This window comes from Pholis gunnellus (assembly GCF_910591455.1).
Source record: "Pholis gunnellus genome assembly, chromosome: 9".
NCBI lineage: Eukaryota > Metazoa > Chordata > Actinopteri > Perciformes > Pholidae > Pholis > Pholis gunnellus.
The window spans coordinates 6,242,212-6,314,300 of record NC_136535.1 but is presented as its reverse complement, the minus strand read 5'-3'; the positions used below and the strand labels follow the sequence as shown (position 1 = coordinate 6,314,300).

Sequence of the window (72,089 nt, the reverse complement as noted above, 5' to 3'; positions counted from 1 at the left end):
TGTTTTCATCACTAGATTCCGCTTGATCTCCCTAATGACGTCACGTTTGTAAAAGCCCAAATCCTTCTGAATGAGTCGATCTCTCGCCGGGTGCAGTGGCGCGCGCCTGTAATCCCAGTTACCGGGAGGCTGAGGCTGGAGGATCGTTTGAGCTCAGGAGCTCTGAGCTGCAGCGGACTATGCAGATCGGGTGTCCGCACTAAGTTCGGTATCGGTATGGTGCTCCTGGGGGAGCCTGGGAACACCAGGTTGTCTAAGGAGGGGTGCACCGACCCAGGTCGGAGACGGAGCAGGTCAAAGCCCCCGTGCCGCTCAGTAGTGGGATCGCGCCTGAGAATAGACGCTGTAGTGCAGCCTGAGTAAAACAGCGGGACCCAGTCTTTTTATACTCGTTCTACTGTTCAACAAACAGCTGATACTCCAACAACAACGTGTTTTCTTGTCTGTGCGTAATGATCGTCTCGTCTGTGTAATGAGACGACTGGAGGCATTATACTGGAGCACGTGGGGCAAAATAACACACGTGAAAGTGTTGTCTCAGTGTGTACATTTTCATTTAAGCAGCAACATTAATCGACAGGATATAACTTTTTTTTATCCAAAATATATGGAGTATTTGAAAATATGAAACTGCATGTTGTCATCTACTGTTTCTAACATACGGTCATTCTATTGCCTTGACTTTTTATTTTGAAATATTCTTACTTCCGGGTTACCTTCAACGTTGCAGCGGCAGGTTATGTTTTCATCACTAGATTCCGCTTGATCTCCCTAATGACGTCACGTTTGTAAAAGCCCAAATCCTTCTGAATGAGTCGATCTCTCGCCGGGTGCAGTGGCGCGCGCCTGTAATCCCAGTTACCGGGAGGCTGAGGCTGGAGGATCGTTTGAGCTCAGGAGCTCTGAGCTGCAGCGGACTATGCAGATCGGGTGTCCGCACTAAGTTCGGCATCGGTATGGTGCTCCTGGGGGAGCCTGGGAACACCAGGTTGTCTAAGGAGGGGTGCACCGACCCAGGTCGGAGACGGAGCAGGTCAAAGCCCCCGTGCCGCTCAGTAGTGGGATCGCGCCTGAGAATAGACGCTGTAGTGCAGCCTGAGTAAAACAGCGGGACCCAGTCTTTTTATACTCGTTCTACTGTTCAACAAACAGCTGATACTCCAACAACAACGTGTTTTCTTGTCTGTGCGTAATGATCGTCTCGTCTGTGTAATGAGACGACTGGAGGCATTATACTGGAGCACGTGGGGCAAAATAACACACGTGAAAGTGTTGTCTCAGTGTGTACATTTTCATTTAAGCAGCAACATTAATCGACAGGATATAACTTTTTTTTATCCAAAATATATGGAGTATTTGAAAATATGAAACTGCATGTTGTCATCTACTGTTTCTAACATACGGTCATTCTATTGCCTTGACTTTTTATTTTGAAATATTCTTACTTCCGGGTTACCTTCAACGTTGCAGCGGCAGGTTATGTTTTCATCACTAGATTCCGCTTGATCTCCCTAATGACGTCACGTTTGTAAAAGCCCAAATCCTTCTGAATGAGTCGATCTCTCGCCGGGTGCAGTGGCGCGCGCCTGTAATCCCAGTTACCGGGAGGCTGAGGCTGGAGGATCCTTTGAGCTCAGGAGCTCTGAGCTGCAGCGGACTATGCAGATCGGGTGTCCGCACTAAGTTCGGCATCGGTATGGTGCTCCTGGGGGAGCCTGGGAACACCAGGTTGTCTAAGGAGGGGTGCACCGACCCAGGTCGGAGACGGAGCAGGTCAAAGCCCCCGTGCCGCTCAGTAGTGGGATCGCGCCTGAGAATAGACGCTGTAGTGCAGCCCGAGTAAAACAGCGGGACCCAGTCTTTTTATACTCGTTCTACTGTTCAACAAACAGCTGATACTCCAACAACAACGTGTTTTCTTGTCTGTGCGTAATGATCGTCTCGTCTGTGTAATGAGACGACTGGAGGCATTATACTGGAGCACGTGGGGCAAAATAACACACGTGAAAGTGTTGTCTCAGTGTGTACATTTTCATTTAAGCAGCAACATTAATCGACAGGATATAACTTTTTTTTTATCCAAAATATATGGAGTATTTGAAAATATGAAACTGCATGTTGTCATCTACTGTTTCTAACATACGGTCATTCTATTGCCTTGACTTTTTATTTTGAAATATTCTTACTTCCGGGTTACCTTCAACGTTGCAGCGGCAGGTTATGTTTTCATCACTAGATTCCGCTTGATCTCCCTAATGACGTCACGTTTGTAAAAGCCCAAATCCTTCTGAATGAGTCGATCTCTCGCCGGGTGCAGTGGCGCGCGCCTGTAATCCCAGTTACCGGGAGGCTGAGGCTGGAGGATCGTTTGAGCTCAGGAGCTCTGAGCTGCAGCGGACTATGCAGATCGGGTGTCCGCACTAAGTTCGGTATCGGTATGGTGCTCCTGGGGGAGCCCGGGAACACCAGGTTGTCTAAGGAGGGGTGCACCGACCCAGGTCGGAGACGGAGCAGGTCAAAGCCCCCGTGCCGCTCAGTAGTGGGATCGCGCCTGAGAATAGACGCTGTAGTGCAGCCTGAGTAAAACAGCGGGACCCAGTCTTTTTATACTCGTTCTACTGTTCAACAAACAGCTGATACTCCAACAACAACGTGTTTTCTTGTCTGTGCGTAATGATCGTCTCGTCTGTGTAATGAGACTACTGGAGCACGTGGGGCAAAATAACACACGTGAAAGTGTTGTCTCAGTGTGTACATTTTCATTTAAGCAGCAACATTAATCGACAGGATATAACTTTTTTTTTATCCAAAATATATGGAGTATTTGAAAATATGAAACTGCATGTTGTCATCTACTGTTTCTAACATACGGTCATTCTATTGCCTTGACTTTTTATTTTGAAATATTCTTACTTCCGGGTTACCTTCAACGTTGCAGCGGCAGGTTATGTTTTCATCACTAGATTCCGCTTGATCTCCCTAATGACGTCACGTTTGTAAAAGCCCAAATCCTTCTGAATGAGTCGATCTCTCGCCGGGTGCAGTGGCGCGCGCCTGTAATCCCAGTTACCGGCAGGCTGAGGCTGGAGGATCGTTTGAGCTCAGGAGCTCTGAGCTGCAGCGGACTATGCAGATCGGGTGTCCGCACTAAGTTCGGCATCGGTATGGTGCTCCTGGGGGAGCCCGGGAACACCAGGTTGTCTAAGGAGGGGTGCACCGACCCAGGTCGGAGACGGAGCAGGTCAAAGCCCCCGTGCCGCTCAGTAGTGGGATCGCGCCTGAGAATAGACGCTGTAGTGCAGCCTGAGTAAAACAGCGGGAGCCAGTCTTTTTATACTCGTTCTACTGTTCAACAAACAGCTGATACTCCAACAACAACGTGTTTTCTTGTCTGTGCGTAATGATCGTCTCGTCTGTGTAATGAGACGACTGGAGGCATTATACTGGAGCACGTGGGGCAAAATAACACACGTGAAAGTGTTGTCTCAGTGTGTATATTTTCATTTAAGCAGCAACATTAATCGCAGAGATGGGCAGTGTTTCTATTACTTGTAATTGAAATACGTATTTCAATTACTTTTGAGTATTTTGTAATTTGTATTTGATAGGGCCGATTAAAAATCTAACGTAATTTGTAACAAAATACTTTAGAGTGGAGTAATTTTGTATTTAAAATACTCAAAATACTTTCTCCACGAAACAAAAAACAGTTCACGAGTTCAGTCTTCAGATCTTCAAGTTCAACGGATTGTCTGTCAAGTTAAATATTGTATCTGAGTGTGACAGATGTCAACTAGCTTGATGTATAACTTATGTCTGGGTCTGGCTACATAGCCTATTGTATATACATGGTGATGGTTATAATCAAGCTAGCGATCGATGCTAACATGCGAGCGATCGATGCTAATATGCTAATGACGCTAGCATGCTGTCTAGGCTAGTGCATAGCCAGTGTTTAGCAAGTTAACTTATCAGTCGAGTAGCTAGCTATTTAAGCAAAGCAACTTCACGTGGAGAATCTCCAGAAACTGAGCAGAGTGGATCTGCTTCTGTGTTGAAGGCATAATGATATGAAATGTTCTTATTGTAGAACATATGATGTGTCTACTGAACTAATCTACATCAAATTATTTTTATTAAACATGTTTCTTTTTGTTAACTTGTTTAGAACTTTTCTTCTTTTAGTATACAAGTGTTCATGACAATAAAATCTTAAACTGCCTTTAAATATTAGTCTTGGCCAATGTAAACATTAAGAATAAGCTTAAATAAATATGTTATATATTTGTAAACACACACTGCTATATATTTGTAAACACTGCTATATATTCGTAAACACATTTAGTGAAGCTTAAACCATATGCTATGTGCAGTAATCATAATATGTCTCTAAGTGTAAAGTCACAGAGTGAGGCAGTGTATTCCACCTGCGCAGGGCCCCCTCATTATCTAATACAAAACAGGAACCAGGTACTCCCCGGTCTTGCCACTGCCTGGTACAAAATAACAGTTTCGACTAAGAAGTAGTTAAGCGACCTTGGCTTTAGAATGAACTCTCAAACACACACACACACACACACACACACACTGATCTGACTCATCGCTGGAGCGGCTGGCTATCCGTGTGCCGGTGGGGACGGACATCCTGTGCACCAATGAGGCTCTCAGAAAGTTTAAACCAAGAGCCGCCTCCACCAATAGTCAACCAATCACAAAATGCCCTTAAGAACATATAAATCATTGTGACTCCCCCTTGGGGAGCGCCTTTTTCTTTGCTGTCACAGATAGTTTTGATGAGGTCCGAGCTCGTATTGATCTGCTGCGTCAGAATACTCCTGTTATGAATAAACACTTTGTTCGATTTTAAGTATTTTGAGTTCAGTCTTGTCTGTGTCCTCTTTCATTAACACCAACTAAAGTCCAAAGAACCTGAAATGTAGAGATGAGTATAGTGTCAGTAAGCCGTTGTAATGAAACATGTTGGTTAGATGTCTTTAGGAGAAGATATATCAACCAACATACTGTTGTCTGAGGTGCAGGGGAATGTGTCACAGACTTTCAGATGTGAAATAACTAAATAACATTACAATGAATGAGAGAGCTTTAGGGCTCGCTTAGTGTTTGGAGCTAAGTTGTATTTCCTAAACGTGCAAAAGGACTAAATATCTGTTTTAAGTTATCAATTTTGTATCAGAAGGCACATTTGTGAGGCTTATAAGGACTTCAGTGTGAAATGTTTGCCTAAAGCAGAACAGCTGGAGGTCAGAGTGGGTGACATCAGCTGCTCCGCTATCGCCCCCTTCTGGCTTGGGCCCCGTTCCTCGTACGTGGTTCAACTAAGTCAATCAAATGTCCTATCATCCAGCTTAAATTAACCCGATGATTGATGTCAGGCTATCTCGCGTCCTCAAAGGCTGATCCGCGCTCAAACAATCTCGTTAATTCGAACCAGAAACCATGATTTTCTAACAGTACAACGGCCAATAAACTCAAAGAAAGAGCCTCTTTTTTGTCCGCTGATGAGCAGGAGATGATCATGAACGCATATGAGGGAGTTAAATGCGTAAGTGTTGGGAAAATGTATAGGTTAATTTTAAGTGCCTCATCACCCCAATCAATCAGATGATATTTCTTTAAATGTGCCTGCTGGCAGTAGGCTTAATGGAATGCATCATCCAATGAGATCTTCTAGTGAAAATTATTATCTCAACTCTTTCAGAATAAGTAGATAAAAACAAGCCCAAAGAGTATCTAACTGATACGAATTAATAGATACTTATGAGGATATATGTACTGTATGCGCTTATGTATCATGTACTGTGATTCTGTCATCAAAGTTTTCAATGACAGTCTGGGCTGTTCTCTTGATCTGATAAACAATGAGGATAAACTTTGTTACATTTTAGGAGATTTTAATATAAACCTTTTGAAAAATCGACTACATACTCCTACTGGGGATTTTCTCAATATTCTTTACTCTAGTTACTTTTTTCCTCTTATTCATAAAGCAACACGAGTTACAGAAAATTCAGTGACTTTGATTGATAACATCTTAACCAATTCTTTGAGTGAAGGATCCAAATCTGGAGTCTTGTATTCCGACTTGTCTGATCATTTCCCCATTTTTCAGTACTCTTTATTCGAGATTAAGAGAGCTAAACATACTAAGACAATGATGCAGAAAAGAATGATGAGCAAATCAAATATTTCATAATTTAAAGATATTCTTACCAGTATTTCATGGGATGATCTATATGTTGAAAATAACACTGATTTGGCATATCAGAAGTTTATGAAAGTTATTAACCTTAGTTTCAATGATTGTTTTCCAATTTGTAGTTCCACCAAGAAAAGCACTAAAGTTAGTAATCCCTGGTTTACAATACATTTACTGAAACTGCTGAGAAAAAAAAATAAACTGTACAGAAAATATGTTTCTAATCCTACGCCTCTTACTCATGGGGCTTATAAATCCTGTAGAAATAATTACACCCATATCATCAGATCTACAAAAAAGAAATATTATAGTGAAACATTTATGAAGTGCTCAAAAGATATAAAAAACACATGGAAAGTAATAAATCACGTGTTGCAAAGAGAAAAGACGACCCCAGCGCTTCCTTCAGTCTTTTTGGATGGTGATAATTCTCTTGACAAACCATTTGATATCGCCCAAAAATTTAATGAATTCTTTGTAAATATTGGTCATGAATTAGCTAACAATATTCCGGCTTGTCATGGGAATCCACTGGATTTCATTCCAACAAATGTCCCTTTTATCTCGAATTTTATGCCCCCAAATATTCAAGAAATAAGTGATATAATTGATGATCTCAAAATATCTTCGGCTGGCCATGACAACATTTCTGCATTTCTTGTCAAACAGGTGAAACAGTCAATATTGCAGCCACTTGTTCACATCTTCACCTTGTCTTTGAAAACAGGTGTTGTGCCAGAAGATTTAAAAATTGCTAAAGTTATTCCTTTGTTTAAAGCAGAAAATCCATGTTGTTTTAACAACTATAGACCCATATCTATATTGCCTTGTTTTTCAAAATACTAGAAAAAATTGTACAAAAAAGGATAATGCTTCATGTCGAGTCTAATTCAATTCTTTACAAACACCAGTATGGTTTCCGTAAAAATCATTCAACTTATATGGCTTTACTTTACGTTGTTGATAAAGTTATCTCTGCACTTGACAATAACGAATTTACCTGCAGTATTTTCATAGACCTTTCCAAAGCCTTCGATACAGTAAACCATAATATTTTATTGGAAAAGCTGCATAAATATGGATTCCATGACATTGCATACAAATGGTTAAAAGATTATGTCTCCAACAGAAGACAGTTTGTTTATGTTAAAGGTTGTTATTCAAACAAAGCCAGTCTAATATGTGGGGTTCCACAGGGCTCCATTCTTGGACCATTATTATTCCTTATTTATATTAATGATTTGTCTAATGTGTCAAAAAGCCTTTTTCCGATAATGTTTGCAGATGACACAACCCTACTTCTTTCTCATTCAAATTTCAATTCACTGATTATGGAAGTTAATGCTGGTTTAACTGCCTATGCTACATTGTTCAAATTAAATAAACTATCTTTGAATATTAAAAAATCTAATTTTATTATTTTCAGTGGCAAAAAATCTTACTCTAAGGATTTATCTAAAATTAAAATTGAATCTGTTGAGATGCCTCAAGTGTCATCTACAAAATTCCTAGGAGTTATTATTGATGAGAGTTTAAGTTGGAGTAAACAGATTGACTGTGTTAGTAGAAAAATAAACAAATCTATTGGAATAATAAGTAGGGTTAGACATCTTGTCTCTGCAGACTGTCTACTTATTCTTTATTATAGTATCATTTATCCTTATCTTTCATATTGTAATATAGTTTGGGCAAGTACTTTCCCTACTTCTCTGCAAAAAATGTTGGTCCTCCAGAAACGTTTTGTTAGGATCGCAACCCGATCACAGTCACACTCATCTTCTGCTCCTCTATTTCGGAAATTGCAGATTCTCAATATTTATAACATCAACACTTCCCAAACTTGTGTTTTCATTTATAAGATACTTTCTGGTGAAGGGAATATTCCTGATCATTTCAAGACTTACTACAAATTTAATTCACAGGTTCACTCATACTCAACTCGCCAATCTTCACATCTTCATCCTCCTAAATTACTGACTAGCAGAGGTCAATTTTCAATAAGGTTCAGGGGAACCAAATTATGGAATGACTTTTCCCACTTAACTAAAAAATGTCTCTCTGTAAAATGTTTCAAAAGGTGCCTAAAAGAACATCTAACTGCGGTCTTGTAACAGTCTTTTATGTATTTTTGTTCATGTCTTCCTTGTTTTGGCTGCTACATTACATTTGCAGTTGTTTCACTCATAGGGACTTGTATTACCATTGCTTATGAGTTACTGCAGGTGTGTAATCCAACATCACTGAACAAACACATGGCAATGCTCACTCTCACATCCACACACATGCTCGCACACACTTGACACAATTACATTATTTTTTATCTTATCTTTCATTCTTTCTTCCTTTCTTTCGTTGTAATGTAATGTCTTATTCATACTTTATGTTTGTAATTTTATAAAATTTTAATATTATATAGGTGGAGGCTTCAAATAAGCCCAGTTGGCTTTCTGCCTCCTCCTGCACTGTGATATTCATTTATCTCTGTTATGTTTGTTTTGAATTTCATTGTTTGAATTGTGCAAATAAATAAATAAAAATAAATACTATATATATGTGTATATACATGTATGTGTAGTTTACCATATACAACTAGGAGTTTGAATATGCGTGTGCGAATCTGTGTATGGGCGTATCAGTATATGTATTATTCATAATCAGTAATTCAATCAATTGAAGCAGTGAAAATAAATTGTGTGTGATTCTCTCTATTCTTATCATGAGTCCACCTTAATCATTTTCTACAATAATGATATGCTATGGTGTACTAATAATACTGTCATATAATTATGAGTGCTTTCAACCATCATGTAGTTGCAACCCAGCTATCAAGAGGACATGGGAGCGAGTAAAAACTAAGCACTAAAACATTATTCAGAATGGTGAGTCAATATGAAGGCAAATCACTGTCAAAATCCGAGAGCGCAAATGAGATCCATGCGCGAGCGAAAATCAAACAGCCGCGCTGTTACTTTGACGAGCGCTTTTATATCACTCAGCGAGCAAAAGTCGCTCGCGAAGTTTAAGTCTTTTTCCTGCTCGCTCGCGAGTAGTTTTTCTTTTTGACAGTAAGTGGGCGGACCCAGTCTCCCTTGTATCTCTACATATAATTGGTTACAAACCTCGTCTTTGGATAAACCGGATATCACTCTGACTTTTCAGATTTTCAGATTGCACTACAGGTCAGGGGCAAATAATGTACATTTTACTGCACGGGTACTTTTACTTTCTGCACATAAAGTACATTTTGCTGATAATAACATACTTGACTAAGGTTTTGATTGCAGGTATTTTACTCGTAGTGGATTATTGTTTCATCAGTATGTTATTAGTACGTTTACTGCAGTGAGGATCTGAATACTTTTTCATCCACTAATTACTTGTCAGTGATTTAAGTTGGGCAAACAGTTAATATACAAATAGTGGTCCCTAATCTCGGCTCCAGATCCTTGAGCGGGTCCAAATTGTTGCTCATATTATATCTCTTAACTTCTGTAAACATAACAGTATGATTAAATATGATCATCATGTTTTAATCAATTAAGATCAAAAAGTGTCACAAGAGGTTTGACTATCAAACACACATTGTCTGTAATAGAATGATGGAGTGAATTTAAACCAATCTGAGCAACTTGACTTTAACACATTTTGTATTATTGTATTTAATAACGCGATTAAATTGAATTGAAAACCACCTCTATCAGACCTAGCATCTGCGTCAGAGTGATATCCGGTTTATCCAAAGACGAGGAATTTAACCAATTATATGTAGAGATACAAGTGAGACTGGGTCCGCCCACTTACTGTCAAAAAGAAAAACTACTCACGAGCGAGCAAGAAAAAGACTCGCGAGCAAGCAGATTAAAGTTTCGCGAGCGAACAGGTTTAAACTTCGCGAGCGACTTTCACTCGCACGAGAGTGAATTTTGCTCGCGGAGTGATATAAAAGTGCTCGTCAAAGTAAAATACGCTCGCGGCTGTTTGATTTTCGCGCGCGCATGGATCTCATTTGCGCTCTCGGATTTTGACAGTGATTTGCCTTCATATGCGGCGTGTGGTGTTAAATGTATGGCTTGAGAAGGTCTTGTAAATAAATGATTCCGTGTCGGCAGAATCGATAGCGCTCGTACAGGAAGTCATCATGCCATACCAGACAGTGATGCCTGTGGTGAGGGTGCTCTCTACCAGTCCTCTGTAGGCCTGGGTGAGAGGGCGACGGCTCAGACCAGCTTTCCTGAGCAGCCTGATGAAATAAAGCCTTTTCTGGGCTTTCTTTACTGTGGCTGTGGTGTTAGGAGTCCAGCTCAGGTCCGAAGTAACCTGCATTCCCAAGAATCTGTAGCCGTCGGTCCTCTCCACCTCGGTCCCCTTGATGATAAGAGGCTGTAGAGGGGGAGGATTCTTCCTGAAGTCTATTATTATTTCTTTGGTTTTGTCTGTGTTGAGGATGAGGTTGTTCTCTTCTCCGTAGACAAGAATGTTATTTACCAGGGTCCTGCACCCTGACTCGTCCCCTCTGTATATATGTGGCCTAATTAAAAGGATGAGACCAAACACTCAGATACATTTAGATTTTATGTGGGTCTGTCGTGTAGACAAGTTAACAAATTGAGTTTGAGGCGTTTACTTAGATTCAAGCAATAGTTTTATTTATCACAGAGATATTAGCCGAGCAGTTAAACGTGCACGGTCCTAACAGTTCCTCTCCGAGTGAGAGCAACGTGAAAAGGCGCTTGGACACGGCAGCGCGGTAAGTTTTGTAGGTTCTCCTTAGAGGAGCCATTGGTCAAAGTCAAGTTGCAGGCGGGATCGATTTTAGCAGAGCGACGGCCTGGTTGGAGCACTGAGCATATCCGCTCACACTGGCTCTCGTCCGGGATCCTCCTTCGATGCGTCTTCAGTGTGTGTGTATGTTGTGAAAGCCTAGCCTAACAGGCTCCAAAGTGTGACGTCTACGTTTTGCTATCTCAAGCTGTGGTACGTACTGTTCTCAGCTGGCAGTTTACTCCAAGATTTGATATCAGTGTATAGTTGCCCAAGCGTGTCCTTCAGAGTTACAGTTTTCTCATTCCTTTGTACAGGCGAGTGCTAGAGCGCCCCGCCTGGAGTTTTAAACCCTTCATAACCTGTAACTCGCAACTCCGCTAATTAGCACATAACGCTCTGATTAAGTGTATTTACATAACAGGTCTTTTATTTCCCCCCGACTCCACTCACAGAGTACAGCGTTAATTAGTCAGATTTTAAGGCACTTTACAATTTACAGCAAACCTAAACCATTGCTTTTTACTGAATTTAAGGTTACGATATACATATAGCTACATATAAAACACAACAGTAGTGGCTTCCTCCTGCCAAACAGAAACAAAGAACCTCGGCATCTGGGCCATGCTGTTCAACTCTCCAAGATATGCAGATAACATTCATTTACACAGGAACACAATTTATCACTCCCTCACTCCCTCATCAGCAATCGACCTGTGCGCTCTGATCCACACCCATGGAACTGACGGCAGCTTCCGTCTCCCCTCTAAACGAGGCAGATGTACACAACTCAACACCAGATGCGTACAACTTAACACCAGTTAACAACAAACAGTTAACCCCAATTTCAAGGTGATTCTGCATTTATTCGTAACTTACGCTGACCCGTAGTTCAGGTATTTCTAATCAGCTCAGTCCTCAGCAGCCTCTGATTCCCGCTCTTTATTTACACATGTCGCGTGAACTCAGTCCTCTCGCGTAGCTCACGCTTCACGGTTCTTAAAGTGACAGTACAAAAACTTTCTTACCCCCACTTCGCCTGGCTACATATATATATATATATATTTGTGAGCTGTGGCCAGGTTTTAACACGTCAAGCACTTCTACATATCACAATTAGAAGAGCAATATACACTCTAAAAAGCACAACACAGCAAATGTGTAAACCATTCGCCGTCAAGTCAAGGCTCGCTCCACCGTCAACTGCCGACAGGCTCCGCCCCACCCCATCACGCTCCGCCCCACCCTGCCCCGCCGTCAAGTGCAGACAGGCTCGACGGGCTCCGCTCCGCCGTCTAGTCCGACAGGCATGCCGACAAGCTCCGCCGAGCCACAAGCTCCGCCTGGCACACAAGCTCCACTGAACCGACAGGCCTCTGCCAATGCCAACAAACTCCGCCGAATCCGACAAACTCCGCCGATGCCGACAGGCTCCTCCGATGCCGACAGGCTTCGCCAATGCCGACAAGCTCCACCGAGCCGACAGTCTCAGGAGACTGTCGGATCGGCGGTGCTGCTCCGCCGAGGCTAACGCTCGGCAGAACCTGTCGGATCAGCAGAGCCGCTCGTCGGACGCTCGCGGGTACTGTCGGATCGGCGGTGCCGCTCCGCCGAGCCTGATGCTCGGCGGAACCTGTCGGATTGGTGGAGCTGCTCCGCCGAGCAGGCTCGGCGGAGCCATGAAGGCAAAGCTCCCGGCGTCAAGGCTCAAGCAGCCGCCGTCTAGGCTCAAGGCTTCGCCGTCTACACTCAGGCTCCAGCGTCAAGGCACAAGGCTTCGCAGTCAAGGCTCAAGGCTCTGCTCTGACGTCTGTTCAAGGTAGGGCCATCCAATCAATTTCAGCAAACTTCCCAGTATGATTTAATGCAAACAAATTAAGGTATCAAACACGCATTACTACCTTGCAGTTAAATATTTAACATTATTCCAACACGAGAAAAAGCAGTAAATAACATCTTATTTTTGTCACCCTCACAGGCAATTCAATATATATATATATATATAATAATAATAATAATAATGACGACTATAATACATTTAATTTCACTATATTTTTTAAATAAAGATGTCTACATTTCCCTTTCTCTCCTGTAAGCTAAGCTCTTTTTTATTCTACTAAGTTAATAATCAATGGGAACAATTTGATATTCAAGGAGGGATTTGGTAATCCTAAAATCAGTCTGGTGGCACCAAACATCCTGAGCCAAATAACAAAAAGTGGTAGCAGTCAAAGTCTATTCTGAATCCAAAGTTACAGGTCAGATATGCTACTGGTTTACACGACAGGAGTTTGGTGCAAGTATCTTACCACAGCATCCTACATCAGACCCACGGGAAGCTTGAAGTGAGCTCTGAGGCAGACTGGCACAAAGACTTCCTGCCCCCAGGTAGCACTGAAAACTGGCCGACCATCTTTACACTCTGCTGACGGCAGCCTGCGGCTTGTCCCACCCAGCGAAGTAAGCCACACAGTGACCTATCATTGGCAGGACTCAAGAGCGCGACTGAGTCTTCCCCCCAGTTCAAACACTCACCGTCAGCATTGGCTCCGAGAAGCCAGCTACTACCTGGGGGCAGTTCTGAAAATATGCTGCAGCCTACCTCAGAGCTATCCAGCTGTCCTCTGTGGAGTTGTTTTTTTTCCATACTATACAACATTTCTACAACTGTGTGATTATAAATACCGTGGCTCATTGGGTAGAGGGGGTCGTCCGGTAACCGCGAGGGCGGCGGTTTCATCCTTGGCTGCTACATGTCCTGTGCCGAAGTATACCTGAGCAAGACACTAAACCCAGCCCACTGCTCCCAATATGCTAGGGATTGGTTAAATGCAGAGCTTGAATTTCATATGTATATAATGACGACTATAATACATTTAATTTCACTATATTTTTTAAATAAAGATGTCTACATTTCCCTTTCTCTCCTGTAAGCTAAGCTCTTTTTTATTCTACTAAGTTAATAATCAATGTGAACAATTTGATATTCAAGGAGGGATTTGGTAATCCTAAAATCAGTCAGGTGGCACCAAACATCCTGAGCCAAATAACAAAAAGTGGTAGCAGTCTAAGTCTATTCTGAATCCAAAGTTACAGGTCAGATATGCTACTGGTTTACACGACAGGAGTTTGGTGCAAGTATCTTACCACAGCATCCTACATCAGACCCACGGGAAGCTTGAAGTGAGCTCTGAGGCAGACTGGCACAAAGACTTCCTGCCCCCAGGTAGCACTGAAAACTGGCCGACCATCTTTACACTCTGCTGACGGCAGCCTGCGGCTTGCCCCACCCAGCGAAGTAAGCCACACAGTGACCTATCATTGGCAGGACTCAAGAGCGCGACTGAGTCTTCCCCCCAGTTCAAACACTCACCGTCAGCATTGGCTCCGAGAAGCCAGCTACTACCTGGGGGCAGTTCTGAAAATATGCTGCGGCCTACCTCAGAGCCTCAGAGCCTCAGAGCTGTCCGGCTGTCCTCTGTAAAGTTTTGGAAGATACTGAGTTTAATTTGCATATTAACCTGGCTTCATACATAAGATGACACGTCAACATTCTAATTTATTCGAGTCAGAGAACAGTGCGTGTTCCATCCAGCATTCTATTCTATTCTCAAGGGCAGATAATGTCTTCTTTTATGAATTCACTATTTGCTAGTCCAGCGTTCACTATGTTTTCCATGGCACAGTTTTCACAAAACTCCACACATTATGACCAGTTAGCAGTAATGAAATAACACTGTATATTACAAATAAAATGTGTCTATTGCTTTGCAGAGTCACAAGTCAGAACAACAGTTTAAGCTGTTGCAAGTAACTCAACAAATTCTCCTTTTAACATTGTTAAGCTGTCTATGTTTGCAAATTCATATTCAAATGCTAATATATTGCATCCCGTGTACTTGATGGTAACTATAGCAACATCCAATCTCACCTGCTCCTGAGTTTGGGAATTAGTCAGTTGATTTAAGACCTTAAAACTGTTTTGAACTGAAGTATTTGGTGGTTAATAGTTATTAAGACAAATAATAATAATAAGTCTTTCTATTACCCAATTTACATTTTACTACTATGACTTTTTTTGACATAATATAGGCCTACTATGACTTTATTCAATATGCTATACTGTGACTTATTTATTACTTTATTCGACATGCTAAAGCTAAACTATGACTTTTTTAGCTTGTGAAGTAATTCATATTTTTCTAGCTACAACGTTAGCGAGCAAGCAAGCTAAGGTTAGCCAGCTAGCTGCAATTTAGCTATGCTGTATGGATTTGGCAAAAACGTTTTGGACATACTTTATATGACTTTTTTCAATATACAATACTTAAACTTTTTAGACATACTGTAATATGACTTTTCTTTGACTTCGTCCATATTATTTTGCGACAAAGGATGTTCTGCTTAATATTTAAAATGTAAAAGGTATTGTGGACTCTCATCTTAGTATAAATATTCATTTTTAATTGAAAGCTTCCTAAAATTCCTCTTTTTGGGGTCCCAGTAAAGGAGGACGATGCTGTAGGATCTCTGAAGTACTTAAACTGCAGGCTTGCTATCTTAGTGAGTGTGCAGTATGAGAACAACGGAACTGTGACATCAGTGGCGGCTGGTGGAAAATCCCAGTATGGTTTAATGCAAACAAATTAAGGTATCAAACACGCATTACTACTTTGCAGTTAAATATTTAACATTTATTCCAACACGAAAAAAAGCAGTAAATAACATCTTATTTTTGTCACCCTCACAGGCAATTCAATATATATATATTAATATAAAATGCATATATAGATATAAGCTATGATGAGTTTTCACTGTTAATTTACCATCTCAATTAAATATTGATGCCTCCATGACCAAGTTAAGCAGATGAGACTGAGGACAACTATGTAGAAGAAAAGATGTTCACTTTGCCTAATATGTAGCTTGACAGAGTTCTCATGTGTGCCCTGGTGTTCTCATGTTTCCTTACCTCCTCATCCCTCACTCCCAAACCTGGTTTTTTCATGTTTCCTTACCTCCTCATCCCGCACTCCCGTAACTGTCCGTGCTGGATCTGTTCCCGTTGTTTTAAGTTATTAGCATGACTGCATCCAGCTAGCCAAACCTGTCTGGTACAGCTAGTAGAGAAGCTTCATGTACTGCTTCCTTTTCCCGCTAGTCTGCTGTCTGATTGTGAGGTCAGGCTTATCTGGGGTCAGCTCTTTGGCCTGTAGTTTCTCCTAAAACTTCTCCTCTCAAACGGGTCTTGGGGGAGTAGCGCTCGCGCTCGCCTGTGGAGACTTCTCCTGACGAGAACGCGCAGCTTGGGGCCAAATCATTTTGGCCCCACTCTGAATCTATTTGAGGACGCTGATTGGGTAAATTGTATGTCACTCATTTCTATCTTTAATCAGCAATTGGCTAAACTGCTTCATAGACCCGCCTCGGTGGGGCCAGCCCCACTAGCTGCGCGTTTTGAGCCGTGCACACAAGCGGAGATGATGAGCAGACAGGCTGCATACAAAATCCCCTTCAAAATAAAAACACAGGATTTTCTTTTCTTCTTTTTTTTTGGGGCTCAAGGTGGGGTCAGGCCCCATGGCCCCCTATTGACCAGCCGCCACTGGAACCAATGTTCACAGGGTAGGCATTGCACGTAGAAATGTGTTCTCAATTATATGTTATCTATTTGTATTGTCATATGCAGGCTTTATAGAGTTAATTCAGATACTGTGTGATGGACAAAGAGAACAGCCAATAAGAGGTGCTGAAGGTGACGTGTCAATAAAGTTTTACTTTGAAAAAAGAGTTCCACTGAACAGAAGTGATGCCCCACGTTGTTTTATTCCTCCGTAATTACATTCGGGTTAGCACTGGGTATACACGCCAGCATCGCTGTACAATCTACATCTGCTAACAGGTTATGGGCCCAGAGTTATCCAGAGCTACCCAGGGTCACCCAGAGAAAATTATCCAGCGAAGTACCACCGAGAGAAAAGTCGCAACGTACCGCGTGTCCAGTGAGAGTTCGCATACTATGCTAGCACCATGAGTAGGCGAAATTATGAACTGTGGGAGACGAAATTTTTGGGCCATCTTCGGTTGCAAGGGCTAAAGGATACTATTTTAAATGAGCCCACCGAGGATGAAGAACCGGCAGCCTACGAGACGAAAAATGCCAAAGCATACGCGGAGCTAATCCAGTTTCTGGATGATAAAAGTTTGTCGCTAGTAATGAGAGAAGCGGCAGACGATGGGCGGAAAGTACTGACGATTCTGAGAGACTATTATGCTGGCAAAGGGAAGCCACACGTAATTAGTGTGTATACAGAACTGACTTTGCTTCAAAAGTCGAGCAGTGAGAGTGTGACGGAGTATGTTATACGCGCAGAGACCGCCATCACAGCATTGAGAAACGCAGGTGAGACATTGAGTGACGGGCTGTTAGTAGCAATGATTTTGAAGGGACTGCCAGAATCATTTAAGAAGAGGGAGATTGAGAGCTTGTATGTCATATGTGATGAATATTTTCTTGTTGATACAACGCCAAAGTTTATGGGCTGTTAAGTCCCATTAATACAAATATATATATACATAATCAATCAAGTTGTTGTCTTGTAATAGCTTTGCTTAGTTACACTGACATTCCGTGACTGTTCTTCCTTTTTGTGCGGTTCACCAGAGCTTTGTGTACATTATAGCCCAAACCTGAATGCTCTGCTATACCAAATTGTGAGAAAACAGAAAATCCAGAAAAAAGTATTTCCTATATTTTAAATACAAAATACATGTATTTTGTTACATTTTCTGGCACCAGTATTTTGTATTTTGTATTTTGTTGTAATACATTTATTTGGGGGTATTTTGTATTTTGTATCAAAATACATTTTGATGTATTTTTGCCCATCTCTGATTAATCGACAGGATATAACTTTTTTTTTATCCAAAATATATGGAGTATTTGAAAATATGAAACTGCATGTTGTCATCTACTGTTTCTAACATACGGTCATTCTATTGCCTTGACTTTTTATTTTGAAATATTCTTACTTCCGGGTTACCTTCAACGTTGCAGCGGCAGGTTATGTTTTCATCACTAGATTCCGCTTGATCTCCCTAATGAGGTCACGTTTGTAAAAGCCCAAATCCTTCTGAATGAGTCGATCTCTCGCCGGGTGCAGTGGCGCGCGCCTGTAATCCCAGTTACCGGGAGGCTGAGGCTGGAGGATCGTTTGAGCTGAGGAGCTCTGAGCTGCAGCGGACTATGCAGATCGGGTGTCCGCACTAAGTTCGGCATCGGTATGGTGCTCCTGGGGGAGCCCGGGAACACCAGGTTGTCTAAGGAGGGGTGCACCGACCCAGGTCGGAGACGGAGCAGGTCAAAGCCCCCGTGCCGCTCAGTAGTGGGATCGCGCCTGAGAATAGACGCTGTAGTGCAGCCTGAGTAAATGTTGAGCATATTCCTATGTGAGTAGCAAAGCCATGTTGAGCGGCCTGTGCCTGTGTGCACTGAGGTGCTGTTGTGCGCATGCGCAGAATAAAAACGGTCAGTGTGAGTTCCCAGACCAAAGAGACGATGGTCGTCTGTTCTTTTTCTCCCGTGAGTGCTAGCTACTAGGAGCTACTAGCTAACCATCTTGGTGACTGTAATAACGAAGATAGCTGCAGGAATGTCTAACGCTACAGGTTATGGGCCCAGTCAATCAGGCCAAAGGTGGTTCAGACTTTTATTCGACGGTGATGAGAAAAATTACGAGCTCTGGGAAACAAGGTTCCTCGCGCACATGGAGTTACGTCGTCTCAGAGAAGTTATCTCGGAAGACCCGGAGATCGCTGAGGATGACGAAGAAGCTCTCGCGGAAGACGGGGAAAAGAACGGTGAGGCATATGCAGAACTAGTGCAATGTCTGGACAACAAGAGCTTGTCATTGGTAATGAGGGACGCGAAACGTGACGGAAGAAAAGCACTGAATATTCTTCGCGCGCACTATGCCGGAAAGGACAAACCCCGCGTTGTGAGTTTGTATTGTGAACCTTCCGCGCTCCATAAGGCCAGCAATGAAACGGTCACGGACTATATTATTCGAGCAGAGACTATATTCACGTCATTGAGAAGAGCAGTGGAGCATATTAGTGATGGGCTTCAGATGGCTGTGGTAGTGAAAGGACTACCTGATTCATACAAGCCATTCATCGTGTACATCACTCAGACAAGTGAAACTGTAACGTTCGGCGAGTTTAAAACAAAACTGCGAAGTTACGAGAGTACTGAAAAATATGGGAAAAGTGACGTGAATGCTGAAGAAGACAACGTGATGAAGACTAGCGGGGCAACGAGGTCCCGAGGAAGAGGAAAAGGGAAGAAAATGGACCTGGCTGATGTCGAGTGTTACACGTGCGGTAAAAAGGGACACATGGCCAGGGCATGTCCTGAAGGTTACCAGGTGAGAAGAGAAGAACGAAAATGGGACACACCACAGCGAGGAAGGGGACGCGGCCGAGGACAAGGCCATGACCATGTAAAGAAAGCTGATGGAGAGACAGAGGCAGAGCATACGTCCTTCTGTTTCAGGATGAGTGATTGTCCTGCACAAAGAGGAAACAAAAAGGGTCTCATGGTCGACTGCGGCGCCACAACACACATGATCAACGACGCCACAAAGTTCAAAACAGTTGACAAGAGCTTCAGACCCGAGGACCACATGATCGAGCTCGCTGACGGATCCAAGGTGAGCGGGATGGCAAAGATGAGGGGAGACGCCGAAGTCTACTTGCTGGACAGCGAGGGACGACAGGTGAAAACGAGGCTCAAGCAAGCGCTCTACATCCCATTGTTTCCACAAAACATCTTTTCAGTCAAAGCAGCGACAGCCAACGGAGCTGAGGTCCGCTTCAAGGACGGTAATGACTGGCTGGTTCACAAGGATGGTACCATATTCAAAATGGACGTGTATGGTAGGCTGTATTACCTTAGCACTGTAGAGGATGAAAATGTTGATGAAGTGTATGGTTGTCATGACATTCAAACGTGGCATAGGATTCTTGGTCATTGTAATTTTGATGATGTTGCAAAATTAGAAAAGGTGGTTGAAGGGATGTCTATAAAAGGGAAACATGACAAGTCCAACCAAAACTGTGAAATATGCACACAGGGCAAGTTTACACAAAGCAGAAACAGACAGGCAGACGCTAAAGCTACAACCGTATTAGAGCTAGTACACACAGACCTATGCGGTCCGATAGAACCAGCAGATAAAGATGGATACAGATATGCAATAGCATTTACTGATGATTTCAGTGGAATGATTTTTCCATACTTTATTAAAGCAAAGAGTGACACGACAAAAGCTACAGAAAAATTCATAGCAGATGTAGCTCCATATGGAAAGATAAAGTGCATAAGGTCTGATAACTGCACAGAGTTTACCGGGCAGGAGTTCCAGTCTTTACTTAGGAGTAACTTGATAAGGCATGAGAAGAGTGCACCCTACTCACCTCATCAGAATGGAACTGCCGAAAGAGGTTGGAGAACCTTATTCGAGATGTCTCGATGCATGCTATTGGAGAGTAACCTCCCAAAGCAATTATGGACATATGCTGTACAGACAGCAGCTCAAATCCGCAACAGGTGCTACAGTAAGCGGCTAGAGCAGACACCTTACCGTGTTTTCACAGGAAAAACACCTGACCTATCTAACATGAAGATATTTGGTTCTGAATGCTACGTATATCAGCAGGATAAGAAAAAGCTGGATTCTAGATGCAAAAAGGGGATCTTTGTAGGCTATGACAAATATAGTCCAGCATATAATGTGTATTATCCCGAGACAGGAAAAGTCCTCAAACATAGGCTGGTGAAATTCCTCACCAAAGGTAGCGCAGATAGCCAGACTCAGACAGATTGTGACATGGGGGAAGATATTGAGAAAAGAGGTACACCACCGAAGATAGTCAACCAGGGTCAGGGACAGCCTAAGGAGGGTAAAGAGTCAAATGTTGAGGAGACTGCTGAGGCAGGTCCGACCCAGACAGATAGTACTCAGAGAGAAGAGGGAGAAAAGAGATACCCTATGAGACAGAGAAAGACTCCAGAATATTTAAAGGAGTATCAGTGTAAAGCTGAGTGTAATAATGATGAAAGTGAAAATGTAGATTATTTCTACAGAGTAGCTTATGATGTACCTAAAACACTTAAAGAGGCAATGGACTCAAAGAAGTCAAAAATGTGGGCTGACGCGATGAAAGATGAGATGAACTCTTTGACAGAGAATAATACTTTCACTCTGACCCCACTGCCAAGAGGCAAACAAGCAGTGGGAGGTCGCTGGGTGTATGCAGTGAAAGAGAGGCCAGATGGATCTGAAACTTGTAAAGCCAGATATGTCGCAAAGGGGTATAGTCAAGTGGAAGGGATTGATTATAAAGAGACTTTTTCACCGACAGCCAACATGACCTCTGTACGAGCATTAATGCAGGTGGCTGTACAGGAGGATCTTACCCTACACCAAATGGATGTGAAGACTGCTTATCTCCATGCTCCAATAGACTGTGAGGTATATATGGAGCAACCGGAAGGTTTTGAGATCAAGTCAAAAACAGGGGAACACTTAGTGTGTAAACTCAACAAGTCATTGTATGGTTTAAAACAGTCCGGGCGGAACTGGAACATGTTACTGCATGATCACCTTACAGAGAATGGTTTTGTGCAAAATGATGCTGATCATTGTGTCTACAGCAGAAGATCTGAGAACGAGAAAGTGATTCTGTTAGTGTGGGTAGATGACTTAATCATAGCAGCGAGTAACAACACCTTACTCAGTGATGTAAAAGAAATGTTGAAGAGAAGGTTTAAGATGAAAGATATGGGTCCACTTAAACACTTCCTGGGTATCGATTTCAGACAAAGTGAGGGAGAGATCAAAATGACTCAAAAGAGACACATAGAGAAAATATTAGTGAAATTTGGAATGTCCGAATGCAAACCGAGATCCACCCCATGTGAGCAAAAGTTAAACTTTGACAGTGAGGGTGAAGTTATTGATTCGACAGGATATAGAGAGATAGTAGGTAGCTTGATATACATTATGACATGTACCAGACCTGACCTGAGCTGGGTTGTGAGTAAACTATCTCAGTATCTAGCAGAACCAAAGCAACAGCATTGGGCTACAGCAAAACACATACTGAGGTACTTAAAGGGTACGATAGATCAAGAACTACACTACCAGAAATGTGAGAAAAGCCTCCTACAGCTGGAAGGATATAGTGATGCTGATTGGGCAGCCGATAAGGATGATAGGAGGAGTACAAGTGGATACTGTTTCAGCTTAACTGAGAATGGTCCAGTTATATCGTGGAAGAGTAGGAAACAGCCAACAGTGGCATTGTCCACCTGCGAAGCAGAGTATATGGCACTTGCAGCCACGACTCAAGAGAGTATGTACCTTGTACAACTACTTAGAGGAATAGATAGTGGTAACCAGCATGTACCAGTCAAGATCTATGAGGACAACCAGGGGGCGATAGCTTTATCTAAGAACCCAGTATGCAGACAGAGAAGCAAACACATAGATATAAAGTATCACTTTATACGGTCTGCACACGCAGAAGGGAAAATATCTATAGAATACTGTCCTACTGCAAACATGGTAGCTGATGTTCTTACCAAGCCAGTAACAAAGAATAAGTTTGAGAGTTTCAAGGGGTATTTGTTTGGTGAGTAATGTGAACTGACAGATGTAAATGTTTTGAAGTTTTTAGAACACTGCCAGTATGCTAAATGTTTTATTTTGAAGTTGTGTATTTTTGGTTTTTATTTACCAACATAGAGAGCTATACACATGTCTTTGAGTGGGAGTGTTGAGCATATTCCTATGTGAGTAGCAAAGCCATGTTGAGCGGCCTGTGCCTGTGTGCACTGAGGTGCTGTTGTGCGCATGCGCAGAATAAAAACGGTCAGTGTGAGTTCCCGGACCAAAGAGACGATGGTCGTCTGTTCTTTTTCTCCCGTGAGTGCTAGCTACTAGGAGCTACTAGCTAACCATCTTGGTGACTGTAATAACGAAGATAGCTGCAGGAATGTCTAACGCTACAGTAAAACAGCGGGACCCAGTCTTTTTATACTCGTTCTACTGTTCAACAAACAGCTGATACTCCAACAACAACGTGTTTTCTTGTCTGTGCGTAATGATCGTCTCGTCTGTGTAATGAGACGACTGGAGGCATTATACTGGAGCACGTGGGGCAAAATAACACACGTGAAAGTGTTGTCTCAGTGTGTACATTTTCATTTAAGCAGCAACATTAATCGACAGGATATAACTTTTTTTTATCCAAAATATATGGAGTATTTGAAAATATGAAACTGCATGTTGTCATCTACTGTTTCTAACATACGGTCATTCTATTGCCTTGACTTTTTATTTTGAAATATTCTTACTTCCGGGTTACCTTCAACGTTGCAGCGGCAGGTTATGTTTTCATCACTAGATTCCGCTTGATCTCCCTAATGACGTCACGTTTGTAAAAGCCCAAATCCTTCTGAATGAGTCGATCTCTCGCCGGGTGCAGTGGCGCGCGCCTGTAATCCCAGTTACCGGGAGGCTGAGGCTGGAGGATCGTTTGAGCTCAGGAGCTCTGAGCTGCAGCGGACTATGCAGATCGGGTGTCCGCACTAAGTTCGGTATCGGTATGGTGCTCCTGGGGGAGCCCGGGAACACCAGGTCGTCTAAGGAGGGGTGCACCGACCCAGGTCGGAGACGGAGCAGGTCAAAGCCCCCGTGCCGCTCAGTAGTGGGATCGCGCCTGAGAATAGACGCTGTAGTGCAGCCTGAGTAACACAGCGGGACCCAGTCTTTTTATACTCGTTCAACAAACAGCTGATACTCCAACAACAACGTGTTTTCTTGTCTGTGCGTAATGATCGTCTCGTCTGTGTAATGAGACGACTGGAGGCATTATACTGGAGCACGTGGGGCAAAATAACACACGTGAAAGTGTTGTCTCAGTGTGTACATTTTCATTTAAGCAGCAACATTAATCAACAGGATATAACTTTTTTTTTATCCAAAATATATGGAGTATTTGAAAATATGAAACTGCATGTTGTCATCTACTGTTTCTAACATACGGTCATTCTATTGCCTTGACTTTTTATTTGGCTTTGGCTTTGACCTGCTCCGTCTCCGACCTGGGCCGGTGCACCCCACCTTATGACATTCAATCAACGTGATGGAGAGGTGAACAGTCACAACCAAACACTTTACTCTTTGTTTTTCTGTTCAAATAACAACAATCTGTCCATAATAACGCTTCAAGGGATCGAAATATATTGCTGTGATGTAGCCTATTGCAGAGCCCTGACGTAGCTGAAATGAAAATTTGGAAAAAATATATATATTAGACACTTTGACTTTGCATCTACTTCACGTTCACTAAAGCAACAACACAATACGATGGAAAAAGAAATATCAGTGCCAATAACTCTGTGAACACGAAAATAACTTTGATTAAACTATATCACGAACTGTATGGCATCAAACAATTCACCGCTTAATCGAAAACTTGAGTCTTGTTGAGTAGCCTACATGGATAAATAAATATGAAACTGTATGTAGTCATCTACTGTTTCTAAGATACGGTCATTCTATTGCCTTGAGTTTTATCTTGAAATGTATACTTCCGGGTTACCTGTCGTTCTTTGCGTCTCTTTTTAAAGGCAAAAACTAAAAAGGGATTTGCAAGAACAAAAATTGGCTCATTATTTCACTTTGGTTCTCTCACTTTTCACTTTTTGGATTCAAACAAAAAAACGGAAAAAACATTGTATTTCTGTATTTTCGTTTGTTCGATTAAACGGTAAAACAGACTATCGAAACGTACACGGACCTTTTAACCTCCCGCTTTGCATAACTAGTCTTTGGCTTTGGCATCAATTACCAACACGTGTGTTGCACACCGTCTCCCAATGAATTATTCAGGCCCCGACACCGACACCGGGATCACCTTTCTCTGGTCACGAACTACAGCTTCAGACATGTGAGACGTGCAGTGCCGGTTTTATTCAATGTGTACAGTTAGATTCATCTCTCTCGCGCCTTCAATGACCAGGAGCCGGAGCTATTGGAGAGGCTGTTGCTATAGTAACAGCGGTACGCAGGGCAGGCGAGGATAGTTCATCAAGTGTTACGTAGATGGTTACCGGAAGCCGAGTGTGTCTGTTCAAAATAAAAGCGCTTATCGTCACACCACTACATGTAAGTGAATTAATTCATAGGCTAATACATATTTGAATAAAATGATTAACCCAGCTATTACATGGAATAACATAGTACTATCTGTAGCTAAAAATCAAATCCCAAAAGTGATATCGTGAATTTTATTTAGGTGAAATGTGAATTGTTTTTAACTGGAAATCTGCTGGAAAGCAAAGTGACAATCAATGTGAAATATTGAGGGCATTATTAAGAGATGGATTTTATGTGTGACTGTTATTTGAGTTATAGCTTAGCCTAAATATGTGACCGCTCAAGAAAGGCACGTTTTCTTTTTTTAATGAAACTTTAGTAGTAATATATATATATATATATATATATATATATATATATATATATATATATGACTCATGCCATCCAAATGTTGTTAAAATCATGTATAGGCGCACATATAACATAAACATTATAGTCGCAAATGGGGTGCCCGTCGCTATTACTCTTACTTTGAAATTCACTAACGGAAGAACAGTATGCACAGTGTGCAGCTTAACGCTGGCAGCGAGGCAGCAGCGGGAGAGAGTAGTGAGGGTGGGAGCAGGAGAGCAGGTAAAGGTGCATGTGTCTGTCCGTTTATGAACGAGGAGGAGACGGGAAGGGGTGACGGCGCGAAGAAGAGACGGAGAGGGGACGAGGAAAAAGAGGACAAAGGAGCCGACGGAGAGGAGGACAGAGCCTGGACGAAGGAAGGAAGGAGAAGGAGAAGGGGATGTCGGAGAGGATCGCTTCGTGCGGGAGTCTGTATGACAGCACCAACCTGCTGCTACAGTACTGCAACAACGGTGAGAGAGCCCTCCGCTTCTCGTTCCACCGCAGCACACGCAACAGAAACACAAGGGAGATGATGAATTGACCGTGAATGTGTTTAAAAATGTGCACGAATCGAACCAGACATGTATTGACAACGACGTAAATTCGGCGGAGAGGCTGAAAGTCACATAATGTTCCACCTGCCCATCAGTCACTGCTCAAATTAGCCCGATGGGATGTATATGAATGTCATTCATTTTTTTCATCTTAAATACTCTTGCAATGCTAGCTTGATACAAAACAAAAATATTGTCTATACATTTTTTGAATATTTAAATATTTATTTCCACCACTTTTCTCTCTGATTGTAGTATTTTTGGTGATAATTGAGGGGTTAGAGATTGAAATATTTCCCTTTTTTATTAACTATCTCATCAGATGTCATTGAGTCTGTGTCCTTTGCCTCAGACATGATTGAAGCCACAGCTTCACAACACTGTCTCGTTGACTCGTCGCCTGTATTCACTCACAATGTGAACGCAGGATGGCGGTTGTCATTGTGAATGGGACCCTTGTTATGATCACAATGTTGCAGGACGTGGTCCATTTCCTGGTTCTGAAACACATGATGCTCTCTGATGGCCTTGTCTCATATATGCTGCTCTTCTCCCTGCTGCAGCCTTGAGTCTCTGTATCTATATCACATCCTGCTTTACAAATATCATGCAAATGCTGCGCTGCTGCCAGGACAGATCACATCTGTGGTGGAGACAATGGCTGATTATTAAGTAGAGTCTCTGTCGGTCTCTCCAGCTGTTTCAAACACAGTGGATTGCCATTTTTATCACTTCTTGGAGGCGTAAATGAATGCATGCAAAGTGATGCCGTGATCCCCAGAGAAACCAGACAGCCATATTGAGCGCCAGGTGCAGAGACAGTAAGGGGGGGGGGGGGGGGGTCACGGGAGTCTGATCGTTGTCCAAGATGTAACACGTGCCGTTCAGACTGCTCGGACAGTGTTGTGGTCCAAAGCCTCCCGCAGCTCCCAGGTGTCAAGATTTAAGTGCAGACTGTGAGACAAACGCACGAGTCCTGTGCACCGAGCTTCAGATCTCAGAGCAGGCGAGAGAGTGACGGTAAATATAGAAATATAAAGCCAGCTGCAGGTTACCAGAAGGGCTCGTCGAGTGACAGCTGGTCCTGCAGTGAGGGATCAGCCACCCTTTATTTCTGCAAGGGCCGAGTGGTTTAAGTGTTAACGTATTGGACTGAGGTGGAGTGGTCAGAGAATCGGTGTCTAAGGGAAGGTCCTCACAACCATAGGAAAAGAGGCCTGTCTGGTGTTTGCTGACATTTACAGAAAATAGTTTTGATGCGTTCTCCAACTCAGAGGTCAGAGGTCAATCTCTCTGGAGCATCTTACTACGGACACTTCAGCCTGAACTCTCCCTATCCTGTGTGCTCACAGGCTCGAGAGTCTGCAGGGTCACCATCCAACCGGCGCTTTCGAGGCTCCATTTCATGCCGTAACAAACCGATGTATCGCGGCACGTTGCAACCGCTTTCATATGCAGACATTTTGGGGTTGAGCCTTAAAGGGAGAACACCGTGACGTCAGGTGGCAGACGGCGGTGAGGGGGTTCCACTCCGCTGGGCCGCTGCAGGTGAGATGCAGGCTGGAGAACGATGATAACAGGAGAGTCTGTGTGTGCTGGTTGGTCTCAGCGGCGTCTGCCGAGCGAGCTTCAATCGACCAACTTCCTTCTTCCGTTTCTATTGTTGCGTTTATCCGTCCGTCTCTCCTCCTCTGCCATCTGTCCTCTCACTGTAACCAGAGATCCTCCACATCAGTGGTCATCAGATCTGCCACCTGGTTCACACGTCTTGAGCAAATACACTTTGTGTTCTCCCTTTTTATAGTTTTGTTTTTAAAGATGTATTGAACTCAGGTGCGGGGTACATGTTTTATGACTGTGAAGGGGACTCTAAATGTCCTGTTATCTAAATGATCCCGCTGAGGTATTAACTCCACAAGAAGCATAAAACCCTCAGGATTAGCTCAACACACTTTAGATTTTTTTCATCAAGCAGACTGCATCAAAAGCGTGCACCACTGCCCATTTCATGTTTTAATCATCCCAAAATCAGCACAGAGACCTATAGTGAAGCAATTCAAAATGAGGTTCTCAATTCTTTTTTTGCCAAGGACCCCCAAGATGGAGAATAAATGTTTGTCTTTAGTGTCTGCAGGACGTCTGTGCCTGCTGGCATTCTGTGCAATTCTGTGTCTCACTCTCAGATTTAATTAAGTCTCCAGCAGGGCGTGGAGAATACTTAGTGCTCACATCCCACACAATTGAATCTAGGCAAAGAGAGAGTGGAATCTTTTCCTTAAAAACAACCCCGGTATTTTATGATTCAGCCTTGTGGGAGGGGTGAAACGTAATCTCTGTGTAAGCTCTAAAAAAATACACGCATGAACAGAGTGCACGGTGACACCAGGAGCACGTCTACAGCGTGGAGGGTATACCACCGCAGGTGCATGTGTGCAGTGCAGCGTACGGTACGATCTCTCAGCTGTAGATGGAGACGAGAGGACTGAAGCGGTGTTGCAGCAACGGGAGCTGTCAGTCGCAGCACGGTGTACTGCTGCACAGACGGCACTTAGCTGATTGCGCTGTAGGGTTTGGCCTCAGTCTGGTGTGTCCGATGCAGAAGAGGAACAACCGGTTTTTAAAGAGGATGTTGAATGATGATGGATTGTAGAATTTGATCATTTGAAGAGTATTATAGTACTGTACTCCATCTATTTAAAGACCTGTTTCCCTTTGGTTTAAGAAGGGTGTTTTCAGTTCAAGTTAAAGGGAAAGACTGATGTTATGTTTCTCTTATTGTCGAAACTACCAAAACCAGTCTCTCGGTGCCCTGTCTGTGGGCCTGAATCGATTGGTTCTTATACACAATGTAAATCTTAAAAAATATGTCACTAATGTTTCTGTAAATTTACATATTTTTTTGTTTTGGTATTATTTTCACTTGTGGATTAATCCAAATCTGCGCTCTACTAGTGTGTGTTTGGGGCAACAGGACGGTGTGTGTGTGTGTGCGCGATTGATTGATGGTTTTGGTGATGAAGGACCATGTCACAGAGGGTTTCGAATAGTTTTTGGACAACAATGGAGCTCTATGGCTCAGTGAAAGAAGATTTATCAGGCTTTAGCTACACAGACTATACATGTTGGATTTGCTCTTTTTCTTGGGATTCATTGACAATAATAATAATAAAAAAATAAAATATTACGAGATCTGTCTAATTCAGACTTTCTGTAATTAATTAATCCAAGTACAAGAATACATTGTGACGCTCATTTGGTAAATTTTGAACTTTAGTTATATGCAAATGTAACGTGTGTGTGTGTGTGTGTGTGTGTGTGTGTGTGTGTGTGTGTGTGTGTGTGTGTGTGTGTGTGTGTGTGTGTGTGTGTGTGTGTGTGTGAGTGTGAGAGTGTGAGAGAGAGCTTGATCCTTGAGTCTGGCTGTCTGCAGCATCTCTTCCTGGTGGTGCCTGGCTGTACAGATGCTGGTGCAGTGTGTGTTTGTGGCCCTGCGCCAGGCTCCACCCCTTCTGCCTGTGTCCTCTGCCTATAGCTAACAAGAGAGGAGGAGGAGGAGGAGTGGAAGTGAAGAAGAAGAGGGAGGAGGGGGTGATGAAGAGGGAGTGTTCCGGGAAGCAAGGGAGAGAGTGGAGGCGGAGGAGGGAGTGGTTGACCGGGCCTAGGACGGGAGTTTGTGAGTGAGTGTGTGTGTGTAATAGAGAGAGAGAGAGAGAGAGATCACAGACGGGGAGGGGAGGGAGTCTGACTCCAGAGAGCCTCTGGGGAGAGAAGTGTAAAAGCTGACCGACAGTACTGTGGACTGACCGTCTGGTTTGACTGACAGGAGGAGTGAGCAGACACTTAGTGTGGACACAATGACAGGTAGGACCAGACCGGTCTCCATCACTTCACTGCACCATGAATATTTCAGCAGCCTGCAATGTTCTCATTGCCCTGCACCGACCTCCCATTGTCCATCTCTCTCTCTCTCTCTCTGTCTCTCTCACACACACAACCTCTGCATTTCATCATCCATATCTTCTCCATCTTTCCTTTTACTCCCGTCCCTCCAACTCCTCCTCCTCCTCCTCTCCATCCATGCTTCTGTCTTTTCTTTTTTTTTGTCCACCACCGTTCTACCTCCCTGATGGCAGCCATGTGTCTGCATCGGCCTCGTGTCAGCTGGGTTATAAGTAACACTTGACAGTAATGTCTGTCTGTGCTGGGATGGTGAGGGAAGTTAGCTTGTAATGTGTGTGTGCGCTTCGCCTGCTGAATATCAAATAGACGTGGCCTCTGGTTCATAAGGAGAGTAATGGAATACTGCTGAGGTGGAACTGTTGTTTGTGTGTGTGATAATTCAAGGGCAAATGGAAAAGTAGGAGGCTCTGCAGCGGGTTTTTAAACAGGTGTGCTGACTAGAGAGAGGAGATGAAGGTGAACCCAGCTGATCTCTCCATCTTTTTCTCTCTTCCTATGCATCCCTCTTTACTCTTGCTCTTCAGTATATACAGTGTATAACATGCAGCATGATCAGTTGAATGTAAAGAATGTGAGCAGCGCTGCATCTCAAACTAAACATGCTAACATGTTAGCATGGGGCAGAAATCCTATGTTTTATCTATGTTACGTTGCGCCAGGCTGAAACACAACTCCCCCTCCACAAAACACATCAACCGGTTAATAAACGTACTAAACATGAAACCGAGAGCATGTGAAACGTTTCACGCTCAATGCATTTGCATACAAACGTGATAACATTTAGCTTTGCAGGATCCAAGAGTTGTTAACGCCTATGCTTAACCTGCCAGTTGGAGGCATTTTGACATCGTAAGATTACAGCATAAGATTAGGATTTAACTCAAAGCACGTCTGAGGTTTAATTCTCTGGTGCCCCACTTACTTAAAACAAACTTGACCCTGTTTGTGCCCTGCTGGTGGTGAAGATTATTGCTATTTTGCAGTGAAGCTTCTAAATGATTGCACTTTGTACGCGCTTAAATGATCAGGGCCGTCCTCGACTAAAGAAGTTCTTGGTTTCACCACAAAGAATCCTTCATGTGCTCAGAAGGTTCTTGGAAATAATCTCACAATGTGAATTAGAAAGTACATCATTCGCAGAGGTAGCTGCTTTACATACACAGTATGTACTCTCTTTAATACGTGTGTAAACAGGCCTCAGTGTGTAGCAGAGAGGAGAGCATTGAGCTACTTCAGACTCTAAAACGGTCTCTTCTGTGTTCTGTCCCTGTGTCCTCCTCATTCGGTGTCTCTGTTCAAATCGGCGGACCTTCTGGCAGTTTGGATAAACAAGAACATCGTCGCAATTCAGCCGAAGATGAATCATTCTCTTGTTTCTCTCACTGCGAGTCCTTTCTGTTCCTTTCTCCCTCCATCTCCTCCCACCAATAGTTTGTTCTCTCTTCCTTCTGCTCACTCGTAAACCCCACCGCCTGTGTTTTGGCCTCGCCTGTATTCTATTATGAGAAAGAGGCATTTCTTTTCTATCCTGTAAAAACAACAACAACAAGTGCTTCATTTCTCCCACAGGTGAGAGTTGGAATCGCTCTGTAAATCCTGTGAATTACTGCGATGGTTTCTCTGCCTCATCTCTGTGATTAGTAGATGGAGTAATGTTAGCGTGGCGAATGTACGGTAGCAGGACGGTAAAGACACCGTTCAGGAAGTGAGACTTTGCTTTATTTGTATTGTTTTTACCCTACAAAACATCTGTAGGAAGAATGCTTTCAAGTGAATTAACTGTCCGTGATTCATGTGCGACGTCTTGAGTTTTAATTTCCTAATGGGTCATTGACTCTGAAACGGCGTTTAGACCACGGTGGAGGCTTTTAGAAGCTGGCTTGTGTTTGAAGGTATGATTGAATTGAGTATTTACTGTAGTCTGAAGTTGTATTAGTATTAATTGCATTAGCTGTATGACTGGTTGTGTGCACCTTCACAGGGGGGCAAATGAGCCAGTAGCTAAATCTGCTGCAAAGCATTTCTTCTCCTCGTATACGATTAGTTTTTTTGGTCCATAAAAAGAAATGAAATAAACTAAACTTAAAAAAAAGAAGAAGCAGAAATGATCAGCACTTTTTTAACAAAAGTCTTATGTCATTTGGATAAACCGGTCTCATTCTAATACATCAGATAAACATTGACCACAAGGAAACGATGACGTTATGCTGCTGGTCCATGCTAATCTCCCTTTAGCTTGATGTCCGTATGTAAATCTGAAGCTGGATTTCCCTTTTGGCCCGGTCTCATTTGAGTGCAGGATGTGATACAGTTACAGTACAACAGTACTCTCTGTGTTTGTACAGATGTACAGGTGTTTGAAGGCCGATGCCGAAATGTTCAGCACTTTCTGTTACTGTAGTTATTTGATGAGATATATTCTTTTCAACCTCATCTCTGCAGAGTACAGTTTTGATCTGCGGGGTTCAAGTGTACTTCTTTCTCAGTTGGTGTAATATTCAAAAGCTCTGTCCCTTGCTTGAGGATATGAATCTACATTTGTGATCTTGGTGGTTGTACTTCCTGACTGAGAGGGCACAGGGCTTAAAATTCAGGATGCATGAAGGGTCGAGACGTTCCAGCCAACCCAGAAACTTGTTTTTTTTTTATCAGGCTGTAATCTGTTAATGTGGGCCACAGATTAATAATCCACTCTGGGCAGTTTGCCTTCAATAATGTAGCCTCCGGTGATGTCATCATGGTGGGTGTGAGGAGGGTGGACGATTAGGCTGGAAAGAGTTCAATTCAATACGAGAGGAATAAAGGCAGAGAACAGGTGTGAGGGGGCTGGAATCAACAGCCGCTCATTTGCGTGCGTGCGTGCGTGCGTGTGTGTGATATATTTCATATATGGAAAGTTTTGCTCCAGAAATACATTTGAGAAATAAAATCTGCATGTCAGAGTGCTGAGAACGCTTAGTGATTAAAACTGATTACTGTTTGCTTGTTAACAGATGTGAGCAGCCATGCAGGATCTCTGTGAGGCTGCACTTTGACACAGTGTTGTTGTTGTTTTTAGCTAAATGCTAACATGTTGATGTGTAGCAGGTTTAATATTTACCATGTTCACTCTCTTAGTTAAGCATGTTAGCATGCTAACATTTGCTAATTAACACTAAACACAATGTACAACTCTTATTTTTTAGCTAAATGCTACATGCTCACAACGACAATGCTAACATGTTGATGTGTAGCAGGTTTAATATTTACCGCGTTCTCTCTTATAGTTAAGCATGTTAGCATGCTAACATTAGCTAATTAACACTAAACATGGTGTACAGCTGAGGCTGATGGGATTAGTTTCGTAGGCCCTGTGGACTTCTCTTGTAAATATTAATGTTTACAATCAGTAGTTCTTACCAAACTGCATGTATCCTGGAGGCCAAACACATATTTTGAATGTATTCCCTTCCTCATTAAACATTTGCAAACACAAACATTTTTGAATAGTTCAAACCTGCATTATTTACACATTGACATTACTGTCCTCAGCAGTTGGCTGCGATGGTGATGAGAACAAAATGATCAAACGATATAAAGAAAATGGAAACCTGCTGGGCCAAACATCGCTATAGTTAGAAACCCCACAGGGCTTCTTTTAAATCTTAATGCATGCAGATGTAATGCACAAGGACAAAGCTTTGTTTCTTTTCTCTCCCATGCTGTCCATACAAAGCAACCTCACAACCCGGTGTTGTGTTTCTTCTGTCACTCACACTCGCACACAGTCTAAATTATTAAAGCCAGTAAAGTTTCCTGTATGCTCTTATGCCACCTGAGAAACTCTAAACCGTTTATTCACACAGCAGCAGTAGCAGGTATCAACAACACTCAGCCAAAGCAGCTGCTTGTGTTTATGGTCAAATAAACGAGCCTAAATGTTCAAGTGCCCAGGCAGCCATTACTCATGGTTCCAATATTTTAATCCTCTATTTGTCTTTCCTTCTTCCAGTCCCTCGGATGCACAGCGTCGGTGTCTTCACTCTCACATAAACATGTGGTCAAGTTCATTTTTATTTCTGCTAAGTGCTCATTGCTGTTTTCTTTCAGCACTGCACGTCCATATAATCTAGCATTAGTCAGACTGAACCATGTCTTTTCCCTTGTATTTCCACATGACCAGTATAAACTGGGATTTTGGAAGTCGTTACTGATTTTCATCCCGTGCGAATCTGCCGTGTCCGTAATTTGTCAAGTACAAAATGTCACTACAAATTACCTATCATACTCCTACAATCACAGAGGTAATCGGCATCTCGGGGGGTTGTATTTTAAAAGATTTTTTTCTTTGCTACGTGCTTTTATTGACAATTTATGAATAAAAGTTTTGACACATTTAGAAGTGCAAATTCAGGAGGCTCATCTGGCTGTAACCGTGCAAGTTGTAGTAGTGCCCACACTGTTTATATTCATAATGAACAGAGTGAATATGCTCTGACCTGCCCATCGTGTCCCATCAGTTCAAATCTAAACCTAAAACCCCCTCTCTCTCCCTCTGGTCCAGATGACACGGTGTCGGCCGGTAGCAACATGGACATGGAGGACCGGGTTTCCCACCTGGAGCAGAAGCTGCAGCTGCAGGAGGACGAGATCCAGCTCTTGAAGGCCGCCCTGGCTGACGCCCTGCGCCGCCTGGGCTCCTGCGAGGAGCAGAGCCCGGGGGTGCAGCCCGGAGGTGGCCACGCCGCCGGGAGGAGACCTCTGGCTTCCTCAGCGTCGGCAGCGCCTACCAAGGGTAAGAAAGGTAACCAATGAACAAGAGAGGCAACGTCCTGCAGGCCTTTCCCTGGCTAGTTCTTCATCAGTCATCATGCATCGTCAGTATTTCTGCACACATGTTCCTGCAACCATTCCGTAACACATCCCACATTGTTGGCATCTATCGATCCCTCTTCTGCTGAAGCTGATAATAATTTGTTACCTTTCAGTGCGTCAGCTCCTGCAGGCTCTTCCCTCCAGGCCTCTGAGTAACGGCTACGTTCAGCAGAAACGCCTCCTCTCCTCCCCTTCCTCTCCTAAAAAGGAGTTGCCACAGTCCATTAAGAGGTATGCAAAGCACAAAACCAAAAAAAGTCCCAAGATTATTCAACCTTCAATGTTCCCTCACTTTTTAATTTTTCCTTTTCCTCTCCCTCAGGAAGAGCATGTCCACAGAGCGTCTCACCCTGGTGAGGAGAGAGATGGGAGCGGAGAGTCGCAGTCGAACCACCTCCTCCAGCAGCTCCTCCGGAGGCAAAAGGTAGCGGACTCGTCCAGCGTGTCGCCGTATCATGCGGATATTAAGCGCTGTGTTTCTAGACCCATGAACACCTTCTACCTGAAAACAAACTACTCCTTTTGCCTCTAATAAGCCCAAAGAAGATGTTTGTGTGTCGTGGGTCAGCAGGGCTGTGGAGGAGTTTAATGGGTCATATTAGGTTGTTTTAACGAGCTGTCTTACCTCTCCACTCTGTCTGTAGACACACTGTGTGACAGTCAAGAGGCTGCAAGATGAAGAGTGAGAGTGTTTGGTTAGACTGACTTAAGTTATTTCAGGTATGAGATATGGAGATATTTAAGTATGCAGGTTTAAGATTTACTGAACATGTTTGATACACTATACTCTCTCAGCTCCTCCCTCTGAGTCATCAGCCAAAACACTGTACAATGAATCCTCGTCCATAACATCCTCCGCACTCATATTTTGAGATGCTGTTTTTGTAAAAGTAACTATTTTGCAATACAAGCGAAGAGAACAAGGAAGCTGTAGAAATCAAAGATGAAATAGAAACTTCCTTGCTGTCATGTCAGATGTCGGCACTGCAGGAAGAACAGCAAGAAGCCGCAGCTGCGAACTCAGATTTATTGGTCAATATTGCAGGAACTGAGGTATTGATTGGACATCCACATTAGCGGTGGTAAACTTACCCTTTTAAAGGTACAGCTACTAAGAAAAAATCATTTACAATGGAACTTCTCTCTGGTCAGACAGTAGTTTATTTGATCTGGAACCAGCACATTAAGTTCACATGTTAATGAATTAACATTCAGGTCAAAACAAGTAGATAGTTATTTTTTTTAATATTTGAAAACCTGCTCTGTTACTTTCACTTAAGTAAACGCACATTATTTCCTGTCTCTTGATTTAAATGATAGCTTCATCATGAAGGTACAGTTGGTGCGGTATCTTAAACCTTTCATGGATAAAATGAGCACACACATTATGCCTACAGTAATACTGCAGCTGTTGAAAGCTCATATACGTCTGACATCAATATATTCTTTCAACATTATTATTATTATTATTTATTATAGTATTCTATCATTTGTCTGAATTCTGTCGGTAAACTACACCAAAGACATAACATCTATGTGTGACTGGAGCACAGAGGGAGAAGAAGAATGGATTTATCTTTTATATGTTTTCCCTTTCCTAAAGTCATTTCACTCTCAAACAAAACATTCAAGGTGACTTGTCCACCTTAAAAAAAATAGATTTTTGCACATCCGTATACTTGACATGCGAGAGAAATGGTGCTGCATGGGACGAGACAAGAGGAACAACTTCCTCGTCTCCCCAATCTGACCAGCGTCTGTATCTGATCTAATCTTCCTGTTCGCCTGCAGTGAGTCTGGGATGTCACGATGAATTACGTTGTACAGTTAACTGTCTGTTGGTCTTTGTGACGAACACACGTGAGCCTGATGAACAGCGTCACATTTCCACGTGTCACAGCCAAGTGAACACGCACGCAGGTCACTTGTCATTTGCAAACAAACCCCGGAGAGAGTTTATCTTTTGGTTATACACTCTTTTTCCTTTTGTTCTTGTCTTTCACTGCTTCTTTTCTTCATTTGTCGTCCTCTGTACTACTCTTTCTTCCCGCTCATGAACAGTTGAACCTCCCTTTCCTTTACCTATCTCTGCTGTTTTTTCTCTAATCTCCACCCACACTTCCTTTTCTTTCTCTCTCTCTCTCTCTCTCGCTCTCTCTCTCTCTCGCTCTCTCTCTCTCTCTCTCTCTCTCTCTCTCTCTCTTGCTCGCTCGCTCTGCAGATGGATCAGATTTCCAACAGCTCTTGGTAAAAGGGGGGTGTGGTTACTGGGCAGAGGGGGCGGGTCGTGGGTCTGCACATTCAGGACGTGGGCTCTGATTGGATGCCGGGGCCCCACCAGGCTGAGCTAAAAGTTTGCTCAGTGAAGGAGGAAGTCGGTGTGTTTGCTGTAGCTGTTGTTCAGGACGCTGCTCACCACTGTTGACTGTCACTGTAACGGAAAAGCTTGCAGCCATGAAGAGAGCTTCCAGGTAAATGGTTACTTTATGATTTTATGATGGATAATCAGTGATTGACAGACAGTGGGGAGAGGGTTTACTTTTTGCATATGAGGAAGTCTTATGCTCTTATGAGAAATGAAGTAAATGTGTGTGTTTTGTGGAGGAAAGCGTGTAAAAAAAAAGTCAAAGTTGGAGTACTGTTGTTGCGTGTCACTTCCAGCTAACCCTTCATCTGTTCCTGGACTTGTATTTTAATAGATTACAGGTTGCACAATGAAATTAATGCTGCAAATTGCATTCAGGCTTCACCGTCTCTAGGTTTTAGTTGGGTTTTTTTCAGTCTACAGACAGTTTCCGTAGTCAGTGGCTCTGAGGAAGTTCTGTCTGTTTTATGAAACCCTGTTGTCACGCGAACCGTTTGATGCGGTGTGTTTGCCAGCAGCTGCAGGGCTGTGGGGAGGGGCCGCAGCATAGGAACATGAATGCAACAGAAAACAGGGCCAGTCATGTGGGTGGACCAGGGATCCAACAATGAAGGGTTATGTGAGTTGTATTGAAAAACTGACTTTAGTAGACAAGTAATATTCACCTGTTAAATGTGTTTTTCTGAAGTGGCTCTGTCTCTCTTACTGAAGGAGCCTCTCATTATGTCTCAGATACGTAGAATTGTGGGCCTCTTTAAGTGTCGTCAGTGGCTCTTTTGTCTCCGGGATTCTAATGATGTGAAACAAACATGTTACATTTCTTTCTGGTTGTGAAACACACACACACACACACACTTGGGATGAGTAAATGTGCAGTGACAGTAGACTATAGTCACACTGTGCTCAGCAGTTCTGTCGGTTAAGCGATTGTTCTGTTAGATCTGAGTGATCCTGGCAGCACGCATGACGGAGCTCCTGCTTTGGTATTACTGGTTGAAGTTGGGCGGGGCACAGTTGTTCCTTATTTTAGTAACCTTCTTTTTCCAAAGGCATTCTAATGAATTCATTGTTTTTTAACGTTATAGCACACCCTGCAGCACTGTGACCACAGACAGTGGGGCTGATGCAGCCGCGGGACTGATGTTCCAATTACCAATTCTGCTCAGCTTGCATGAACTCTGATAACATTGATTGGACTTCCTGTTTAACAGGCAACAAACATAATGACGACACCTCTGCAGAGAAGAATATTGCCGCACTAAAAACAGTTTAACAATCACTATGTCTGCATTTGAATTTAGATTTAAAGTTGAGGGTAATGACTTTGTACCCTCAAGGGCATTGTACAAACAGTTGATAAACAGTTCTGGATTTATGCAAAGACAATGAATAAAGAAGAGAGTTCATCATGTTCACCCTCCGTTGGTTTCTGTTTAATGGGATGGAAAACTTTGATCCAGGAGGAAATCTTATAATTTTCGAATTTAAACTATTACATATATGTCTAAACATAACCATTGCAAAGTACCAAGGTTTAACAGCATGAATTACTTTGCCTCTGTCAGATTGAAATCATGCAAATTCTAATGGAGGAAGCGATGAACAGATCTGCATCAAAGATTGAGATTTTTTTCCGCTCTCCGCTATTTTATCTGATGCCACAGTAACTGAAGAGTGGACACGTCTTCATAAAAGGAAGCTCAAAGGTAAATCTCAGTAGAATTTCTTTTTTTCGTTGAGTGAAGTTGATCAGATACGTTTGTGTCCATTAACAAAACCACCACTGCAGCAGTTCAGTCATAATGGACCAGGAAATGGACGCACACTTAACTGTTCCCACCACTCCCACAGTTCAGAGGGCTATAAAAGCTGCTTTACCACCACCTCCATCACTCCCAATCACATGAAGCACTTTACTGATCAGTTGCTACGATGAGGAATCTGTTGTTATGAAATATAAGACAAAAATATTATTGCACCCAGATGGCAACGTCTGGGGCTGAAAAGTGTTTTAAAACCTACATTCTTTCTAATGGCCAGCAGGGGGCGACTCCTCTGGTTGTATAGAAGTCTATGAGAAAATGACTACTTCTCACTTGATTTATTACCTCAGTAAACATTGTAAAAGTTTATGCTCTTTATCTCTAGTTTCAAGTCTTCAATACAACATGGTGTTCATTATCCATTTAGAGTCAAATAAACCTTAAAGCAGGGTATGTTACCTTGTGATTGACAGGTTGATACCATGGAGATGTCCATGTCTTCGTCTTACGACTTAAACCCTTTCATAGTGTGCTTTTAGTTCTTGAAAGTTCATTGCAACCTTTTTGGTTGCCTCAAAATGTCTTATTCGACATTCTGTCATAGCTCCACCCTCTCGTGTCTCTTCTGGCTGCAAAAAAACAAGATGGCAACGCCCAAAAAGCCAGAAGTGAAGGCTTCAAAACAGCAGTCCACAAACTAATGAGTGACGTTACGGTGAATACGTCCACTTCCTATAAGCAGTCTATGCTTACACCTAGTGGAAGTTTGGGACAAAATTGACAGCTGAAGGCTTAATAACTAAAATCGTGCACACAAGAGTTAATCAATATGTCATTGATTGCAAAAAGAAGAAAACAAATGCAAACCAGTTAGCATTAATAAAATGATGTTTTTAGCTTCAGAACAAGCATAAGTTCGATACATTCAAAATGTGTTGATGAACAAACAAGCTAACACAGGATCACGTAAAACCGTCATAACTTACTCACGCTGTGGTCCTTTAATCTCTGCACTGACGGTCCAAAAGCCGTAACCTGAAAAATATCTTTGAGAAAGTTTCTAGTCCTTTAGAGGCCATCACATCTTGCCATCTCACTTTGAAATAACACGCTCTGGAAGGCTGGAAGCCAGACCGGTCAGTGCGTTGTTTAGGACAAATCGGGAACGTTTCAAACATAAAGAAATCTGCATTTAGTGCTCACTACTTTATATCGCTACACCTGAAGCAAACACCAAGCACAGCTGAGCTGCAGCAAGGGTTCATGTTGTCTTCAGAGAAACCGAGCACATTCATTACTGGTTCTGTCTGTAGTTTGAATAGTTTCTCAGGGGAACCCTGGCAGGCTCTTTGCTGCTCATTAGTCCCCCTCTGGTTCTTACACCAAACCAAATGAGTTTTCAGAGTGCAGGCAGGCAGAAAAATGGCAACAATACACTTGGTGCCGCATGTTAATGAAAGGTCTGTTTGTGCATTCTCTCTCCCTGGAAATCTTGTGACCGGGACTACAGCCGCATGGGTTTGCAGAGCAGACCCACAGTTATTTGCTCTGTCCGACTGCCAGTTACCCAGCATGCCCCTGCACTAATTACTGGCTCAGACTCAATTTTGTTCTCTCATTGGCTAGAACGGTGCCACGCCTCATCTTCCTGGCAGACCACACACACACACACACACACTTCAAGAGACAAACAGACCTTTATGTGGTTACTTCGGAGAGACACGCTGGCCGCTGGCCTCCAGCTCCCCGGAGACGCAACAGACACCAGTTATGTCGTCAGATGAGCCGCCTGCTCACTCCGCTGTCTTTTAATCTTCTTCAGATGCTTTGTGTTGCGTTCAAAGACACACAAACAAGCTCTGATCTTTCTGGATGGAAGATTATTCTCTTTACCTGTGTCCATTGACAAACAACTTTATGAAAACATTTGACTTAACATGACAAGCTTAGAGGCTTTTCCCAGTAATTCCCTGTTAAGCAAACGTGAGGAGAAGTAGACCCATGCCCTGATGCTTGATGGTGTCCTGTTGAGTTTTCTTGTTAACAAGCAGCAAAAGTTCTGTTTCCATTTAGTGTGCAATGTGATGACTGCATCTCCTTCCTCATGAAAACCTTTTCAAAGCCGAATCATTTGAATATTTTCTAATCGTCTTCCTCTCGACTGTTGCCGAGCAGCAAGTGACGAGCAATTTCCCTCGTCTTATCAAGCCTTACTTTTACTGCTGTTGCCGTGGCGATAATCACCTGTCAGCCGAAGCGGCGCTTCAGCATCCCGATGACAATACGATTGGTTGACAGCGTCCTGACGGGTCAGGCTGAGCGGTCCAACTAAAAAATGCTCAGCGGGGCAGTTCTGATTGGTCGACAGACGGCTGACTCAGGAACAGCTGTTGCTCCACTGCTGCCAACCGATGAGGCAGCTACAGGTTACGATTGACGGCTCTCATTCTGGATTTTTGGACTCTGCGATCAGTCTATTTCAATTCAAAGTAGTTATCCAGTGTTGTCATCGTCATACAAGTACATTGCGCTTCTCCATCTCTCATCTCTCTGATGTCGCACTGTTTGGTTGAGCACCGCATTCACTGTATCATCACAGGACTTGCCGGTTTACTTTGTGTCTGCTGACTCGATCAAAGGCACGCTTTACCAACCTGCGTGCACAGTCGCATTAAAGAGCACTTTGATAATTTTCTCTATTCATCTGAGAAACAGAGCAGCAGAAATGTTCTGGAGCCTGAACAGATGACCTCTCATACTTGTCGTTGCCATCGGGGAGGAAAAGAATTTGAAAGTTTTCTTCTTTCTGTAGTCGAAAAATCAACTGATTGAGAACATGTTACCATTCAGTTCCACAACTTTGATGCATGCTAACATGCCAGTTAATTTGTAATATACATGCTGACTCGGTGCTCTGCGGCTCTCTCCCACAGACGCCACTATTGTCCAGTTAATGTGAAACTGAGCTGTTGCAGCCTGTCGGGCGAGGAATAAATAATTCAGCATCTTATAGGAACGCCTGATGTTATGGAATAAAGTCTCAGGAGCTTTGGAAAATACTTTTTTATATATTTAGTGTTTTATAGTTTGATGTACTTCCATTATGGACGACAGCCAGACCCTGAATTTTCTTATGGTGCTTAACTTTACGGGAAACATTTCATTCATTTTTTCATTTTTTTCTGTTTCAGCAAATCCAAAGAATGCACCTTCAATGCAGGTAAGAGAAGCTGCTGATGCTTTGTATTTGTGTGTGTGTGTGTGTAAGTCTGAGTGTCTACTTTAAGTCTTACCCTCCCCCTCCTATTACTGTCACACTTAAATTAGCCATAAAGAAGATGAGCACCCTCTGATGTGTGAAACTCAATTGGCCTTCAGTGCTCTTGAAGGATTTAATATTCCCCATTAGAAATATTGAACATCCATTAGAATTACTGAAGTGCCGAAATGGGAAGCTTCTAGTAAAAGAGCTTTCAGAAAGAGGAACTGAAGGACGACAAAATTGGAGGCAATGTTTATATTTTCCAAAGCATCAATGAAGCGGAAACCTCCGGGTCTGAAAAATGAAGCCAAAAACTGCAGTTCCTCAAATGGCCACTTGAGACGGGCTCCAAAAGGGAGTCAGTCCCCATAGACCCGTATGTTAAAATGTAAAAGCTTTACAGAAGAAATAAACCTGTTTACAGCCTCATACAAAATGGCTAATTTCTAAAGTTTTAAACTACATTAAGGCTTGAAGTTGGGCATAATTGAGGGTGAGGCCAGGTCGCTAGCTGCTGGCTCTAATGCGTCACGCAGCCCCGCCTCAGCACCACCGACGATCCTCCTCTTTGCCTTTTAATTGGGTTATCCGGGAGAGAATAGCGACGGCCGAAGACGCCCACTTTGAAACTATGTCCATTTCTTAAATGGTCTGTGATCCATACTGATTAAAGGTCACTGAAGGATTGGCTCTGTAGACACATATTCCTTCTGTGTATGGATTGTCTGACCATTCATACATTCCTTTGCACTCTTTTTATGCTCTGTTTCACTGGGGAATGCTAACAAGCAATTGTCCCGAAAACAAGAGCAAATGAAAGGAAACTGAACCAATGACGTTCACGATGACATTTATTTTTAACTGTAAAGTTAAAGCAAAGCACTGGCAGGATTTGGGGTTATCCTCTCTAATCTGACGGTGTCCTCTGACCCTAGTCCGTAAAGTTGGATTGAATTTAACACGAAGCAACACAATTAGATAAAAGACGGAGGCGCGTGTCTGTTTAAATGGTGACTTCGTAAACTCTAACAACTTTCACTTAAGGCAGCGCTGTTTCTGAAAAGAGACTCCTCGTTCTGTCTCTTCTACTCGTCTCTGCTGTGTCACTTCTTTGTTCCTTTACTCCCCACCTAACCCCCCCCCCCCTCTCATTCCCCTTTAGAGGACGGCTACGTGCGGATGTTCCTCCGGGGACGTCCCGTCACCATGCACATCCCCGATCAGCAGAGGGAGAGCTTTAGCCTCGACCACAAGGTGGCGCTACCTGACCGCAAGCTCAAGCTGCAGTGGGTGTATCCTTCAGACGGAGAGAGAGGGAAACTTTGGAAACCTCTGGAACAGATGGACAAATGGAGAGAAACTGAAATAAACAGCCAGACTCTATTTATTATTTGGCATTAAAATGAAATATATAAAAAGAATCCCCTGAAGAAAGTTGTGGTTTAGGTCATATTGTAAGCTTCAGTCCCCGCTAGTCATTGGTAAAAGAGCATCAACTGAACTTCTAAATCAAAACATTAAATGTTCTCCTGTCCAGCTCCAACCCCGTCTTGTTCCCTAACTCGAGCGTGGAACAGGTACGGCTACCGCGGACGTGACTGCCGCTCCAACCTCTACCTGCTGCCCACAGGAGAGATCGTCTACTTCAACGCCTCTGTGGTGGTGCTGTACAACACCGAGGAGCAGCAGCAGAGACACTACCTGGGCCACAACGACGATGTCAAATGGTGAGAGATCAGCAGGCAGATCAGTGATAAATGAAGCCAATGTGGAAGTGCCTTAAACTAACATTCTCTCTACTGACAAGCAGTTATAAAAATAAGTCAGATTGTATAGAAGTCTATGAGAAAATGACTACTTCTCACTTGATTTGTTCCCTCCTCATCTCTACATGTGTTCCCCTCTCCCACGGCGACGTATTGAGTTTTCCTCTTCCTCCTGCTTCAAGTTTGTCGTTTTTAATGCGTCTGGAGGCGTCATGTTTTCAGGTTGTCCGTTAGGTCCATTCTCGTGAACACGATATCTCAGGAACACGTGGAGGGAATTTCAAAAAATTTGGCACAAACGTCCACCTGTACTCAATGATGAACTGATAAGAATTTGGTGGTCAAGGCCACTGTGACCTCATGGCCGTCCCATTGTCGTGATGTCTCAGGAACGCCTTGAGCAAATTTCTTCAAATTTGGCACGTTCACCGTCCACCGTCACTCAAGGATGAGTTGATCAGAAAAATGGTGGTCGAATGTAACTGTGAATACCATTTTGGTTATAACGCAATATTTCCTGATTCACAGAAGTGAGACGGCAAAAAGAAAACGCCGCCTGTCATGGAAACGTTAGCAAGCAAAAAAGATCTCATCGGCATTCAGTGTTCACATTTTCAAAGTGATGCGTTTACTTTCATTGTGTTTCAATCTGAATCTGCAGTGAAAGGCTTTCCTGGGATTTTACTTTTTCCATAAAATCCAGAGTCAGTGTTCAAGAATTTAAATGAAGTAATATTTTATATTTTCTCATCCTAGCCTGAGTGTGCATCCTGACATGGTTACCATAGCAACAGGGCAAGTGGCTGGAAACTCTAATGGAAAGGTAACCATCACTTACATCCTCCTACTGAGTTTCGCTGTTTTAAAGTAAACTTTTGACACAGTTTATTTTAAAGCAAGTTCTGAAAAAGCAAATGGAAAAGACGGCTAATTACAGAGAAGAAAACATACCACGATGTTTAAATTAGTTATAAATAGTAAGAAAACTATCTTTAGATTTAGTAGCAGATGTGTTTTTTCTCGCAGTGTTGCACATAATTGCTGTATTACATTAGTCCGTCTGACACAGTTTCTCCATCTGATTTCCTCCCTGTCACCCGTCTGTTCAGCTGCTGGCGCCTCATGTTCGTGTGTGGGACTCTGTGAGCCTCAACACGCTCCATGTGATCGGGATGGGAGTGTTCGACAGAGCGGTCACCTGTGTGGCTTTCTCCAAGTCGGTAAGCAGCCTCTGGGGGAGTATTTTAACAAGTAACTGTAACTTTTTGCTTTGTGACGATCTAACTCTTTGGTTTTTTTTCTCTCTCAGAACGGCGGCACCTTCCTCTGCGCTGTGGACGATGCCAACGATCACATCCTGACGGTCTGGAACTGGCAGAAGGAGAAGCAGCTGGCTGATGTTAAGGTACCCTGACCCTTGACCTTTGTCCACCTGATCCCATTTACACAGCTGTATCATTCTCTTATCTCCTGGTTGTAACAGTCTGGATCACAAGCATGGGAAAAAGGCAATATTCCTCTCAATGAGTCGGATAGAGAAACACGTTTGCATCGTCACACTTCATGTCTCCGCAGTGCTCCAATGACTCCGTGCTGGGCGCTGTGTTTCATCCCATGGATGCCAACCTGGTTGTCACCTGTGGAAAATCTCACATCAACTTCTGGACCGTTGAGGGCAACACTCTGACCAAGAAACAGGGCCTGTTCGAGGTACCGCCATCATAACTCCAGAGATGTATCGCACAACAATCCTGCCTCAAAATACACTTAGGTGTTATTTTATTAGGTACAGCTAGCTAAAACACATGCAGCAATATGTGCTGTTAATCCTACATTCTCTCTGTCTGCCTCTCTCTCTAGAAACATGAGAAGCCAAAGTACGTGCTGTGTGTGGCGTTCGCTGAGAACGGAGACGCCATCACAGGAGACTCCAGTGGAAACATCTACGTCTGGGCCAAAGGTACTATGCGTTCTAATACCCAAACTACCGTACTATTTAGTACGCCCGAAAAAAAGATTTAGTATGTCCCAAAACATAGTATGTAAAATGCGGTATGCCAGGATGTACCAGGATGTTCTACTACATCCGGGTGCATTTTGCTGCATGCAACAGTACGTACTTTGTAAAGGCAGCAGAGTATGAACTAAAAGTTAGAAAAGAAAAAGTGATTTGGAACGCAAATGTAGAATCTAAATGGATCGCAGTGATTCCGACCTTTTTGATAAAGATATTTAGACATCAAGTCTCCAAAGAACCAAAACACTGAAGTACGAAAATGTTCCAGCGTCAGTGCTGTTCATGTAAGAACATGATTGGATGTCTAAAAAGCAATCTGTAAAGATGCAGCAAGTTATATTAATCACGACTAAAACAGAGCCATGAAAAATGTCACCTTTCATTTCATCACAACTTTGAAACTCAGGATCTGTGTCCATCTGTGTTTCTATTTCCTGTGCGTTCTGATTTGCAGGCGGTAGCCGCATCAGCCAGGTGGTGTCGGGGGCCCACGAAGGTGGGATTTTCTCTGTTTGCGTCCTGAAGGACGGCACCATGGTCTCTGGAGGAGGGAAGGACCGCAAGGTGGTGCTGTGGGACCACGACTACAGAAAAAAGTCAGAGATGGAGGTGAGGGAGACAAAGTGTCCTGTGCACGACAAAAGGGACGAAGACGGAGAAAATCCATTTCCCTTTGACACTTCTTGGGCGTTTGAAGGGAAGCATCCATCTTGAGCTACACAGTGTGTGTGAGAAACTTTCTTTCAGCCCATGCTGTGTGTGTGTGTGTCCAGGTGGGCGAGCCGCTCGGTCCTGTACGGGCGCTGGCCGAAGGTAAACCAGGAGAGCTCTTCGTAGGAACCACCAAGAATGCCATCATCAGAGCCGCCTTCCCCGATACATTAACTCCGATTGTACAGGTACACATACACACAATGTGCATGTTTCTGGTTTAAGAAGATCACTTTGTTTACAGTGGAATGTGCCAACAGTAGTTTTAACTCACCCATGCGGTGTGTAAAATGAGACCTGTAATGTGCTACAGGGTCACACTGATGAGCTGTGGGGTCTGGACATCCATCCTACCATGGAGCAGTTTGTCACCTGCGCCCAGGACAAACAGGTTCACCTCTGGGACACCAACACCCATCAGCCCCTCTGGAGCAAGACCATCGAGGTGACTGGTAGTATAGGGTGTAGATTGCGTTGTGCCTTTAACATCAGGATGTAAACGCTCTGACCTGACAGCACTAGAGTAGAACAAAGAATGCAAAAACAATTAGACAATTCTATCTTGAATAATTAGAAACTAATTAATTCTCTTTTCCACTCCAGGATCCAGGGAGGTGTGCAGGTTTCCATCCCAGCGGTGCTGTTCTGGCTGTGGGGACCATGACTGGAAGGTTGGGGCTCAGTTACATATCCGAAACGAAACGCTAAAGCCTCTTTCCCACTAGACAAAAACCCACTTACACCCACCAACATCTGGCCTGACTCGCAGGAGACCCCGGTATTTATCAGCTCCAGCTCCGCTCGGCAGTGATGGAAACATGACACGCGACAGCACGCGCTAATCTTTTGTCCCTTTTCTTGTGCGATGCTATGTGACACACGTTGAAGTGACTAAATCAACAGAGATTTGCACAATTATTATAATTTATTAACCCACAAAACATACTACAAACATAAACATAAAACAAACAAACAATTAATACGCTCTCCTCAAAAGCCACCAGACTCCAGTCAGACAACAGTAGTTTTACCCTGCTGACGATGCAAACGCCCTTCATTCAAACTCGACGGAACCAAATGTAAACTAATCAAAACTGATTTTATTAGACTTTCGACTGTTCTTACAATCACCAACTCTGGTTTGAGAGTTTCAAAGAAAGACTGAATAAGTAAACAGATATAAAAAGAAGTAACCACTGTAACAGATTCACTGTTTACTCACCCTGTTTTCCGGCGCGTTCATCACGTCGAACATGACGCACCAGAAAAAAACAGAAAGGCATACTCGACTACAGGCAATGCGAAAGGAATCTATCACATATTAGTGGTGTTTCTTGTGTTTAAAAAACCTGCATATACACACTAATTTGAGTGGAAGAAGGGGATTAACACAACCTTCACAGCAGGCAGAACAACTATTATACAAGAGGACAACTAATTCATTTCCTACAGGCTATGGCTTTACATGGTTGCTGCTTATGCAGGTATTACTGTCTCTACTGTCTCAACAGTCTTTGACTTGATGGTTTGTACCTCTTCTTTTTTTTTTTTTTTTTTTTAGGTACATTTTTAAATGACAAAGGAGTGATGTGGTAATCTGTTTCCTTTTTGAGGAAGTATACAAATGGAATTGTAGTGCTGAAATATTTAGTTGATTTGTCGATCAACCAAAAAATGAGTAATCGTTTGAATCATTTACTAATCAAAATGACAAACATTCACTGTTTCCATCTTCTCATTACCTTCTGATGTAAATATGTGTTGGTTGGACTAAACAAGCAATTATAAGACATCATCTTGGATTCTGTGAACTTGTGATGGGCATTTTCTCTAACTTTAGTGACGTGTGTGTGTGTGTGTGTGTGTGTGTGTGTGTGTGTGTGTGTGTGTGTGTGTGTGTGTGTGTGTGTGTGTGTGTGTGTGTGTGTGTGTGTTGCAGATGGTTGGTGCTGGACACTGACACCCGGGATCTCGTTTCTATGCACACAGACGGCAATGAGATCATTTCCAACATCAAGTACTCTCCAGGTAAAACCTCATTAGACACGGCTGGTGTAACACATGGTGTTTCAGCGCGGTACTGACTCCTTAACTAACTCTGGGCTCCTTGTGCCTCCAGACGGTAACTTCCTGGCTGTCGCATCTCACGACAACTTTGTTTACATCTACGCTGTGACGGAGAACGGCCGAAAGTACAGCCGCGTGGGGAAATGCACTGTGAGTATACATTCCTAAAAAGAAAAAAGCAACCCTCTCACTTCATATCTCAGTAGTCTGAAAGCTTTAAATATATATTTTTTGTTTACTTGAAGCAGTAGCAGCAGTTTTTGGCGACTCTATTATTTAGATAGAAGCTTAAATAGAAGCTCTCCTTCCATTCAGTTTTAGAGGAATACTTCACCCCTCAAAATGACCATTTGTATCAATTACTCTTCCCGTGTTACTTTGAATTCTTTGAAACTTTGTTTTTCTCACATAAAGAATCAAAAAACGACAAACGATACATGAGACTTTGATTATCCTGCACGAGATGTGTGATAATTTGTAATCGGATGTTTTGATGTAGTTTTGCTGATGTTTTTGATTCTTCGAGCGGGAAAAACAAAGTTTTCTCCAAGAATTGAAATATAACACGTGGTGAGTAATTGATACACAAATGGATCAATTAGGAGGGTGAGGGATTACTTTATTCTCCAAAATGGAGTGTTTATTATGAAAGTGTCACGCTCGGTGTGATCGAGTTCAAGCCACATAAACTTCTCTCCCTTTTTCCTCAGGGCCACTCGAGCTTCGTCACACATCTGGACTGGTCGGCAGACAGCCAGCACCTCGTCACCAACTCAGGAGACTACGAGATCCTCTTCTGTAGGTCCTCCCTTGCTTACACTCAGCTTTCTCTTTCGCAGTGTTGCCGATATAAGAATTTCAGATAAAATATGTAAACTTGTGTTGCAAAGATAGACAAAATGTTGAGGTGACATTTTGAAAACACAAATGTTCTATCTAGCAACCCCAGAAGGCATCATATATGGATTTACAGCATGGTTTGGCAGCCTTACAGAGCAACTGAAAAAGCAGGCTTGCAAGTATTCCCAAAACAGCTGCGAAGGTAAAAGGGAAGAGATACTATGAGCCCAAACAGAGCCTGTAGGAGTAGGCAGCCATGAAACAAGTAAGAAAAATCATTGCAGACCCTCAACACCCTCTCTTCTTTATGAATATGAACCTCTGACATCCGGAAGAAAACGTTGTGTGCCAAAGTTCAAGAACAACCGCTTGAAGCTATCATTTAGCTCCACTTTATGATAATCACATGCAGTTTTGGGCAAAAAACGTGCATTGTATGCCTGCATGTTAGTCCAACAGACTAGTTCGTTTCACAGAATGACACTATCTTTTATATATCACCGTATAAAATGAGTTGGTTTGACCTGTTATAATCACAGCATCATGAAACTGCAACCACAAACTAGAGACCTGGAACATTCAGATGGGGTATGGCTTCCCTCTGGTTTGTTGACAATAAGTGGGTTTCTGAGCAGTTTCCAGAATAGAAGCGTTCACCATCCGATTGCTGGAAAATCCAAATTTTGCAGAAATCTTCAAATGTTAAAAGTTTAAAATAACAAATCACAGCTTGGGTTTTTCTGTGGTGACCCTCAAGGTCTTGGTGTTCTGGTGTGGTATGTTGGATGGATTTGTGATCATTCTTATTAATTCTCAAGTGGTAATCTTATTCTTCTTTTTATCTTTTTTTTTTTTTTTTTATCAATTCAAAAATTGCTGCAACAACTGGGAATGGCCACCATTATATTTGTGATTCATGACTAGAACAACTTGACACACATAGTGATCTCATTAATCTCATTAATCTTCAGCTTCCCATCTTTTAGATGATTTATACTCCTGACATGTGGCATAAACGGTTGGCCTGCTACCTCCCATTAAAGATCTCCCGTGCCCCCGTTAAAAAAAAAGACAAACGCGTCTCTGAGGGTCTCTTGGAGGTAAAGCCACAGACTGTAGCTGTCAGTCAGTAATGCCCTTTTTTCTCTTCTTCTAGGGGAGGCATCCAGTGGTAAACATGTGACCAGCATGGACACAGTGCGCAACCAGGAGTGGGCCACTTCCACCTGCACTCTGAGCTTCAACACCTTTGGTAAATCCTCATTCTTTAATCCGCCTGTGTGTCATGTAAAGCCTGTGAACCAATCAATTCACCTCTCTTATATACTGTGCATTTTAGGGTTAGTTGGCTGAGGCTCAGAGCAACTGGCAGTTAGAGCAAAAAAACAAAGCTGCACCAAGCAGATGTGCACATTGGAAGCTATAAAAGAAGACAAAAAAGTCTTTGTACTGTTTAACAGAAACAGTTCTGTTGTCGGGGACATGTCCCTGCCTTGAATCTTGTCTCTTATCACCCTTTCACTAACACAGGAGTCTGGCCGGAGGGAGCAGACGGCACCGACATCAACGCCGTGTGCAGGTCACATGACGGATCCCTGCTGGCCTCCGCCGATGACTTTGGCAAAGTGCACTTGTTCACCTTCCCCTGCTCTCAATCAAGGGTCAGTCATGTTCACTCACAGTGTTTGCAGTCCACACGCTGCTTTTCTTCTTTCGTACATTTACGAGCCCGAAAGCTTTCCGACAGTTCATCCCTCGGCTGCTTTTGAAGTTTGCTCTGCTCTGCTTTTTTTCTTTTTTTCTTTTACACTTCCGGAGCCGAGCAGCCGCACCGTTCCTCTCCGCCCGCATAGTGATTAAGTGTGAATGAACACAGTGACGGCTCAGCAGAAATGACTAAAAACTCAGCCACAAGGCTTTAGTGTGCGATCACCACCAGACCTATAATACGCACCGTTTTCTACCAGGTGTTTATTTTGTGCTCCCAAACACCTTCTTCTTCTTCTCCTTTTTTCTTTTTTTCTTGTACAAGTTCAGCTGTAAACTTTAATGGTCCGTTTCAGACAAGCTGGCTGCCGTTAGCGCAGAAGCTCAGACGCTGTAAATATTTACGACGGTATTGTTGGAAAACTCTCCTGGCAGTGAACTTGTTTTACACACGTTTTGTGACTAAAACTAAAGCTCCGTGAAAACTGATTTCCAGTGATTTGATTGATTTTTACAGTTTTTCATATTTTTTTTATTCTGTCAGACGAATCTTACATTATCACTGTTGCACAGCCAAGATTCAAACAAAACTGTTAATTAAATTATTCTGAAGAAGAAATGTGGCTACATGCTAACCCCTCATTTTGAAACATTTGGTAGTAGACATAGTTACAAGTTGTTTTTAGTTATTTGAAACTATTTGATGACCGACATGATATTAACAGTGAAGTTAAGAGTTTACGTACAGCTGCTCAATGTCACCAATGTAGCATCTGACTAATTCCTCCCTTCACCTCTGACACGTCCAGGCTCCGAGCCACGAGTACGGCGGCCACAGCAGTCACGTGACCAACGTTGCCTTCCTGCACGACGACAGTCACCTGATCTCCACTGGCGGGAAAGACACCAGCATCCTGCAGTGGGGGTTCTAGGTGTTTGCTATCAGCAAAAAACATCTCCAATCCCACCTCCCCAACAGGTGGGGGGACCAGCGTCCTGCCACCCTCTTCACTGTTCTATCCTCCTGCACCACCAGGGGGCAGTATGTCCACTGTGCCTGCTGGAAATAATAATAATAATGATAATAAAAAATGAAATAAACACACACACAACTTGACCCACAGATGTCACACCGGATGAGATGTATCATTGTAAAAGATGGAATGTTATGTGTCTTGCTGTTTTGTAATAGAATGTAGAGAAAATGACTTGTTGCCATGCAGAAAGTGAATCCTATCTGTCCCCCCCCCCCCCCCCAAAAAAAAATCAACTACTGCAACACCAACCCAGCTGTAAGGTGCTGGTGGTGACCACACAGTGAACTTGTGATCTAGCGTTAGTACTAACTGTGCCTAAACTGTATTTATCTTAACCCCCTGTAACGGGAAATCCACCCATTTTAAAGGAACAAGTGTGTGATTACATGTACACTTTACAGTTTAGTTGAATGCATGCTCCATTGTCAGGGTTGTATTTATATTGGGGGTTTAATATTAGGGTATTACTCCTAGTCTTCTGAGCAGTCACAAAATATGAAAATGAGTTTGCAGACTCCTTAAACTTGCTTCAGGTGGATGCAGGACAGACTTCAAATAAGTCGATTTGATGTTCACTTTCAAAATATTTCTGGATAGATTTTCAAACAATGCATGGAAACCAAAGGAAATACACTTCTACATCTATAAAATAGCTTCGCCCCTTTGATGAATTCACGTCATTTCGGCACCGTTTCTGGGTGAGCGCTGTAGATCCTTGTGAGCGTGTGCCACTCTCTCCTGAAACCAATTAAATCTCTCCGAGAGATAAAACCCTCAAATGCAACGAAAGTTAAACCGAATGTAGCCTCAATGGGTGTGATATTCTAAAGTCATTAGCTTCTGGCTTTAAGAAAGAGCGACGCATGCTTGGAAGAAGCATGTCCTGCGGTTATTAAGGAAGATTGTATTAGGATTCCTAAAATGGGTGGCATTCCCCTTTAAAACTCTTACTATAACCCCATTGCCTTGTCATCTTATACATCCCCCCCCCCCCCCCGCCTGATTTCTAAACCCTTAAGGTGAAGATTGTAAGTATTACAGATTGTAAAAGGTACAAAGTGCCCCCCCTCCCCCACCCCAGGGCTGCTGTGTTTCTGATTGTACTACTATCATCAGTGCCACTAGATGGCGCTGCAATGCAAGATAATAAGCATGACCGAGGCTGTCCTCCTCCTGTAGATGCTGTTAATGTCGCAAAAGGTCTATAGAGTAAATTTATATATATATATATTATGCAGTGTATCCGAGTGGCTGTGTTATTTTAATATTTAACTAACAATGATGGATGTTATTATTCTTGTGGCACTTTAAGCGATCGAGAGAAGGGTACCGTAGGCTGCTGTGCTGTGAGCTTGAGCTGTGCTTTCCCGCCTTCTGTTTTGTTAATAAAGTTTTTAACCAAGCCCTACTGAGTGGAGGCCCTCTGTCTTCCTTTAAGTAAGACATATGGGGTAATAACCCCGATGTACCCTTTGTCTTATTGTATCCAACAAATCCGCTCAATTCATAAATCGGGTGAAAAAACTAGTTCTTCCTAAATATGGACGGTTATTGATGAGCTGAGGGGGAGGATGTTGTGGTGACAGTCTTTTTAAATAGTTTAAATACCCAGGTCACTCGGGGTGAACAACAACTCAGTTTGGCTCAGTGACCTTTAATAAGTGGCTTTATCATATCACGTAAACAGGCTGTGTGTTGAGCTCAGCACTCCTGCAATCTTTTTTGGTAACTTCAGCACACCAGCTCCTTCAACAAATAAAATGTTTCTTTATCTTGACACTGCAAATAAGGATTCTGTAATGTGACTACAGAGAAGTCACGTGAATGCAAACCATGGGGGATAATTACACGCTGTACTCTGACCTATAGAAGATGTACGGATGTCAACGTCATTTTCTCACGCTAACCAGAATGCATTGCTCCAAATTGCATGTTGCTTTTAGAGCTGCGATGCAAACTACTCTCTTTCTCTCTGTATTGCTCTGTGGGCCTACACACAACTGGAGCTGAACTCAGCAGATCCAGCCACGTGTTCTGGGATGCTTAAGAGGCATTCTGGGAAATGTAGGTATCACTGAAGTAGGTGAGGGGTTATGGAAGGTGTAACAACAAAACAAAAGTCAGTTACAGCGTGTAATCCTAATCTTAAGAGTGAAGAGGACTGAGGAGGCCTTGTGTCTGTCAACACCTCCTTGGAAGAGAATGAATGTTGGAGCTCTTCACAATAAACCAAAACATGAACATTAAGTGTGGTCAGAAGATTTACAGTATAGGAAGATAAAGAATAGGAAATAACTTGTAACCTAACAGTGTTTACATATGAACTATACAAAATGACAGATAAAAAGTACCCATTGAGGCGACTGGCTCCGTGTTGGTGTGTACGGACTGATCGCAGTAGCACACAAAGCCAGTGGAAAGACACTCTCTGCTCTTGGCAGAGTTTAAGTAAAGACTTGTCTGTTTGTGCAGAACATCTGTCTTGAAAAATAAAAAATGTATTGTAATAAAATAAAAACAACTCCAATAAACCTTCAATAGACATTTAATGCCAGCACATTATTTAATATTTAATATTATGGATGTTTTCATTCGTATGTTTTGCGTAGTGTCTTGTATAATGACCTACTCCGTGTCTACTACTAGATAGGAGACTTCCATGGGTACAGCTTTTCCATTTCCTTCCGTGTTTTCAGCCAGAATAACTGAACTTCCTACTGTATGACAAAACAAATAAACATGAATTTGTCACTGTAGCTTTCAAGAGGTTTACAGGACGTACTGACAACAGAAATATTACAAGGACAAAAGGACTTCCCGTACAGCGCAAAGGAAGAGCCCGAGACATAGGATACCCTAAACCTTAACACAATAAACATCGACCTTTAGGAAGAAGGTGACACAGAGGACAAGAGGCAGCACTAGGGCAGCACACTAATCCTTTTTAAGGATGAAAGATAACCATGTTACTGGTGTTTTGGCATTTAAAAGGTAATTGAAGTTTATCTCTCCTAGAGGGCAGGATCATGCTCAGCGCATGCGTAACTGGGAAATATGGGGTCAGCAGCCGACTGTGGATACCACTCCACTTTCCACTCTTCTAAACCCAACAGTTATCTGAAAAGCATTAACTGCATGTTCACTCATTAGGTTCCAACTAATCAAGCTGATGCACTATTACCAGAGTCCTTCTTCACAAACCTCCACAGGTAAAACTCAGCCAGCTGCTGAATCAAACCAGGCGGCAAACTCCGGTTCTGCTGAGTGAAGCCAATGCAGAAGTGCCTTAAAACTTGTATTCTCTCTCCTGACCAGCAGGGGGCGACTCCTCTGGTTGCAAAAAAAACTGATTGTATAGAAGTCTATGAGAAAATGATTCTACTTCTCTCTTGATTTATTACCTCAGTAAACATCGTGAACATGAGTTTATGGTCTCAATCTCTAGTTTCAAGTCTTCTTCAACACAGCATGATGTTCATTTAGTAAATGATGGTCCATTTAGAGTCAAATAGACCATAAAGCAGAGTATGCTTTAGGGTGGGCTTACTGTGATTGACAGGTATACAGCGTCTCTACGTCACCTCTCTGCCGTCCAAATATGGTCACTTCCGTTCACTGGTTGCAAAAAGCCAAGATGGCGAAGGTCAAATCGCCGAACTCGAGGCTTCAAAACGGCAGGCCAGACACCAATGGGTGACGTCACGGTGTACTTACTTATACTTATATAGTCAATTAATCAAGCCCATGACTTTATCATGAGCTCATTGACCTATGAATATATTTGTATTGTGCATGCAGCCAACAGGTTTTGTATTGTCTTTTGTGCATTTGTTGTTGAGTTTTATGTATCTTAAAGGCCGATCAATGGACGGGCATTACAATTTTTGCTTAGACTATAATTGACGTGGTGTTGGGCATTGGTTTACGTTATATATTTGTTCCTATATCAAGGTGTGGAAAGATCACAGATGATCGAGAGAAATGTCAGGCACCTGAACTGAATTTGAAGTGAAATAGCAAAGGGTCAGAATATATATGTCAATGTGATACATGTGGACATTAATGTTGTGCTAAGAGGAGTTGTGGCTGGGATCACTAGTAGCTCAGTCTTTCAGAAGCAAAAGGCTACCACCAATCTTTGGGGTACACCAGTGGAATGGAGAGGATGCTTCAACACTCCTTGGATTGGACTCAAACCAAAGTAGCGCTGCATCCGAGATACCCAGTTCAGAGAAGGTGGGCAGTAGAATTCTGTGGCTCAGTGGTAAAGGCTTATGACAACAGAGGAGGTTTGCACTTTATTTACAGAATTATTCTACTGTAAATGAATTGCCTTCTTGTCATTGAGTGCCACTCTCCTCTGCTTTCATTAAGGAACATGATATTCTTTCTGAGCGTTTATCTTCAGTGGCAAAAGCTCCCAACAGGTCCAGCAAGATGAGAACTGATGACTAGACAATCCATTTTAAACTTCCACTACATTTTGCGACAAATATTGGCGGAAAGCTCAGGGTGGCAGTTTCAGATAGGACTAGGGTTTTAACTTATAACTTGGAAGTAAAGCAGGGATGAAGTCAGCTTTATTTATTGAAAACTGGCAATTCCACAAACCAACAAAGAAGGAGGTACATGCCAGTGAGGACTGACGAACTTTAAAAGGTTATTTGTTGCCTTTTTGCATCGTTTCTCACAATTTAATTGAATAACAGGAATATCCTAGAAGCACATAGTGCAGAGACAAAGAAAGGTTTAGACAAATGGAATGCCGCCAGCTTCAGAGAAAAGTCTTGTGAGTAAGTCTGTAGTCAGGAGGTCTGTCGGTGGCTTCATTAGAACAACTTTATTGTAAGACAACGCGTTTCGGCTTGTGGCCTACATCTGGGTCATCCACAAGCCGAAACGCGTTGGTCTTACAATAAAGTATTGCTGAAGTTTTGACCACTTCAACATGCAGGTCTGAACAAAAGAAAGGCTAAATGTGAGGGATGACAGTTTAGTGTTTCTCTGTGTTTCTCTCTTTTTTTTAAACCAGAGACAACAAACTATCAAAGCATAGACAGCTCTCCAACAGCTAGTAGCAAGCACTGTAGTCAGTTAGAATGGCACTGAAATGGCACCATTTCTGGATCAACTGCTTACTCAAGGTCCTTCTGTGCTTCAATGAAATTAGCATGCATTTTCCCCCAGAGGGCAGGGTTAGTTTATCAGTGCAGAAGCAGGCTGAGCTTCCATCTTTTGCCTCAGGTTACTTAGGTTTGGGTTGTGACCCAAAAAGGGCCTTACAGTTTCACCTCATCTCGACAACAACCTTTGTTATTTTATTATGGCGCAACCAGTTAGCTCTGCACCAGCAGCACATTCCACCGTCCCATCAGCTTTCATACAAATCAGCATCTGTGGAAGATTCATTGCAAACAACTGTTCATCCACATTCTCTAAATAGTGGACATAAACACATCATTGAGAGCCATCTCTGGGCTTGCATCCACTCATGACGCTCTCTCAGACAATCAGATACAGCACCGAGTATACATTGTTAGTGGGTAGTTTTCTTTCAGAACATACACAGACAAGAGCTTCTCAGAATTCATGGTCTGAAAAACCTCTGCTTATTCGTCACCTGGTGATGAGTAATGCAATAAAATTCAGCTTGTGATCATAAAATATAGCAGGTTACTTTTCATTGGAAAGACCTTTGAATACATCTATGTGGGGGAAACAAATGTTCAAGTAAAAACCTCTGTATGTGTGGTTGCAATTTAGAAGTAGAGGAAAGAACAGTCTGTATTTGTGCCAAACAGAAGAAGGGGACTCCAGCAGTGCAGTGTATTTAATGTAAATTAGTCTCGACGTGGGCTGTGATTTATGGATTCTCATTGAAAAGGAGCAGTCTGCTCTGGTTGCCTTTTTCTTCACTGGGACGACAGGGAGATGGAGTAGGCTACTTATTAGAGAAGATTAATGCAGTCACACGCTTAAGTTCCTCTGTGCTGGGACCAACGGAGTAACAATATATTTGGCATAAATCAGCTCAGGGGAGAGGAGCGGACAGAAACCGAGATGACTTTCCAAAGTATTGATCCAAATAAATGTCAATCCTGTCCCTTTAAAATGATCAATTGTCACAACAAAAAAAGGCTTTTTGTAATTCATATTGCGTTGGTGAAGCTTTGTCCAATTTGTCTGAAGGGAAAAAAATGTAGAGACAACAGGAGCAGTTAAAACACGTAAAACAGATTAGAAGCTTTACAGATTTATGGGTTTTTTTTCTGATGGGAGACGAGTCGTGAGAACAGAAAACAGTCTGAGTTGTTCTCAGAGACACTTAATCAAATAACACAGGATGGAATATGTTGACAGTCTGGGGTCTCGACCACAAAATGTACAACCCTGAGGCTGCAACACATGCACACACAAACACACTCACACACACACACACACACACACACACACACACACACAAACACACACTATTATTGTGGGACCAAAACAATGAAAGGACACATGCTGAAAATGTTTTGACCTGTGATGGTAACTACATGCTTCATACTTCGATTCGAAAAATGCTCACCATGTTTATGACAAACTTTCCCAACATTAAAGGTGGAGTTTTTCAACCCAACTTATTAATCCCTTCTCGTCATATTTTCTCTTGGGCAGAAGCTTCCAGCCCTTAACGGTGTGAAAGGGTGGCGGTTAAGTTTAGGGAACAAAACTACTTGGTTAGTGTTAGAAAAGAAAACACATTAATGTTTGACTTAAAATAAGTACGCTTTCTACCAACATGATCAGGAGAAGCCATGAGCCCAGAGGTGACAAGATACTTATTTTTGCAGAAGAATGAAGAAAAAAGCACAGAAAGATTACTAAGAAAATGGCACCAAGTGTGGATGAGACAGCGATGCAGGTTTAACATTGTGCTCTAAGTAAACCCCACCGAAGCCTTTTGCACTCAATACTGATTGGTTTTGGAAAAACAAAACAAAAGAAACTAAGACAAGTCTGTCTTTTGTACAAATATTTTTGTCTCAAAGCTGAGCAACTTTCTCAGTAAACACAAATATGTGAGTGTATGGAAGCTTTCTTCCCTTAATGATGGAAAAGAAAAAGTCAGATGAAGTCTTTGTTTGGGTTCATGGTATACATGAGATAAATATCTTTACACATTAATCGTTTTACGTGTATATGTTGCTGTTTTTCTGTTCACCGTGTCCTCCTTCACAGCACTGCAGATGAACTCTGTGACACAAAGATTTGATACATTTAAAGCTTCTTTGTGTTCTAATTGTATCCCTGTTGAACACTAGCTGCCTGATGTCTTCTCCCGATGAGTGTTCAGTTGAGCAACAAGCTGATCTTTCCAAAAAAGGTGTGTATTCCTTTAAAGGTCATAATGAGGATTTAGATTTTGTATCAACAACAGTGATACCATTTAATGCTTCTGATATACAGTTCCCCTTTGTACTAACAAGACTTGGGTGTTGTTATTTTAAAGGCCAAGTGAAAAATGTTGCTTCTTTTTATTAAATTATTTTTTTTTCGTTTGGCGCAGAGGATTGCAACCCAGTCACCAGAAAAAATGTTGGTATTGTACGCTTCTGTAAACCAGGGGATACGTTGAATGTTGACATTTTTAAACCAAAAGAAAGCATTGTATCATGCTGAGAAAACGTACAATGCCTCAACTTGGTAAAAAAACATTCGTAACAACGTAACATAACGTAGCGTAACATAACGTAGCATAACATAACGTAGCGTAACATAACGTAGCGTAACATAACGTAGCGTAACATAACGTAGCGTAACATAACGTAGCGTAACATAACGTAGCGTAACATAACGTAGCGTATCATAACCTAGCCTATCATAACCTAGCCTATCATAACCTAGCCTATCATAACCTAGCCTATCATAACCTAGCGTAACATAACGTAGCGTATCATAACCTAGCCTATCATAACCTAGCCTATCATAACCTAGCGTAACATAACCTAGCGTAACAATGGAACGTAACAACAGAACGTAACACCCTAACATACCGTAACACCGTTATGTAACCACTTAACGTAACACCATAACAACGGAAAGCAACAATGGAACGTAACACCATAACATAACAACGCAAAGTAACTACCTTAAATGAACAACATCTGCCCTTTGTGACTTTCTTATGTAACGTTACGTAACAAGCGTAACAGAATTACATAAAATGTTTACCCTTGGTTTCACGCAGTGCAAGAAAAGCGGTCTCCTGGGTAAAAGCCGTATGATAGTTTGACCGACCCACCTTTAGAGGACTTTCTTGCTTGTTGTACTCACTATTTTACCACGTAACTTTCAGAAATGGTCCTTCGATATACTTGCTTGTGTGTCGCTCGTTGTACTACATAATTTGCTCTGACTGAATGCACAAAAAAAATGTCCATGGTTTTGCAGAAAAATACGAAGGCAACACCTATCCCTGGCGACTTATGAGACTGACAATGACAATGATGACGTTGGTTGATTGTTATTTCATGCAGGTAAATGTCACAGGCACTACTGAGTGAAATACAACGGAAGTGCACGAGATCATTTGTTGTTGAGTCGTTGATTTTTGGTCAATTCTGCAGCAAAGTCAGCTGACTGCAGGTTTCAGTCCCACAGAGATTCTAACGAAAAAGATTTGATCCTAGATTCCATCAAAAATCATTTCAATTAATACAATTAAGCATTTAGAAAAACAGCATTCCATTCAGGTTTTTGGTTCACAGCATCAAGTATATGAAACTACTTGAATTCTTAATTAGCTCAGCTCAATAACCTGAGAAATTATCTTTCTCAAGGTATTACAAGTACCAAAATAGAACATCCGGCTTTGTTGGAAGTTCATTAGCAGCTCGCACACAGAACGTCTGCATCACATCACAGTTCATCATCTGTGCATGTGTTACAGTTCAGTTAATACACCACGGCGTCTGCCAAGATGTTGTGTTTGGTATAATTCAAACATCAATTAATATTCCAGACACAATTTCATAACAATATCAGGCACAGAAAGGGAGAGAGAGAGTCAAAGAATGACTAAAACTTCAGTTTTAAAAAAGCATACTTCAACACACTAAAGTGAAGTGAGTTTTCTCAAAGTTGTGTGAACTAGAAAACAACAAGCGACAAAGGTCATGGTGGACATCAGACTGTTTTCGTTCTCACAGCACTTTTCATTGTTTCGATGTGAGAGATGAGGCACCTCAAAAACCTGTGATAGCTCAGTGAGTTAAGAAACAACAGAGAGCTTGTGGGTCTATCGTTCGGTATAGGATTGTTTTTTTTCTGTACTGTTTTTGTTGAAACTTTAACATTGTTGCGGTACACGGTAACATTTTGAGGATCAGAATCAGAATCAAAATCAGCTTTATTGGCCATGTACACACATTGTAGTGTAGAAGTGTTAGCGTTAGCAAACTAGGCATGAGAAAGTATCAATTTCGCTCTGCATATTAGTTCACAGCATTCAGCCCCACCTCCTGAACCAGACCTTCAGGTTTATGTGTGGCCGCATACAGATGAGCGGTATGAACAGGCCGAGAAAGAGAGCAGAAAAAGAAAACAGATAGAAAGGATGGAGAAAGCTGAGAGAACGGGATACAAAGTCAGAAAGAGGGAGGGGAGGGGAGGAAGAGGGAGGGGAGAAGGTCAAGAATGCAGATTTTTGTCTTACAGGCTATTCTCCGCGCCGCCAGGGCGTCTGATGCGCTGCCAACGGCCCCGTTGAGCAATGTGTTGATGTATGGGGCGTCTGCTGGTTGTCCCACAGAGCGGAAAAAAAACCTGCAAGAAAACCATTTTTTATGTACAGAGTGTTCCAGTGTAACTGCCATGTCAGAATCTCTACAGCTGTAGAAATACAGTAGATGCAGGTGCATATCACATTTGCCATATTTAAACTTAAATCTATTTTGTGTTTAAAAACCTAAGCTTTTTCCCATTTCACCTGTGAAAGACAAACGGCAAAAGCATGGATAAAAACCGGCAAGGAATTCAGCTGTAAAACACGTGTTGCTTCAACATGATGTAATGTGTTAGTGGAGGCAGCAGTTTGTCTCTAATGACTTCAAGGAAGGTCAGACCTCCTTGAACTTCAGCAGTGTAATCCTAAACACAAATCCTAAGATACAACAAAGTAAACGTCAATGGTAAACTGTTTGCACCCACACAGCTTCACACAGAAAAATGCACTTGCAGCTGTTGCACAGATTTATACCAGGCTTAGATAGAGCGGCGAACAATGTCATTTGGGGTTCATCCTCTGAGGACCATGAATGTCAGTACCATGACTTTAATGGAAATACATCCAACTGTTGTTAAGATATTTCAGTCCAGAACCAACCAACTGACTAACCTAAACACCCTTCTCCGGGTCTGCAAATGACTATTCTGCATTTTTAGGGTATCGTTCGAGGCTCGCCCACCTCACAGACAGTAAAGGTGTTGTGTGAAGCCCAGCAATGACGAAGAAGTTTGGTTCTTTCATCTCCACATGGCGCCGATTCCTGGATCCACTCGGCGTTCGGCGGACGCCACCTGTCTAAACAGAGTAGGCACATGTCGATAGGTGTGGATACATGCTAACAGGCACATGTTGAAGTGAGCACACTGTTTTGAAACGATGTCACGTGTACTGTATGGAGATGAAAATATTTGAAAGCCTTTGTACAGCGTGAGAAGACATTGTTGCAGCTATGGAGGAAGTATTTATCACTGCTGCTAGATGTGTTTAACTCCTCTATCAACCAATTTAATCTACAGCAATGCATCATATTGTAAAGGGTCGCTGTCCTGTGAGAACCACGTATCTCTAAAGAAGAAAAACAGTTTTGTTTTCAGCTTTGTGACGATGCATCTTCCAGCCGAGCCAAGAGGCTACTTAAAGAGTTTATTTATGTTCCTCAACACATAAAGGAACACTTCATCCCTCAGTTTATCGCAAACTTTCAACATTAACACATCCAGAGTTACGTGGTTTAAAAACAAATGTAGTCTGTAAAGTAACAAAAGGTCTCGGAAAAATGAAGTGGAGTAAAAAGTACGTCCCTGGAGGAAAAGTATAAAGTAGCATGAAATGGAAAATAATCAAGTGAAGTACAAGTACCTTGAATTTGTACTTTAAAGTCGAGATGAAGGGAGGTGCATTTTAAGCCCGCCCACTTGTTAGCGGTCCAATCACATACAATGAATCCCTCCTGTAACTGTACACCGGTACAAATATTACGTTTCACCGGGACTTTAAGTACAGAACTTGAGTAAATGCACTTTTCCATTGTTCCATTCCACCACTACCCTGGCACAGTGACAAAGCTTACGAGGGATACAGAGGGACTTCAGTGAGATAATGGAACAGGATTTTAGAGAGCAGTTACTTCATCCTCTATTGACTTGAACTGTCACCAATCTTGCATGTCACCAAAACGACTTAAGCACCGTCCCAAAATGTTTTTCAGTCCACCGAGGGGGGGGGGGGACAGAATATCTGTCACAGCTCAGTCCTTGAGGCAGTGGTTGCATACTGGAGCAAACTGGGAGCGGGCAGAAACAGCAGGAGTACAGGGAACTGAATGGTTGTGTACTGTAGGCATCATTAATGATCCGGAAAAACAAGGAGGATGAACAGTGGCTCTATTTATAGTGCGGAGCTAATGACTGAACTAAGAGCGGCTCCGCAGGAGGGAGCAACGGCCAGATGACTGGAGGAAAAGTGATCAGGTGTGACTAGTGGACGGGTTTGACGCAGCAGACTTTTTTGACTCGTCAGGGAAAAGCACAGGTGGAACCGTTATAGCTCCTTTCTTTTTAAGTGTCCCAGTAAGCACAAAGCTAGGACCCTGAAACTGTGATGTGAGTCGGCTGTCGTTCATTTTAACTTTTATACCTGCGACACGGCAGTCGTCACCATGACGTGATTAATATGACTTCATTTTCCTTGAAGGTTATACGAGTTACTGGTCATAAATTCCTGTGTAGATACTCAGTGACCCCGTGGTACCTGCAGTACATTCTATGCGAAGCCCGATCTCACAGCAGGAGTACTTTGTAGGAATGTCCGTTACTCACTTCAATATTGAACATTATGCTTATAAAAAAAAAAGACAGATATAGAAAAATAAATATGTATGGAGAAGGCTGCAACTAAAGTATGTATCTTCTATATAACTCTTCAGGTCTTTTCTGTGCCGACAGTTGCGAATACTTCATCATCTTGGTTGTTTATTTGTCAACTTCATTGTGCTGTTATTTCTTAAAATCCTTGATGACATACTTTGTGTCTGCTGTACGTTGTGACTTTACACTGACCGCCCTAATCGCCCAACCCTCTTTCATCGCATCACTACAGTGTTCCTCCGATATTCCTGAGAGTATTCAGTGTGTTTAATTACGCCAAGGTGGAAAATGCCCACTCAGTCTGTGATAAAACAAGATCAATATAAAGGGTTCTGTTCAAGCAGACAAAAAGGTCTTCAGAGCCAGATCCTCTGCTGTAAATCTAGAAAGTCACACAGTGGAGCTGCGCTGCCCACTTTCCATAAGACAGAGTAAATTAGCTTTAATGTGTTTTAATGGGGACATGATGAGTTCACCGCTGGGAGATGTTTACTTGAGTGCAATTTAGAAATCACACACACACACACACACACACACACACACACACACACACACACACACACACACACACACACACACACACACACACACACACACACTTTGAAAGAGATATCACAACTCTCAAACTCACTTGTGAAAATGTTGTTTTGACTTACACTGATTCCTGGAGGCTACGCTTGTCTCACCCCAACCCCTACTCAACCCTAACCTCAGCATATTCTAACCTTGAAGCTGAACTTATCCATTTTTCAGCCTCATCCCGTGATGGGATCACACCAGCCACAACGCCAAATGGGACCAGGGGGATATAAAGTCGACGTGGCGATGGATCTTGCGTACGATGTAACCACCCAGAATTATGATCCCACATTGCAGTTCACCTCAGGTCTGGTTTAGCATCTTTCAGCACATTGTTTTGGTTTCACAGCCTGCAACTTTACTGTTTTTAGGTCTCAGCCAGGAGGCAACCTCCGGTTCTACCGGGCGAAGGCAACGGAAGTGTCATAAAACGTGCATTCTTTTCTAATGGCCAGCAGGGGGCGACTCCTCTGGTAGCAAAAAGAAGTCAGATTCTATAGAAGTCTATGAGAAAATAACTCTGCTTCACACTTAATTTGTTCCCTCAGTAAACATTGTAAACATGAGTTTATGGTCTCAATCTCTAGTTTCAAGTCTTCTTCAATACAGCATGATGTTCATTTAGTAAACGATGGTCCATTTAGAGTCAAATAGACCATATAGCAGGGTATGCTTTTGGCCGGGCTTACTGTGAATGACAGGTCGCTTCCTCTACCAGAGCCGTCTCTACATCATTCCTCCGCTTTCCAAATATGGTAACTTCCGTTTATCGGTTGCAAAAAACAACAACATGGCGACGGCTGTAATTAAAGATGGTGACAGAGAAATCACCAATGGGTGACGTCACGATGACTACGTCCACTTATTATAGACTGTCTTTGGTCTCAGCGCTCTCATCAGTGTTGTTTTCAGAGGCGGCAACAAGCTGTTTCCAGCAACAACAAAAAAACTCTGATAAAGCCACTACTAACTCAAAGTTATAGTGGCTAGCTGTTTAACGTATAGTGGAGCATCCTAACTGCTTAGGGGCCACACATTTCCCTCGAGGAGTTGGGGACATTTATGCAACAACTTCCACCATTTTAATATCTTTCACTCAGCCCACCTCTACCATAGGAGCTGATTTCACCAGGACAAGATGCCAAATGAAAATTAAATCAGTGGCTCAGTCAGTGAACAATATTTGCAGACATGGCAACTCACGCTGAGGTACAGTTAACAGTTAGATGTCGACCATTTAGTACATCGTGCAGCTCGTTCATTCAGGAATAAGGAATGGAAAACATCATCTCCGTTCTTGTGAAGGAAACACACAGTACTGATGGCAGCACACAGCTCACATTTACAGCTTTACAGGATAAACAGGACATGAAACTCCCCTAACCTCGTTCCTGCAGGCTGAAACAAAACACATAATCTAACACTCTTAACAGTCATTTAACAGACAGCACAGCAGGAAGGGCGAAGCAGCACACAGCCAGCCTCCTCCAGGTTTCACGCGGTGTGATCATCCGATGCGAAACACACATGGAGAGCCCAGAAACGAGCGAAAACCAGTTTCTGATTCTCCACAACATCGTCTCCCACCTCTAGATTCCAGATGGGCCAGCGAGGAGTCTGTCGCCAGGGAGATTCATGAACTGTCAAGATTTAACTTAGTGCACACCAGTGCTGATATTCTTCCGTCTCCTAGCAGGTGTAAAGAAGCAGATCTGCAGCTAAATGACTCATTTCATACATCTGCAATCCTGACCGTGGACTACTGACATCTTTTCGCCCACTGACTACAGCTAATCTTTTATAAGACTAGTTTTGTAAAAACTATTATAGGTAATACATTATAGCAACCATGTTAGATCACTTATCTCTTTGTTTCTCACATTGTCGGAAGTGTTGCATTATCTCTACTGACCAGCAGGGGGCGACTCCTCTGATTGCAAAAGAAGTCTGATTGTATAGAAGTCTATGAGAAAATGACTCTACTTCTCTCTTGATTTATTACCTCAGTAAACATTGTAAACATGAGTTTATGGTCTCAATCTCTAGTTTCAAGTCTTCTTCAATACAACATGATGTTCATTTAGTAAATGATGATCCCATTTAAAGAAAAGAGACCAAGAAGCAGAGCATGCTTTAGGGCGGGCTTACTGTGATTGACAGGTTGATGCCGCTACTAGAGACGTATACGGCGTTTCTACGTCACTCTTCCGCATTCCAAATATGGTAACTTCCGTTCATTGGTTGTGAAAAAAACGACATAGCGACGGACGTACTCAAAGATGGCGCCGAACTCGAGGCTTCAAAATGGCAGATCACAAAATGATTACGTCTACTTCTTATATAGTCTATGGTCCAGACTGGTGCAATATGTTTGGTTTGTCCATTCTGGGCTACTGTAGAAACACGGCGGTGCAACATGGCTGTCTCTGTGTGTAGATCTGAAGGGCTCATTCTAAGATTCTTAGTTTCAGGTGATAATTCACTGATGAAAACATAATGTTCCATTTCTGCTAATATGGCCCCATGAATACGACACACTGGCCCTTTAAATCATAATGAGAAGGTCAATAGTTGGTCCAGACTTGTGCAACATACTTAATCAATATCTTTAAAAAAAAAAAATGTTGGATAGCCTTTTCGGAATATGACTGACTTTCAGGGCTAAGAATTGACCAACAATCAATTACATTTGTTTTATTGCATCTTTCTTGGTCATGCTTAAACCTCCTATGAGAGCGCACAGACATGAAAAAAACAAGATTTGTACTTTATTTTTACTTTTCTGTGCTCATGTGTGTGGGTGAGACAGAAAGAGAGGGAGACAGAGACAAAGAGAGAGAGAGAGAGAGAGAGAGAGAGACAGAAAGAGAGAGAAGAGGCATTGTGCCTGACTTGAAGACTGTTCCGCCCTCCCTCTATCTCTCTCTCTCTCTTTCTCTCTCTCTCTCCCCCTCTCGGTGTCTCAGTCTGCTGGCTGTAGCCGCTCTGTCCACACTGTGCTGCGCTGTGGAGGCTGTTTAAACTGACCATCACCGCTACAACTGAGCGGGTTTTTTTCTTCCCGCGGAGGTTGAATGAAGTGAAATGACCTTTCTCTCTCTGTCTCCCTGTCTCTGGATGGATACGCGCTGTGGTTGAGAGGTGACATCGCTGACTGTGGAAGCTGAACGTGAGTACGTCGTTGTTGCCTTTCAGTCTCTTCTCTTTACTGTTTTTCTTCAAACGCAGAGAGGAAGAAGTGCAAGTGAAACTGGCACCTGCTACAGAGAGCTCGAACTCTGCTCCGTGTACGTTGTGGGAATGTGCGCGTAAACGTGTATTTTTAGACTCATTACTCACGTAGGACACGCACTTAAGAGGTGGATTTAAAAGCTCTTTTAACAAACAACAACACTGAATTAATATTAACATAGTACTAAATATGTCATATAATGTGGGCTTTAATTTTTTAATCTTGCACGATTTGTCATAGTTATTCTAGTTGACCGAAAATCTTAACAGATTATAAAGAGTAAATCTGCTGTTTTTAATGTTCTATATATGTCACTGCAGGAATATGAAAGTGACGAAAAAGTAGTCCCTAAATCTGTCTGTTTATCTGTTTATCTATCTATCTACCATCCATCCATCCATCCATCCATCCATCCATCCATCTATCTATCTATCTCTATCCGTCTATCTGTCTGTTTATCTATTTAATTTTTCAGTAGTTGTCAGTATTATTCCTGGCGGTCGGATTATTAGGTCAGTGTGTCAGAGAGTGTTCACATCTCATTACATTCAGTCACACGTTGCTTCAGTGTTTACGGTGTGGGTAAAACACACCACAGTAAGTGAACAAAACTGCTCTCACTGTCCATAATAAACTGTGGTCAGAGGGGTTTTAAGCCATCAAAGAAAAAGACAGAGCATGCTGTGTGAGAACATCTCTGCTCTTTCCCCTGCATCTGAACTCAGCTTGTTTCCTACATCGGACGTCGCTTACATTCTTCACAGCAGGCTGCTGTTTTATTTTTGCTCCCATTAACTTGTTGCAAAAGAAAGTCAAATTGCATTAGCAAGTGGATGACGGGATGAGCTGGAAGCACTGATGGTACAGTTGGGCACTTGTGTGTCTGCCACAGCTCCAGGGGTTTTGACTGCAGACAATTAATAAATCATGAGACTGTACAACTAAATCAGCCGCCTGTGTCACTGGACCCCTCCTACTTCATCTCGCTCTGTGCAGGGGACCAGAAAAAAGGTTCTTTTAGCTGAGAGCAGAGCCAGCTTCGGTGCTGTGCAGAACGCTTTAGAACGTAGTTTGTTATGTGTCGAACCAATCTGGAAGGGTTCCACATTATACCACCGTCAAATTTGAAGGAGACAGCTTGTATCAGTTCGAGTCGTAGCTCATTCACTGCCCAACTTGGGCTTGTTAGATAATTCAATAAGATCATTTATCATCACATTGTGATGAAATCATATATCGAGATGCTGTGATGCACATCATCAACATCTATACGCACATACTAACTGAAATTATTATTATTTTGCACTTGAGTTTGTAGTTCGTACTTCACACAGGAGTATATAAAACCACGTGATTATTTCATATAGATTATTTACTGATTGATTTACCAGAAAACATCGTTTTCGAGATATGAAATGACCTATATCGCGATGGAAGCATTTGACAAACAGAATGTGGTGATGATCCAGCTTTTATAGACTAAGTGCTGCACGGATATGAAACCAAGCAACTCCAGGGTGAAGATAAACGGAGTTTGACCAAATCAAATTGAGGATTCATGCTCACTGAGATGGATTAACTCGCACCACGGAAGTTGATTTCCATACTGTACGAGCGTGAACGGCAGCCACTTGCTTGTTGTTGTTGTTGTTGTTGTTGAGGAGTTCTTGTTTTGATGCATACATCACACAAATGAGTGCATATGTGATTTTTGCCGTTAAGCAGTCGAGCAGACGAGGCCGGCAGAGAGAGAGACAGAGAGAGACTGTGATCTCCTGAAAAGCATCGCGCTTCATTGAGCTGCAGGGAAATGCTTCCACAGACCTTAATGGTGTTTTTTAGTAAACAGCCAGAACAATGAATCCTCTGTTCTTCCTACAGAATTCCTCCTCTCAACGCAAACAGTTGTAATATTAAAAATCTCTTTTCTCTACTTCTCTGAGTCTGCACTCTATCCCTCCTTTTCTCCTCCCTCCCTCCCTCCCTCCCTGTCTTCTTATTGTGAAGTGCGTAGAGTCAGTTTCTCCTCATTTTCTCTTTCTTTTGTTTCCCACTCTCTTTGTGTCCTCCTCCCTCCTCCCTCTCACAACTTGAACTGGCATCGCTGGCTGAAAAAAGACAAAAACAGCAATAACTGTCTTCATCTGTTTATCTGTTCCTGTATTTCATTTATAACGACATTACAAGTAACCCATCCTCTCCTCCTCCTCCATCCTCTCACACTGAACTATTTCTGACCTCGTCGGAAAGATAATCTGTGCTTTTTCTTCTTTTTTTTTTTTGCCCCGACCTTGAAGGCAGAAGGATGACTGTGGTTTGCGAAGAACCTCAGTTTTACTTACTGGTTCCTTTTACCACTCCCCGACCAATCTGAGCCCCTCCACCCCACCCCCGACCCAGATTTCTCTCTCTCCTCTCCCCCCTTGTTAACCGTCTCCCTCTGAAGTCATACGGCGGTGCAACCTTTAAAAGAATGATTTTTTGAAGTTGGGTGTGAGTTTATTCGCGGACATCACATTTGGTTGAGAAGTGCACAAGTGTGAGTATGGATGGACTAAAACACACTTTTAAGTAGTTAAAAAAAAATGTAAAGTCTTTCTTTCAATTTCTTTTTAGCCACCTAGCTCTGGGGACGGCAATGACGGTCGGTCATATACCTCAACGTCCTTTGGATGGATTGCCACTCCTCAGGACTTTGGTGATCTCATGACATTGCTTTCTTTCTAACGCCTCCAGCAGATGAAAGTTTTCACTTATCCTGTGAAATATCTCTCAATCTAATAGATGGATTGGAAAAATATTGGATTAGGAAAAGAAAAATTCAAGGACAGGACATGAGACGGGACCAACTGGAAAGAGAGAAAAGATAAGAGAGTGAATCTTTCAAAGGACAGGGAAGAAAGCGAGGTGAACATAAAGTAAAGGACAGAACGGAAAGGAGAGGAAGAGGTTGAGAGGAGAGGAGAGGAGGGCGACAGGAGACATGATGGATGGAGTGGAGAGGACAGGAAGATATAAAAAAAAGGAGCTTCAGAGGAGGATGAATGTGAAACAGAGAGCAGTGATGGTGTAATTGCTCTCCAGAGGAGTTGTGATAAACAGCACTTAAGAGCCTCTGAGGTTAAGTAATCACTGTGATTAGAGGCCAGAACGGCTACAGTGGTGCTGTAGAGAACAACGCTAACAGCTAACCTGACTGGAGCATCGACACCCACCGTGCTACTTCCTCACATTATACTGTAACATAACATAACGTAGCATATCATGAGATAGCATAACGTAACTGTAGTCATGCAAAAAAACGCAAGTTGTTGTAATTTTTGAAATGTTATGAAAGGAGGATTTCCACCAAAATGATGTTGCTTTACAGGATTTAGGGACAGATAGTGTTTTTGTTGTTTTTTCTGAATTGTTTCTTTTAATGTATGGGGCCCTTGCTGGCAGTTGACAGTAACATCATGATGCCGTAATGCAAATTTTGCAAATATTGAATAACTATATACGTAGCAGTAAACTTGATTCAGCCGAACAGCGAACGGTCAGTAAAATTATCTGCCCTGTCGTTTTGGTTTCATGCTTCACACAAGCTGCAGTCTATATTGGACATATGAAGTGATTTTTCATCTGATATCGAACATAAAAAGGTGCTACATTCCAAATTCAGAGGGTCTCTACGATTGAGGGATTGCCTCCAC

The 72,089-nt window shown here is 42.6% G+C and overlaps 2 protein-coding genes across 3 annotated transcripts; both read left to right on the top strand.

Annotated features, from left to right (window-relative positions):
* Nucleotides 1-25,939: 25,939 nt before the first annotated feature.
* Nucleotides 25,940-35,338, top strand: LOC306701125 (echinoderm microtubule-associated protein-like 1; the record flags this gene model as incomplete). Its single annotated transcript, XM_079166372.1, has 4 exons — nt 25,940-26,012; nt 34,600-34,839; nt 35,024-35,141; nt 35,233-35,338. The coding sequence occupies 4 exons, from the start codon at nt 25,940-25,942 to the stop codon at nt 35,336-35,338; spliced, it is 537 nt and encodes a 178-aa protein (XP_079022498.1).
* Nucleotides 35,339-37,289: 1,951 nt separating this feature from the next.
* Nucleotides 37,290-53,848, top strand: LOC306701289 (echinoderm microtubule-associated protein-like 2). 2 transcript variants are annotated; one of them, XM_079166555.1, is made up of 20 exons: nt 37,323-37,381; nt 38,841-38,981; nt 42,230-42,258; nt 43,463-43,592; nt 43,878-44,027; nt 44,823-44,889; nt 45,176-45,286; nt 45,376-45,471; nt 45,642-45,776; nt 45,927-46,026; nt 46,538-46,692; nt 46,857-46,982; nt 47,108-47,239; nt 47,398-47,465; nt 48,734-48,822; nt 48,914-49,011; nt 49,572-49,659; nt 50,858-50,953; nt 51,232-51,362; nt 52,218-53,848. In XM_079166555.1, exons 4-20 carry the CDS (start codon nt 43,480-43,482, stop codon nt 52,338-52,340), a joined length of 1,878 nt encoding a protein of 625 aa, XP_079022681.1. In that variant the 5' UTR covers nt 37,323-37,381; nt 38,841-38,981; nt 42,230-42,258; nt 43,463-43,479; the 3' UTR covers nt 52,341-53,848. The 2 variants fall into 2 exon arrangements, with proteins under 2 accessions (XP_079022680.1, XP_079022681.1); XM_079166554.1 differs by lacking the exon at nt 38,841-38,981 and having other exon boundaries at nt 37,290-37,381.
* The last annotated feature ends 18,241 nt before the right edge of the window (nt 53,849-72,089 follow it).

Bases quoted from the DNA above. Each gene is read 5' to 3' on its own strand.
- LOC306701289 (XM_079166554.1), top strand. The intron at 42,259-43,462 runs GTAAGAGAAGCT...ATTCCCCTTTAG, and splicing joins AGAATGCACCTTCAATGCAG to AGGACGGCTACGTGCGGATG. The intron at 44,028-44,822 runs GTGAGAGATCAG...TTCTCATCCTAG, and splicing joins CACAACGACGATGTCAAATG to CCTGAGTGTGCATCCTGACA.